Source organism: Ascaphus truei, chromosome 12 (assembly GCF_040206685.1).
Source record: "Ascaphus truei isolate aAscTru1 chromosome 12, aAscTru1.hap1, whole genome shotgun sequence".
Taxonomy (NCBI): Eukaryota; Metazoa; Chordata; class Amphibia; order Anura; family Ascaphidae; genus Ascaphus; species Ascaphus truei.
In genome coordinates this window covers 20,064,479-20,136,567 of record NC_134494.1, presented here as the reverse complement: position 1 = coordinate 20,136,567, position 72,089 = coordinate 20,064,479, and the positions used below count along the sequence as shown (strand labels likewise).

The window sequence follows — 72,089 nt, the reverse complement described above, 5'->3', positions numbered from 1 at the left end:
GCCCTTGAGGACTGGAGTTGCCCACCTCTGGTTTAAAGGCTGGGTGTATGTCTCTGGTTGGGATGAGGCTGGGGGTAGGCTTGGTGTATGTCTCTGGTTGGGATGAGGCAGGGGGTAGGCTGGGTGTATGTCTCTGGTTGGGATGAGGCAGGGGGTAGGCTGGGTGTATGTCTCTGGTTGAGATGAGGCAGGGGGTAGGCTGGGTGTATGTCTCTGGTTGGGATGATGCAGGGAGTAGGCTGGGTGTATGTCTCTGATTGGGATGAGGCAGGGGGTAGGCTGGGTGTATGTCTCTGGTTGGGATGAGGCAGGGGGTAGGCTGGGTGTATGTCTCTGGTTGGGATGAGGCAGGGGGTAGGCTGGGTGTATGTCTCTGGTTGGGATGAGGCAGGGGGTAGGCTGGGTGTATGTCTCTGGTTGGGATGAGGCAGGGGGTAGGCAGAGTGTATGTCTCTGGTTGGGATGAGGCAGGGGGTAGGCTGGGTGTATGTCTCTGGTTGGGATGAGGCAGGGGGTAGGCTGGGTGTATGTCTCTGGTTGGGATGAGGCAGGGGGTAGGCTGGGTGTATGTCTCTGGTTGGGATGAGGCAGGGGGTAGGCTGGGTGTATGTCTCTGGTTGGGATGAGGCAGGGGGTAGGCTGGGGGTATGTCTGGTTGGGATGAGGCAGGGGGTAGGCTGGGTGTATGTCTGGTTGGGATGAGGCAGGGGGTAGGCTGGGTGTATGTCTCTGGTTGGGATGAGGCAGGGGGTAGGCTGGGTGTATGTCTCTGGTTGGGATGAGGCAGGGGGTAGGCTTGGTGTATGTCTCTGGTTGGGATGAGGCAGGGGGTAGGCTGGGTGTATGTCTCTGGTTGGGATGAGGCAGGGGGTAGGCTGGGTGTATGTCTCTGGTTGGGATGAGGCAGGGGGTAGGCTGGGTGTATGTCTCTGGTTGGGATGAGGCAGGGGGTAGGCAGGGTGTATGTCTCTGGTTGGGATGAGGCAGGGGGTAGGCTGGGTGTATGTCTCTGGTTGGGATGAGGCAGGGGGTAGGCTGGGTGTATGTCTCTGGTTGGGATGATGTAGGGGGTAGGCTGGGTGTATGTCTCTGGTTGGGATGAGGCAGGGGGTAGGCTGGGTGTATGTCTCTGGTTGGGATGAGGCAGGGGGTAGGCTGGGTGTATGTCTCTGGTTGGGATGAGGCAGGGGGTAGGCTGGGTGTATGTCTGGTTGGGATGAGGCAGGGGGTAGGCTGGGTGTATGTCTCTGGTTGGGATGAGGCAGGGGGTAGGCTGGGAGTATGTCTCTGGTTGGGATGAGGCAGGGGGTAGGCTTGGTGTATGTCTCTGGTTGGGATGAGGCAGGGGGTAGGCTGGGTGTATGTCTCTGGTTGGGATGAGGCAGGGGGTAGGCTGGGTGTATGTCTCTGGTTGGGATGAGGCAGGGGGTAGGCTGGGGGTATGTCTCTGGATGGGATGAGGCGGGGGTAGGCTGGGTGTATGTCTCTGGTTGGGATGAGGCAGGGGGTAGGCTGGGTGTATGTCTCTGGTTGGGATGAGGCAGGGGGTACAGTGTAGATTTGTGTGGTAGAGACATTTTAACTGCACTCATCTGTACATTATGTACAGATTCTATATTGAGATCTCACTCACCGCACAGGAGGGGTTAATATCAAGATGACAGGACAATGAACCTGTAATTCTAATGCTTCAGATAAATATTTGTTTGTAAGTGATCCGTGTCTGATGTGTTTGTTTAACTTGTTACTAATTTGTTCCTCAAAACCACAGAACACAACTCGACGCCAAAACACACACTGCCAGGCTCAGAGACACCGTGTGAGCCAAAAACTCCCAAGGGACACAATGACAGTGCAGGGGAGAGAGACGCAGAACAGGGGACCCTGTGACACTGCAGGGGAGGGAGACAGAACAGGGGACACTGGGACAGTGCAGGGGACAGAGACACAGAACAGGGGACACTGTGACAGTGCAGGGGAGAGAGACACAGAACAGGGGACACTGTGACAGTGCAGGGGAGAAAGACACAGAACAGGTGACACTGTGACAGTGCAGGGGACAGAGACACAGGACAGGGGACACTGTGACAGTGCAGGGGACAGAGACACAGAACAAGGGACACTGTGGCAGTGCAGGGGAGAGAGACAGAACAGGGGACACTGCAAAGGAGAAACACAGAAGAGGGGACACTGTGACAGTGCAGGGGACATAGACACAGAACAGGCGACACTGTGACAGTGCAGGGGACATAGACACAGAACAGGTGACACTGTGACGGTGCAGTGGAGAGACGCAGAAAAGGGGACACTGACAGTTCAGGGGACAGAGACAGAATAGGGGACAATGTGACAGTTCAGGGGACAGAGACAGAATAGGGGACAATGTGACAGTTCAGGGGACAGAGACGCAGGACAGGGGACACTGCGACAGTGCAGGGGAGAGAGACAGAACATGGGATACTGTGACAGTGCAGGGTACAGAGACACAGAACAGGTGACACTGACAGTGCAGGGGAGAGATGCAGAACAGGGGACACTGTGACAGTGCAGTGGACAGAGACACAGAACAGAGGACACTGTGAAAGTGTAGGGGACAGAGACACAGAATAGGTGACACTGCAGGAGAGAGACACAGAACAGGGGACACTGAGAGCGCAGGGGACAGAGACACAGAACAGGGGACACTGTGACAGCGCAGGGGACAGAGACACAGAACAGGGGACACTGTGACAGTGCAGGGGACAGAGACACAGAACAGGGGACACTGTGACAGTGCAGGGGGGGACAGAGACACAGAACAGGGGACACTGTGACAGTGCAGGGGAGTTAGACAAACAACAGAGGAGGCAAAGAAAATATGACAATGCAGGGGTGGCATATAGAGAGTGCTGGGGGAAACAGAAAGCGCAGCAGAGATACAATAGGGGACTCTGACAATGCTGGGGGAGAGAGCTACAGACACAGTGGCAGGGCAGGGGATTAGTGACAGAGGGAAAACAGTGACGGTGCTGGGAACAGAGTGACAGAGCCGGAGTAAAGTTACAGTACATGACATACACTTATCCAGTGGAAGTGCAGGGGGCACATTGACAGTCCAAGGGGCAAACAATGACTACAGGTGACAGTGGTGACAGGTGGTGACAGAGACGGGGATAGAGTAACAATGCAGAGAGTGAGATTGTGGACCCAGTACCATGCTGATATACACATGGCCATATATACTAATAATACTATTCCATAATAAACCTCCTGGCAGAGGAAGACGCCTTATTGCCCATGTCTTCTTGGTATAATGAGGAGTATGGCTATTTATTATGGGGATAACTGGTGTGCCTTGATTCTGTAGAAAATGACTAATATATCAGAATACCTAAGCATCATTATTATTATCACAATGGCTGTTTACATGTCCAGGATCTTACTGTGCACTAGCTTTCATGACATCTAATTCCCAAACTAGCTCAATAAACTTTGTACCAATGTAACCCTGGTTGCCCCACAAATAAAGGGGCTACCGGTACTGCCGTTACCTGTTGCTCACAGAAGGCCTGAGCCTTCCGCCACTGGGAGCCTGGGGTGACTGTGTGTCCGTCTCGGTGCTGCGCCTCCACCTGAAAGGGATCCTTGCGCAGCAGGAGAAGCCCCTTCCAGGAACAATACCAATGATACACACACACTCAGGTATATATATATATGTAGCCCCGGTCCCCGGTGGCGCCTAGAGACCCCCCTCCTTTGGTGCAGCGCGTTCGCAGATGCCGCCGGAGCCAGCGACGGACCCGCCGGCTGCTTCCAAAGGTGGGGGCCGGAGCAGGGAGCGGTTGGAGCCTTAGGGGGCTCGGCGGCGCACCCGGCTAGCGGGGGCCGCCATTGTAGTTGCGCGCGCAAGCTCCGGGGTTGTGCATGCGCAGAAGAGGTCAGGGAGTTGCGGCGGCCATTGAGGGGTTGCGCATACGCAGTGGGATCACGCACGCAGCCCCAGTATATAAACAGCCTCCATGGGACTACAATTCCCAGGAGGATAAGGGGGGAAGGTAACAGGTGCCCCAGAGTAGCCAATAGGGTTGGAGGATTGCCCTTGAGACAGAAGAGATACATTTCGCGGGGTTTGGAGGAGAGAGGGAGTTGGCGCCAGGAGAAGCTAGGGGAAGGAGGTAGGGTGCAGGAGTCAGTGACTCCCTGTATTAGGCCAGCAGCCCCCAAGGCCCCAACTAGCCCTGAGTCACCCAGTAGTGTGAGTTGTGTCAGGGACAGCCGCCAGGTTAGTGACCCTGCCATTTACTATCTAGAGTCAGTTAGGGGCCCAGCAGACGCTGCGCGTCCGTCCAGAGGTTTGGGCTCAGACCTTCGCTGTTGCTGCATCAGCCATCCGGGTGGGATCGCCCCGGACGATAGCTCCTGTGTAAAGTCGACATCAGGATCCTTTGTGAAGTTCCGTGGCAGGCCCGGGCACCGGAGTGCCTGGCAGGTAATCTACAAGTGCACCAACGAGTCATATCACATTCACAAGGGACATAGTGGTTGCGCAGTCACACTTATCTCTCTCACTTGAGGGTGGGGTAATACTGTGTGGGATTTCTGGACACTGGGTGGGATCATCTGGTGGAGGTGGAGGTAGCGTCCTGCGAGACGCAGTAGCTAGTGACTCCTCTAGGGAGGGACACCTGTTGATTATATGCACAAGTACGTTTCCTATGCTCACAAGTAAAGTCATTGTTGTTTTACCTACTGTGTGTGGAGTGATATATATAGTGTCCTGCGAGGAACCACTCCCCCTCTGGTGGGAGCCATCGCAGGTGGAGGCGCTGCACCAAGTGCGAGGTTATTCATATTGTGTCATACGTGCCCCAGGCTCTCCGTGGCGGAGGCTTAGGCCTCCTGTGAGCCTAACAGGTAAAGCACCACACTGGGTAATGCATATAGATACCCTCATATACACCCTATCTGCGATTGGGGGGGGGGGGTGGAATATGGGTTACATATATATATATATATATATATATCAACATTTACTGTACACCCTAATAACAGTACCCTGTACCACACAGTATAATAGATCCCAACTTGATACCACCAGTGAGTGTCCCCAAAGTATATTGGGTGCCGGGCACCAATACCCTGATATCCTTTTCCCAATGTCCAGGCCCACCCAAAGTGTGGGAGATAGCGCTATCCCTTGGAATGTTGGTGCACTTAGTTGAGGTACCTGCCGGGTACTCCAGTACCCGGTGCGGCCAACTTAGCAGCAGGGATCCGCTTGATCCAGCGACATCGTAGTCCGCGAAGGCATCCGCCTCTGTGTGGGATGAGCTCCGGTAGGAGGGTCCCACCTTTGAGAGTCTCTGTGTGCAAAGGTGATCTGGTCCCAGACCACAGGCCACAATCACTGCGCGGCGTCTTCCTCTGTGTCCCTGACACTACTCAGTAATGGGAAGCATCCCTATCTAGCCTTCCTTGAAGCAACCACAAGCTCACTTGAGCGGGGCCTATCTGGGACTTAAGGGGGGTACTCTGGCATAGTCTGAGTGCCACTGACACTCAGACCCCACCTTCCCCTTCTCTGTCCTGGCTCCGACTGGCGTGGTCCTGCTGAGTGCACCAAATGTATCTAATTCCAGCTCCCTGCCTCTCTCCCTAAAGCTCATGGCCCTTGCGGAGCCGTTTGGAGTCATGGCCACCACTCTAATTGCTCTGTGCATGCTAAATAGCTATTGCGCATGCGCGAGCCTCCTCAGAGCTCCCAGCAACCCGGTCGCCCCTCCTGCAGCACCTGCACACCTCCACAACCTCCCTTCGCCGGTAGCCATCCCCTTCCCGCAGCCCGGAGGTAAGAGGGGGACCCGGCTAAACCAATAAAAGGTCTAGCCAAATAAAGTCTCTTTAGTACTCAAAACAAAGGGCAACTTCCATGTAGAGTAGGTGATTACAAAGTTTCGGCAAAATATGGCTGTACACACATTTTCCTCGTTGAATATTAAACATGTCGGCCATTGTGATATTTTGAAAACTGCTTAATAACTCAGCCCTAACCCCTGCAACACTGGAATCTTTGCTGCGTTGTCTTCTCATTTATTGTCAGAGCTCCTAACTAGGCCTGAACAAAAGCGGCGACTATGATATCTTCTGTGATATTAATTATTGAGTTGTTCACAGTCAGGCCTAAGTTTGCCATACTTATTAACTTATATTGTGCTGGCAACCTACGGCAGAGTGACGAGGAAGAGACGAGGGGAATAGACTTTGGCTTGGAGTAGAGAATGTAGAAAATGGAGGCCGGGAGGGTGGAGGACACAGAAACGACTTCAGTTAACGTCTCATTAAGTGCTGTTTTCCGCCGTAACGAGCCCTTGCGTTAGTGTAATGGACTTTAGCGCTACTGATAGGCAAAAGAGGTGTTCCCTTTAACAACGCATATACGCAGAGCGCCATTATACTTAGCGCAGGGATTTAACGACACGTTAGTTAGGTCAGAGCTAAACTTGGCGTTACTCACATCCAGACCCTGAAATAGGTCTGATACCGGGTCTGGATAAGTGTACGGTGGGAATTAACCATCATAATATTATTTACACGGTCTGGATAAGTGTATGGTGGGATTTAACCATCATAATATTATTTACAGCGTCTGGATAAGTATACGGTGTGATTTATCCACCATAATATTATTTACACGGTCTGGATAAGTATATGCTGTGATTTAACCACCATAATATTATTTACAGGGTTCTTCTCCTCTCCTGACTTTAATTGAATTAAACACCTATCCAGGGCCGGCGTGGGAGTAACGCCACCATTGGGTAAGACCGGTTTAACGCCATGTTATCTGAAGCTAACACAAGGCAGTGATAAAGTCACACGCCGTTATGCTTGTGCTAATGAGACCACTAACGGTCATTGGCTTTGCATATATCTAGTTGTGTGGATTCCCGTTAATCTCAGGGAACCCTAGCTATGGTAGATATTGAAGGTATTGGGTTACCCTCACATTCAGCATTATGTTATGAGAGAGGGAGAGAGAGAGAACTATCCCATGAGCAAATTACTCCTATTAGCATCTTTTTCAAGTTAGGTGGGTCAAATCCCCGAATGTTCGCATTTGGCGAATTCTAATGCTTGCGAATAATGTGCCCATCTCTACCTCTGCCCACTGCACGGGGGCAACACCTTAGCTGCTCGTGCGTCTCTGGATGATACACTTTGTGTCAACCTTGCTCCAAATGCCTTGATACATTACAACCATTGTGTACAACCAGTGATCCCTTTAAGACAGGTTGGAAACCACTTTTGTAGACAAAAGCTAAGTGTCTACAGGACTGGGTCTGTATAGTTGAAGGGCTTTTAATGCATGACGCTCCATCTGCACTGGCTTAATTTGTTAACAGATGACTTAGTTGTGATGGACTTTGGTTGACTACTCCTACTGCAGATTTCCTTTATCACAGTGAGAGTGCTTTTATATATTTTCTATGTCCTCCCCACCACTGAGGAGGAAAATCGGAAGAGTGTGTGTAGTGGACAGAAGGGGACGTATAGGGGCATCCGTGTTTCATAATTTGTATATGCTCTCAACAGTCCTGTTGTCCGGGACAGTGACGATTTGTCCTTATACGAGGTGGGGGGAGTGTCTTCTAACAAGTATGTGTGGAGTAGAAACAAGCACATAAGGCCTGGAATTAGATGTTCTTATAAGGATGTGTTCTTATAATAAGGCTTCTTCCCCTACAAAGGGACAGCATTAGAAGGGTAATTAAAAACAGTCACTGCCCATGCTATACCATTAACAAATGAAAGGCTCGTTAGTTTGATTGTGTTTGAGGAAGGTTGGCACTAGAGATGGCCAAACGTTTCGCCGGACTCTGGGAATATGGCGAAAATGACCCATTGCTGCAAACGTCTCATTTTTAAATAAGGTTGCAAGAACCCCCCTCCCCCCCCAAAATTTTCCAACCCAAAAATATTTCGATCGATTTTGAATTTTGCCAGATGCAAAATTACCCTTACATATGGAGTGTGAGGGAGAGACACACACAGAGGGAACACACCGGAGAAACCTGGGTAATATGCTAATTTCAATCATTTGAATACACTTTGCACATCCAAATGTCCCAGATATCTCAGTTGCGTTCAGCTTTGTGCACAGACTTCTCTCCACATAGTGTGAGTGGGGAGGTATGTAACTCCCTTTGGTAAAATACGTCTCAAGTTCGATTGAAAACTTCCCTTTGACTTTGTCAAGTTTGGTTGAACCGTAGAGGAAACGAACTGTAGCAAGTTGACGCATCTTTACAATGGAGTTTTCATTAAAATCGGTGAGATAGGGGTTGTTTGCACTCCCACTACCCATTCTCATCCTTATATACAATATGTCCATAAACAAAAGGTTATCCTCGGGTAGTGAGTCTTTGTGTGGGTGAAGAGGAGCCGGGCACTGCTGCTGTCCCCTCGGTCCTTGCTCTGTGAAAAGCTACGGTAGGTGGGGCAGCCGACATGGAAGCTGCCCTTGTTGAATAAGATTTAGTCCGGCATGAGGGCTCGGCTGTCAAAATATCGCCCTTTAATCCTTTACAATGCGTTCGTCGCTGTGGGCAGCCTCTGCGGTTACTGGCACACACATCGCGGACAAAGGCTGCCCACGGCGGATCGGGGCAATGACATGTCTGCGGCGTGCGATGCTGCAGAGTTTGACTAATGGGTGGAGCGCCCAGTTGAAAATCCTGGTGAGAAGTTCCGGTTTGCATTTGTAATATCTCCTAATCCTGAGACATAAACCCCTTGGCTGCCGAAAGCTGGTTAACACTTTAATTTCCAAGTGCCTATGTACCAAAGCACCAGTGGTGCAATTCTGGGGTATTGGAAAGAATCCTATTCCTTTCAACGGGATTACTGTATTTTACTTGCTACAGACTTTTGCCTTGGAACATATCCCCCAGTGTACTTTTTGAGTGCAGACGCCAATATTTGTCTGCGTGTTTTCCCTTTGTGTTGTTTGCACGGGTGATTAAGAGGAGCAGTGGAGCAGGGACGTTACTTGTTGGGGACCCAGTCAGGAGCAACACAAGGAGAGGCAACAAAATTACAAATTCTGCAATAATAATAATAATAATAATAATCATCATCATTGTATTACTGTAGTATATGCAGTGTTACATACAGATGTACAGTATCAGTCTTTATTGCTCCCTCTGGTGCATTATTCTGCGATATTTGGGGATATTCTGTGTTATTATCACTGCCATTGAATCCTATGGAAACTCTGTGACATTCTGTGTTATAATGGGATATGTATGTTGTGTAATCTGTGTGCTACCTCCCTACAGAGATTATTATTTAATATTATTTATTAAAGGTGCAACGCAACCCCCCCCCAATATAACTTATTTTGAAAGCAAACTCTGTAAGATACCATATAAAGTAGATTTGTAATCAACCTTATTTTTATTTTCAGCACTCTTTATTTTATTTAAAAAAAAGACCTAGATCCGGCAATAGGGCGGCCCCCGTGGCACCTCCTGCGGCAATAGGGCAGCCCCGTGGCACCTCCTGCTGTTTATTCTTCCTTTCTCCACCCGGCCCACGGAACGGAACAGTCTTCCATGCAGATTACAAAGGATCTTATCAGAAAAAAATGTCTCATCTATATTTTTTGCGACAAGGTCCTATGAGGGCTATTAATGTCAATAAAATCCATATTCATTTAGGGTTTGGGATAAAAAATTTTTTTGGGGGGGGAGAATGAAATACACAACTTAAAAATGAGTGGGGGGGGGGGGAATAAACTAAAGAGGAGACAGCAGGCACCGTATTGTACAGTACGAGGAGACAAAGCTTCGAAGAGTAAAAATATACGTGCCGTGGGACTTGCTCCTTTACCCCTTGGGTGCTCCAGGACGTTGTCACTATGCCACGGAGACGGGAACTCCAGGGGCCCCATGATGTAGTGACTATGTCATGTAGACTGAAACTCCAGGAGCCCCATGATGTAGTGACTATGTCATGTAGACTGAAACTCCAGGGGCCCCATGATGTAGTGACTATGTCATGTAGACTGAAACTCCAGGGGCCCCATGATGTAGTGACTATGTCATGTAGACTGAAACTCCAGGGGCCCCATGATGTAGTGACTATGTCATGTAGACTGAAACTCCAGGGGCCCCATGATGTAGTGACTATGTCATGTAGACTGAAACTCCAGGGGCCCCATGATGGTACACCAGTACTGGGACCCCTCTGGCATTTAATGGGTTAAGCTGTGAGTTTCCCCACGCAAAACCACCTAATAGCAAATAGGTGCAATAAAAAACGTGCATATAAGCACGATCAATGCGGACAAATGGTGTGAAAATACATCTCATTTCCATGAACGTTAAGCACACATTTTTGTCTATTTCAGTAAATGAGTACTTCATCATTAGGTGATGCCTTTCTTATTTGGACTAACAATTGATATTATAAGACAAGTTTTCGAGCGTTCGCCTCTCTTCCTCAGGTCGAGCAATACTGATTTACAAAAGAGTCCAGGAGTTAAACACAGATGTAAAAAAAACAAAAACAAGATAACTAACTTAATTTTTCTCACCTGCTTGAGACATACAATTGATGGATTTTGCTGGAGAGAAACTCCCATATTGCCAATGCACGAGTGCCCAAAAACCGCATGCAAATGGACAATACAAATCTGGCATCTATTCATGCCTAAAAATGATCTGATTTGACATCTCATGTAAATGAGCTTTTTGCCTGATTTGCTGCAATCCTGCCTGAAAAGGAACATTCAGAAATCTTGCCGCCACCAAGTAGGGGAAATAGGACTTTTGCTGGAGAGCGATAGGTAGGGAGAGGGGGAGAGATAGATAATGAGACAGCGATAGTTCATCGCTTCAACTACAGATGTAGTCGCTCTTAGGCTGCGCTTATTGTGCCGGCGACGTGACGTCGCAGCAAAACAAATGTATTGTAATGTATGTATTGGAGTGACGGGAGCGAGGTGGCGGTGCGAAATTTGGAAGCCGGTCAAATTTGATTTTTCAGAGGCTGTCACCACATGTGACAGCCTCTGAACCAATCAATGGCCAGGTCGCTTCCGACGTCGCTGCAAAGCAAAATACAACTTTCGCGGACGGCGACGGGTGACGTCATCCTTCGCGTCGCCTACGCGCGTTCTATAAGCGCGGCCTTAGTGTTGCCTGCACTGGAATTACGTTGTTCCGTGACCGCTCCCATTGAGGCTCGTCTGGATTAACGCTGTGGGATATCCCATTGAAAGCAACGGACCCCCCCCCGCAGTGAGGTCGCGGTTGCCACCCTCTCCCAGCACCGTGTTCAGCATTTCGGTCACAGCACCGGGAACAGTAAAGACTTGCTATATCTGTACTAATGCATGGGCCTCTCTCCCTCTCTCTGATACCTGCCATGAAAAACCTTAGGGAGGCAACATTTCTTGGTGTGATTGAGTGTGAGGCAAGCACAGCAAGTCCGTGGCCCGGAATAGTTTACAATCTAATTTTAGTGACTCAAGTGGAGACAGATAAAATAAAGCATCCAAGATCTTTTGGAAGTGGAAGTCAGTGTGGATTGGGAGTGGAGATCCCGGGATTGGGAGTGGAGATCCCGGGATTGGGAGTGGAGATCACGGGATTGGGAGTGGAGTGGAAGTAACTGTGGATTGGAAGTGAAAGTCACAGTGGATTGGGAGTGGAGATCACTGCGTTTGGAGTGGAGTGGAAGTCACTGTAGATTGGAAGTGGAAGCCACAGTGGTTTGGGAGTGGCGATCATGGGATTGGGAGTGGAGTGGAAGTCACAGTGGATTGGGAGTGGAGATCACGGGATTGGGAGTGCAAGTCACTGTGGATTGGGAGTGGATGTCACAGGGGATTGGGAGTAGAAATTACTGGGGATTGGGAGTAGAAGTCACAGGGTATTGGACGTGGACATTCACAGTGGATGGGAAGTCTTATTCTATTTGGATCACATTTTTTTTTAAATTCTGGTCTTAGGTAACATCTGACCAGCAACTTTGTGGGGGCAAAAATGCTTCAACAAAGCTTTCAACCCAGTGCCCTCGGCATCCCACTTCCAGTAAATAAACTGAACACTAACTGAGGTTGTAGGGAGATGTTTGCCTTTGCATTGGGTGTGGTGCGCACACACACACCTCCATTATAATTGTGTTGCCTTGCAGTGGGGGGGCTAGTTTGCTCGCCCTATGTCAATGGAACATTCTGACCACATCTTAACCGGGAGAAAGCTTGTTTCCTGATAATGACACTGCCGTGTCCTATTTGGATGCCGAACGAATTTCAGTGTGTTTGGTCAGTAATGGTAACTAGTAGAGGATCTGTCATCAAATTTAGGAGACACTCTAATGAGGACATAAAGGTGTAAATAGAGATTTGAAAAGTCAATGACCTGTATAACCATGATCTCTAAAAATGGACGCTCTCCTGTGTTTTAAGAAAGAGTCAAAATCAAGCTACTGACTTATAATTCCTTCAAGACCATATAGTTAAATCATTTTAAATAGGGGTAATCTTTAGAAAAAGAAATGCATTGGAATTGACTCTGCTAGAGTCACAAACTGATGGACGCTTAATATACAATGAATTGTGGTGAACTAGAAGCCTTGCCCTGTTCCATATTTGAATAGCCCCTCTCCTCATTCCAGGCCCGTCCCTAGGTGGTAAGCAGGCGAGGCACTGCCTAGGGGTGGCAGGTCTCAGGGGGCGGCAAGAGGAAGAGAGTAACAGCAATCCTGCTTTCCTTTTTTACATTTTTTTAAATAATACGTGTAGGTTTGAAGCAGGGGGTCTCCAGAGCTGAGTAGCATTACTTTCAGCTCCGGGGACCCCTTGCTTCCTGAGATACTTACCTCCTTTGGGGGTGTCGGTATTGCCTGCTCAGGTTTAGATGCCTGATCACATGGGCCAATAGGAATCCGTGATGTCATAGCCGGCTTCCTATTGGCTCATGTGATTGGGAGCTTTAATCCATTTAGGGGGAACATTTTTATGGGTGGCACATACCTTTGGGACAGGCCTACAGTCACCTCCTCTTCACCATATTACTGCTCCCTCTGTATTTTAACTCACATGTTTGCTAAACCTCTCATCGGCTAGGTCCATATTTACTAAGCAGTACAAAGTAGTGAGGCACTTGAATGGCGTAAATTGCTTTGCAATTTAGCACTGCCTAGTAATTATGGCTCTTAATGTCATTGGATTACCACTCCATTGTTAATGTACACATTCATATATATGGATATATACTGTATGGACCTGAACTTTTCCACTTTGCTCCACAGAAAGGACACACAACGTTATCTACTCCAGAAACTGTGTTTCAAATAAAAGCCGAACAAGAGCCAACATTGTGTCAAGACACAGGGGGGATGTAGGCCCCAAAAGGAGAGGGGGATCTCATAACGAGGTGTAATGGTGTTTCCCCCACCGTATGGGAGATTCTGCCATTGCCGGTAGTGTGGTGCATGATACCTGCTGGTAACAGAAGGGCTGAGTTGTCCACCAATGGTAGTGGGGACACAGGATCAGGTTTCTGGGGTATATTACCCACGTGTATCTCTAGCAGTGCAGCGCCTCCATCTGCCGCAGGCTCTGGATGAATGGAGGCAATCTCTTATGGTAGAATTACTCCCTCTCCTCCCAGTAAGATCACACAAAGGCAGGAGGTATAATAACTCAGGAACAGGTTTATTCTTGGTACTCATACAGTACACCGCAGGCTTCTGTCCAATGCAGTCTCTGGCTCGGCTACCCAGCTGAAGGATGGTCCCCGGACCTTCACTACAGGCCAAGGGCACCCAGCAGTCCTCGCTCTTCACTGCCCCTCTATCAGAGGCAGAGGTATGGTGCACACTCACGCTCCCCCTAGGGGAAGAGAACCAGAGAAGGCCCAATATTCAGCCCCTCTAATGTGTGACCTGCCTCCCTCAAGAGGGGGAAGGCACTCCTAAATTTGGGGCGGCGATGCCCTTAAGTACAGCCAGGAAGAGAGCACCAGGTCTGTCCCATGATTGGACATGCTCAGGCCTGATGTCACCACCTCCCCTGTCACTCAAGAGCAGCACCAGGGAGTGTGGAAACCCCATATTGACTACTGGCAGGCCTGCTTTTTCCAGGGCTTACTGCCAGGAGTAGGGCAGACTAGTAGCCATAGATGGCATGGCTACACAGGGATGGAGCACACCTCCAGCCTCTGTGAGTTTTCAGGATGGGTGACCGGAGCATGAGATTATCCACCCAGAACACAGAAGCATGTTACTTGGCAGGAAGAGAGGAGCCAGTCTGCCCTGTGGGTATGCATTGTTTGGTGGGTCTTGTTGACGTTGTTGGGTTATGTCCCAGTTTAGCAGTGTATCTTGCTAATTTGGGGAGTTCGAACCGTAGTTTAAGGTAGGAAAGTATAGCACGGATGCAGTGTCATTACGGCCAGAAGGGTTTCTGGGCCTCTGCTTGGGCGGGGAGATGTTACTACCAGCTGGCGGGCCGGGCACCGAGAACCATGTCGATGGGTGCTATTCATTTGGAGGTGTTATTGCTAGATTCAGCTAGGCCAGATTTTCCTGTTAATGTATAATGGTTGAACAAAAGCTGTGGTCTGTTTATGCCACATCAGTGTCAGTGGAGTTATTTGGGTTGGGGTTAATGGTTTGGTACGGGGTGTAACTGGTTAAGTACTTTGCTGCCATTTTGCTCTGTGTGCACAAGTTTCTCAATAGAAGATGTTAGAAAGGAGTTATAAGGAGCAGTAGGGAGAGCAAGGGAGGACTTATAGGGCACAATAGGAGAATTTACGATGGAGTTAAAGTAATAGGAGTTAGGAGTTAGGGAGGAGCTATAAATCTTGGTTATATGGAGCAAAATGAGGAGTTATAGAGATCAGTTATATAGAGTAATTAAAATGAGTTAGGGAGAATGTATAGTGAATACTCATTATTTGAGTAATAGGAGAAGTTAGGGAGACGTTATAGGGAGCAATTATATGGAGTAATTGAAGGAACTATAGGGAGTGATTGTGTGTAGCAAACAGAGGCATTACAGTGAGTTATTTGGAGTAATAGCAGGAGTTAGAGAGAAGTTATATTAATAGTAATAAGTAGTAATAAGTTATAGGGAGAGGGAATAGGAGGAGTTATAGAGTGTGGTTATATAAAGGAGCAGTAAGGGAGGAGCTATAGGGGAGGGTTGTATTGTATTGTATGTCTTTATTTATATAGCGCTATTAATGTACAGTACATAGCGCTTCACAGCAGTAATACACAGTTTAATCATATAAATAACAAATAATATAAATAACAGGTCATGAGAATATGTGCTTCAGACATAAACGTAACATTTAGGAAAAGGAGTCCCTGCTCCGAGGAGCTTACAATCTAATTGGTATGTAGGAGACAGGAGGAAGGAATTTTGGTAAGTGCTTCTGCAGGGGGCCAAGCTTTATGTATTATGTGTCTAGTAATATCTAAGGTGCTACTCATATGCTTTTCCGTATGGAACAAGAGCAGGAATTAAGGAGGACTTGTAAGATACATGCAGTAAATTACAATGGGGATTTATCAAATTCTGGGTCTCTATGATTGTAATTGTATCTCACATTTACCCAAACAATGAGCCTGGTCTGAGGTGGCCTACATTTTCATGGTTAATTACAAACCAACCCTGTGATCAAATGGGCACGCATTTCAGGGCCAACTGCACAAAGCAACCCCCAAGACATAATCAGGAGAAGGGGACATGATGTTGGGTAGAGCCAGGGCAGTGGGCAGGCTGGGGGAGAAGGGTCATTGGTGTTGAACCGGTTAAAGGCATGATTTAAACCCCTTCTGCAAATTGGTAGTACAAATTAGGGGGGGCTCCAGGCCGGGATCAAAGTTAGACTAAGGGGCTTATTCTCATAGCTCCGAAGTTGTCATTGACAAACCGCACGTTTTGGCATGTTCAGAAGTAGCGGAATGAAATGAGAGAAAATAACCCTATTCTCAGTTCTAAACCGCGTCTACAAACAGTGAAAAACCACCCCGGTTTACACTTGATTTAGAAGCGGAATGACCACAGGTGGTGCTAACTCCATCCCCAGTCTGACTCGCTCCTTCAGCCAACTCCATATTTCAGGATGTAGATGTAACTTGCGATACCAATCCTGCCACCCTTTATGTGTTGTTAAAAAAATGCGGTTTGCATGACGGAGCTCCAAGATTAGGAGTTGTGGGCAAAACATGCGAGTTAGAGGTTTTTTTTCTTTTACATACCGCTCGGATTGTCAAAGCAAGAGTGAAACCGGTTCTAAAAAAGCCATATAGACACGGTTTGGACATACGATAAGGGCTTACAGAATAGCAAATCATGCCAATACACTTCTAAAGTGGACTTTGGAAGCAGATTGTCACACTTTGGAGCTACCAGAATAGACCCCTAAGTTGGAGTCCAAATGCCCGGCCTGCAGCCCAGGTCGACGGCAAAGCAGTCAGCCACTGATCAGCCCGAAGGGAGGTCTCCGTCCAAGGGAGAGCTACTGCATCTGATTGAGACAGGTGCAGAGCTGGCTGTAGACCATGATAGATGGTCCTGCCCTCTTGTCTCATGTCCCAGCTCCGATGAGCAGCACACCAGTGGCACGAGGAGAAAGCCAAGAGTACAGGATGCAGAGGCAATTGGCCCCTACCACATTGGTGACCTCAGCCCACAGGTAAAGCCAGTTCATCTGACAGGCTGTGCCTCGTGGGGACCAGCTGTCATGGAAGAGGTGGTCAAATCGGTGGCAGAAAAGTTAATCAGATTGGTCCATGAGTATCACAGGACATTTGCTGAAGGGAAGAGCTTTCTGGCGCCTGAATTGTTCCAGTTTAATTGTTCCTGGTTGCCTCCAGGTTTTGTGGGTGGCAGAGAAGGAGCAGAGCTGGGGTGTTTTCTCCTTAGCCTGATGATTTGGGGTTTAGTGATGGCTTTGGGTGGGTGAAGGGGGTAGGAGGCCCCGGCAGTTACCTGGGAATAAAGATTTGTCGGTTAAGGTGGACAAAAAGTACAAGGATACATGCATTGGAGCAATCAGGACTATAAGGTTGGAAGAAAGAGCCATGAGCAATCATTGGCCATTATGTAAATTATATTTGCATATGCATCTAGAGCCAAACAACTTGTATGTCCAGTGGCTGGTGTTTCTTTTAATTTGATATGTTTCACTGTGCAACAATCTACGTGGATTTTCAGTGTTCTTGAAAATGTATAACATGACTAATGAGCTCTTATCATGAATAACATTTAGCCCCCATTTGGATTAATTATACAATATTGGATGCTTGGACAAGTTAATAAACACAGATACCCAGTAAGCTCATATAAACCCCACAAATTACCACTATGTATATATATATATTATATATATATATATATATATATATATATATAAAAGTGTCAGAAGGAGCGCTGCTGAGCGTGGCACTGTATACCACAAAAAACAAAACACAAAGGGAGCCCAGAGCTACTTCCAATATGACAAAAATACACAGTGAAATACATATATATATATATCTCTTGAAAAGGGTCATTTAGTTTAACCCTTTGGCCAAAGCATTATAAGCCTGCGAGCCACGACAAGGCATGACCATAATATCGCAGGGCCATACACTGTACGGTGGAGGGATGTTGTCACTTTTTTTTTACTCACCATAACTTAGTTTTTGTTTGGTTAAAAACATTCAAACTTCTGCCCAGAATGTAACAGTATAAATAAGGAAAGATTACTTACACTGGTGACACGTTTTATTGAAGCACGGCTAGCACCGCAAGCCGGGGGATGCCCCGGCGTGCTAGCCGCACTCCCTCAGCGTGCCGCGCATCGCCGATGCGCGGTCACGCGTCATCGGGTGCCTGCGCCCCCTGCACGCGTGTCCAGGGCTCCCCGAGGGAGCCCTGGTGTCCCGCGATGTGGGGGACGGCGGCAGGGGGTTCCGGGGGATCCGGCGGACCCGGCAGCGGGAGGGAGAAAGCCCCGATCGGAGGGCGCTCCTCCGCTGCTTTGGCGCGCGCCCGGCACCCTCCGGCGCGCGCCAGGTTACTGCTGCGGCCGAGAACGGGCAAATGCTCGAATAAACTCGGCCGTAAACTCAGCAGTACAGTACATGTAGATTTAACAGACGTTATTACTCCCGATACCGTGTGATAATGCGGGGACAGGGAGGAGATGTTATTGTGGCCTTGTTTTGCTTGGTAACGCAAACAGTTTGCACAATTATGTGTGTTTATGTACGAAAACAGGAGAGCTACTATCTGTAGCACGGAAATGTGTATCCACGCTTTACATAACCTGAAAATGTGTATTTAGGGTAGCTGCTACTGTATACAACACATGTATGTGCATACAGAGACACATTTGCACACATACATATTATATACACACACACACATACACATAGACATATGCACCCATACTGTGCACAGATACACTTCCACACAGGCACACTGGAAAATATAGGCACACATTGACATTTCCTCCTATACATTAGAATATAGCCATTAATCCCCTGGTAGATAGAAGAGAATAGCTCCTGTTCTGGAGTGAAGGAAGTCCTTTGTCTTCCCCTCCCCCCATAGCTCAGCCTATATGTATAAATGTATATAAATCCCTCTACGTCTGCCCACTCTCCTGTCACAGCCCCTGAAAACAGTGTAAGCTGCTAGCCAACAGTACAGAACCCACTGAGGAACAGTGAATGGGCATTCCATTTTTTTTATGATTGAGCACAGGGTGCCCTTCAATCCAAAAGTTGGAAGGGATATTGGAGATCTCTTAAGAGACCCCCACATGGGTTGAGCCTATGCGAGTATAAGAAGAAACAAATAAGTTTGGACGGCGTTTCAGATGGTGGAAAGCTCTGCCCGGTGGAGGCATGATGAGGAGGTCAGCCAAATGATGGAGGTCCACAAGTAGCAAGTCCACAAGTGGAAGTTTTAAGATATTGACTTGTGGCTATCTCTTCTGGCCCCTTAGAGTCTCCACCCCTTTTAGAGCAGTGTGGGTAGTCGTGTGCACACAGGTCAGTTGGATAGTGCAGGACATGGGGTGTGCTTTATGATTGACAAGGGAAATTGTAAGTGGGGATTTGAATGCAGGTTCAGCAACCTGTGGGGGGAATCACCTGTCACAGAAATGCTTTAAGAGGACAGGAGCTAAGGGAAGTGTGGAAGGGGCTACTAAGAAGAAGGGGCTACTAAGAAGGGCGCCACCACCGGTGAGAGTCATTGAGATGGGGAGGGGCTAGACAGGTATCTGCATAGGGAGATAGCCTGGATGCTGAACTCCGGTTTTGCAAAGGAATTTTGAATCAAATTTGTTAGATCAGATTGAAAGAAATTTGAGGTTGGCGTGTGAACATGAAGAGGTAATGGGCAAACCTGTTAAGCATGTGTCTTTTGTCGTATTGCTCTTCAGTACCTCACTCTATGATAATGTAGGTGTTTCTATACTGGGAGGGGGCTACCTGGTGACATATCACTTCATTTACCATTAGTCTTATCTGTAAACTTAGTTATTGACAATGACATTTGTCATGTATTGTATATATCGTATGATAGGGCAATGGACCTGGTTAGGTTGTGGGGTCCGGGTTCCTTGTTGGCAAAAGCAGACATAGAATATGAGTTTCTCGTTAATTCACCCGGCTTCTTTTCCTTTATTGGGTTGTGAATTTGGGAGGGAGTCTGTTGACCTTTGTTTGCTAACGGGGTGTAGTATTTTCCGCTTCTTTTTGGATTGCGTAGCAGATTGCAAGTAGCAGATCATTTAGGGTTCCTGGACTACCTTCACCAATTTTTGTTGGGGTAGAGGATAGCGGGACAATTCAGTGTTCTCTTAGCTCTGGAAAAACAGAAGGACCTGGTTACGAGATTATGATTTTTAGCTATCAATATAGATAAGTCAACATGGTTTTTAGATTGCCCTTAAGTAAATTGCAGATACTGAAAGAAAAGATGTTGGCTTGGTTAGTCAAAAAGATCACGTTGTTTTTGGACTCCTATAATGTCAGGACAGAGTGGTTTAAACCAGAGGTGATTAACAAAGAGCTGGAATTGTTTACAGATGCCACTAGAGCTCAGCAAGGCTCTGGGGTTTATTTTAACCTGTGGGTGCCCCCAGACGTAGCCTTACATCATGGGGTGTTGGACTCCAGTGGCCTCATGCCATAGTGGCTACCTTACATCATGCCTGCAGAGTGCTCGTTTTTAAGGGGAGATCGCGTGGTATGGAAACGTTTTCGGGTGAAGGAACGCCGCGGTCATGTGACTGTACTTTGCTTTAAGGGTTGTGGCACTCTGTGTGTCCGCTTGTGATTTAAGGAGTTACATTATGCATAGATTGTATCAAATTCAGTGCCTCCATTCACCAGCTTTTTTATTTTGTATTTGCATCCTAAAAATCGGCAATGTCTGACGCGGTGTAAGCTTCACTGACTAACAATTTGGGTCAAGAGTAGGAAGCAGTGCATCAAAACAAACTTCTCTTTGGATTTTCCTTACATTGATACATCAACCCCCCCCCCCCCCCCCTTGCCTTAAACGTGCCTTGGAAAATCTGGGGCAATCACCAACAAGACCCAGGTACATGCTGGGTACCTCCTGGGTACATGCTGGGTACATGCTGCAAACATTTCAGTGACATTTCTGCAGAGACTAATGGCCCATCGGATTAACATAGCAGGGGTCCCTGGCAGTCCCATTCAGTCTGAATGGGACTGCCAGGGACCCCCGCTGTTAATCCGATGGGCCTTTAGTCTGTCTGCAGAAATGTCACTGAAATGTTGCAGCATGTACCCAGCATGTACCCAGGAGGTACCCAGCATGTACCTGGGTCTTGTTGGTGATTGCCCCAGATTTGTTTTAGAATACTCGTCAGCACTACAGTATGTACAATTGTGATTTTGGGCAAGATGATACAACAACATACATCATTTGCCAATGCCTAATGAATACCAGTCATGTCATGGCATGTAACCAATAGCAAAAGTTCCATTTATACAATTTTCACGATGTTGGTCCATTGAAAGGTCACAGGTATTACTATCATGCAGTTCTAATCCCTAATACACAAGGAAATAGATGTCATTTTCTTTTCCACGAAAATCCACTTTTGAATTTTCTTGATGTATATTTTCTGAGTCATTGACTTTTGAAATGTCTTACATAAGTAAATCAAACCACCTCCCAAAATACAAACATCCTGGGTCAACCTCCTCCTTCCCCTCCCCATGTAGAATAAGGAAGAGCATCTCTTACACTAGCTGTGCCAGTATCTATCCTAAAAGCCCCACCCCTCTTGTAACCTGAGGGAACACTGACCCAAGCCCTGGGATTCCTCTATAAAAGACTCAGCTGGGACACTGGCAATCTGTTCCTCTTATGATAATTGCCAGTTCGGTACCTTGTAACCGAGCTGCAGGCACAATGGGGACAAGTAGGGGGCTATGGATACCTATATGTGCCCTCCTAATAACTCTTACCTGTTTACAGGTACAAGGTAAGTACCAAGTGATGAAGGAAGAACAATGGTCCAATTTTTGTATACCATAGAAACCTCACTTTGCATTATTTATGTTATGAGGACTAAATTGGTTTATTTGGGGTAAAATAAGTAATTAATGTGTTTATAATGCTCCCAATGTATGCATTTCATTCTATAGCACTGAATGAATATTCGGTAATATAGGAGATAACGTGTAGTATGTCACTCTATGTAGCTGTACCAGTGCATATATTTGGCATTAATGTCTATTTGGAACAGTTACTATATATGGGTTTCTCAAGCAGTATACAATGTGCATGAATATATACCTGACAATGTAATTGGTGCTGTATGTAAGAATATATTGCATTGGCAGTGTATAGGCACCTTCATTTTGGCCCATATGTACTAAGTAGTCTTCTGTCCTATGTCACCTTCCGATGCTGGAAGACGTATTCCAGCCGATTTACTTGGATGGGAGGTAAGGTGTCTTCCAGCTCTGACAGGTGACGTATGGCAGAGAACTGCTTAGTAAATATTCATTTTTATGTTCAAAATTGATACCAGACAAGACTACGGAGAATCCTGTATTCAAGTCATGTGTGACGTGCCACGGTATCTTACTGTATAGCATGTTTAGTGTAATGACCACACTGTACAGATGATTAATGATCATCTGTCTATTCATCAGCATTTATCTAATGCATATAAATAAAAAAAATGCTCAATTTATCCAAGAGAAACAATTGCTTTTATTTGAATTTGCTGGTGTTATCTATGCACCCGTCAGAAAAACGTTGATCAATAACCCTATTTGCCTAGATACAGAATGTATAGGGGCCGTGACTAGATCTTCTGGGGGCAAACCTAGTGCAAAAACCCACATCAGATTTATCTGACACTTTGATAAATGACTCTGTGGGCTATTTATCCCGTCTCCTGATTAGAAGGGAGAGGCAAATAAACCGAATCACAAAGATCCACTGGCGCCAGTTTTGACGCCATACAACGTTGGCCATTATTCAGTCTGCTCGGAAGCTGTTATCTCTTTGCTTAGGAAGACGAGGACACTGGTGTCCTTTCCTGAATGACCTTGGAGTTTGGGGGATGGATGGTTTCTCCTACGGCCTGACTCCTGCACTTTAGGTTTGTACTTTTCTGTGCTCCTGTTTGATAATTGTTTTCCGTCCTTCTTGTAGGTCAGCAAGAGTCCGTCCAGCAGCAGGCAGATGATTCTGGTGAGATTCTGTGTTTTCTGTTTGGGGGATGTTGGACCACTGTGTGGGCTCTAAAGCTTTGCTAGAAGTGATGTTGTCCTAGACAGATGCAAAGAAAAATAGCTCGAGCTCCTCCATGTGCAAATGTGTTAACATTTTGTGGTGTGTGTATCAAAGTTTTTTTTCTACAAAGAAGGTGGGGTTAGAAGCAGAGTTTGGATGTCTGTGGCGTACATACAGTGTGTGTACATGTTTTTGAAACTACAACTATGCAACGTGTGTGTCTTAGACTGTGCTTATAGTGCCGGCGACGCAACGTCACGGCAAAACAAATGCATAGCCGTCGCGTGCGCTTGTAGTAAGCGCAACGAGACAGGAGCGACGTGGCGGCGCGAATTCCTGAAGCTGGTCAAATTTGATTTTTCAGAGGCTGTTGCCACATGTGACAGCCTCTGAACCAATCAAAGACCTGGTCGCCCGCGACGTCGCCGGAAAGCGAATTACAACTTTCGCCATCGCGCGCTCTATAAGCGCGGCCTGACATGGGTCAAAATGATCTGTTACGTTTTTCTTTGGGATAAAAAAAACGAATGCAAATAGGTGCGAACCATTTCTTAGCACATTAATCGCTCTATGAAACTTCATCACTCGGCAAGTCTTCAGTTTATTAATGGCATGACAGGGAATAAAAAGATCGGAAATGAAAGCATGAACTTATATTTATCTGTGTACATATATCTATTTCATACACTTTAAGTGCAATTTTATTACGACTCACAACATATTTATGTACGTATATTTGAACATGACACTCCATACAGATGTGGAAAATTGGTACTATGTCGAAAATATAAATAATAATAAATGATTTAAAAAAAAAAAAAGCATATCAAAAATGGTGTAACCCCCCCACCCCCCATTAAAATAAAACACATGTTTAAAATTCTATGGAGTAAGCCCACAAGTAGGCGTTTTGCAGTCTCAAAAGAGGTCCTCCCACAGTAACCTGCAAGACAAAAAAAAACCCTTAAAAAAAATTCTTCCAATCATGTAATAAAGTTTAATTCAATGCTTTCAAATATTTATTTGCCAGAGTAATTTCTATGAAAAAGGCATGTACTATCTAATGCTGATCCCTGTTGTCACAAAAGACCCCTTCTGTCATATATATTAACATGACATACCAAAATATGCCACCAATGATGAGTCTTCTTACTAGCCCGCGTGTCAGGTTGACCCAGCCATACAGGCCAACGTGAAAACTCTCATCAGGGAGATTCTGGAAGAACATTTGTGACATTTCTTATAGTACCATAGTTACATAGTAACATATTTATATACAGTAGTCAATGAGGTTAAAAAAAGGAATATGTCAATCCAGTTCAAACTCATCCTATATTTATAGTTATATTGTTCTATAAAAGTCCAGTGAAAACTTTACCAGTTACGGCAGTTATTCGTGACTGCAATAGTGCAAATTGGGGTGAATATAGCCCCCACCTGCACTGAGATGTTCAGTTAAATGAATATATCAACATATTGGACCATATTTACTACTGTAAGTGTTCTGCCAGAAAACAACCTCCGACACTGGAAAACACGGTACAGCGAATTGACTTGAATGGGATATAATGTGTCTTCAAGTTCCCGCAAGGTGCCTGATGGCAGAAGACTACTTAGTAAATATGGCCCATTATATACTATATTATGTACATGGTAACATCATGACAGTACACAATGATGTCTAAGACTGGCTTATATCTGGTCTTGGCCAATTGTATATACATTTATCAATGCAGTCAGTGAGAACAGATATGAAGTCACGTCAAGTCAAGGAAGTGTTACAAAATGTTCTGTAGGACACTCGTCTGCTATTCAGTATTTGGTGTATTATTCACAATACATCAACTTTATTTAGCATTCATTATCTGTTATGACGTCTCATTAGTCCTGATATTATTTGGAGGTTCACAGTCAGTAAGTTACAGTATACAGATCCCTTCTCTCTCTGGCCCCATATTCAATGTACTGTGAAGATGCTTCCCTGTGCTCAAAAAAAATGTTGGTTCCATGCATTTGTACGGAGCCGAACCTCTTCTCCAACACTTGGGTGTGGCTGGCTTCACAGAATATTGGATAGGAGCCTCTGTGCTCCATCCTACAGTTAAAGGATAGGGATTAATAGTCTTGGGTTCTTTATATATATATATATATATATATATATATATATATATATATATATATATATAGGGTACACGGATGTGGTAGGATTTAATCTTCCCTATTGGAGGGATATGGAAGGATATTCTGCACCATCAGGAACATTAGATCCTGCTCTATGATACTCTGCATTGTTATGGGAGCAATGAAGTCTACTGTCTACTGTCTTCATCTGTATATATAGCAGTGTTATTGAGAAAGGACCTGGGTTCATCCATCCGTGTAAGATGTATGTGTCTGAAATACAGAGACACACATTATTTAATACATTGAATGAGGAGCAGAACACTTGCCCCTGGCAAATCTCCTGATTATTGCCACAGAAGGGAATATATTTCTTTCCGAAGAGGAAGTGACATGGACAAACGTTGACACAAAAATCTGAAAAGCAATCAGCTCTTTTGTAAAAAGGTGTACCAAAGAACTAAGCAAATAGGCTAAGGATTTAGGAATCTCACAAAGCTGACGAGGAAGCAAATGTTTATTAATCTATTACATCGTGTTGTGTATCTTGCCATCAAGATGTTATTCTGTAGATCTGTTTCGTTTCCTAAATCCTCTTCAAAGGGGGTTACTTACATATGTCCATGGCTGCAATGCTAAGAACCAAACCAGTGCAAGAGCATTGCATCAGATTTATCAATGGAAAAAGCCCATTGAGGAAATTGGATTCCTTTATTTCTTTTTTAATAAATAAGATTTTGTATTGCAGATGGGAGACATTGGTTAATAGACCCCTTAATGTCTATGTTGTGTTACATATCTGATTTCATTCTCTACAATGCAAATCGGGGTCTGTATTGGTACAGTACAGTATGTGCAATACATTATAGATTAATACATCTTCATTGCTGGATTCAACATTCCCTTTTTTTCATAAGACCTGACATTAGGGTCTGCCGGAAACTTGTTATTAATTAAATTGCAATAGTACTTATTCACATGGTTCTACTATAGCACATGTATTAGCATAGGTTGAACTTGATGGACATATGTCTTTTTTCAACCTCATCTACTATGTAACTATGTAACATGGAAACTCCCATTGACTTGATAGATTTGTTTGAGATCACTCTGTTTAAACACAATACCGTGACTGGTGGGATCCTTCTTTTCCCTTTCGCCTTGAGGCTCCAGGGCTTCCATTTTACTAAAAGAAAGTCTGTATGTCCCAAAAAATCTATTTTCAAGTATATTAGAAGTCACTGTTTAAATGAGAGACCTGTTTTTGAGATAGGTTGGTACAAACATTTTCTGGCTGGAAAAATCATTGGCAGGGTTGAAAAGAAATGTGTGTTATGAAATGTTATATGATAAATATAATTAGTCTCATTCGGCACCTTTAGAGAAGCCAAGTATTGACTTTTTGGCCTTATCTGTCATCAGAGGTTCATCATGACCACCCTAATTATCTACAGTATTAGCTAACAAGTCAATGTTGATCTCTCTGATCATACAGTGTTGAATCAGTGAATGGTACATTTGTTTGCTATGCAAATAAATTCCAGAAGAGTTATAGGTACCTGCAATAAATTACCCTGCAGGCTTGGATATCCCTAGGCAAAGGTGGTGTTTGCCCATAAATTAGGGGCCCATAAAGTTTACATACGCCCCCTGTAAGACTGGGGGCCACCCTATATTAAACACATCTTAATGATGAAACAATTGTTACACTTGTAGAGAAGCTCAGCAATGTGTTATCAGCCCCCCTGGCAGCAAAGGGGTTAATATAAGTGTATCAACTATACAAAAAGAAAGAAAACCCTCAGAACAGACGATACAAGCTGCTGTTGTTATGCGTGTGTTATGAGAACTTACGAAATGTAGATAAAGAATGAATGCAGTGATCTAGAGAACTTCTCATTTCAAACAATATCTTCAAAGTATAGGTCTCCTCTGAGACAGAGATACAAAGCAGAGAGCTCTACTCACAAGTTCTTAATGAAGTTCCCCATTTAATGTGACAGCCAAGAACAGTGGAAAAACAAAGTTTCAGGTCCATATGGTTCCAATGTTTAAAACTTTTAAGGCATCAGTCACTTAATTGTAATCCGTGAAACGTGCCCCAGTCAATAGGTAGGTCCCTTTGGTCCTATGTAGGACTGATCCTTTAACCCATTAAATATGCCACTGTCATTAAGTTACTTTGCTCCAATGTGGGGCCTTACCGTTTAACCCATTAAACATATCACTGTCACAAGGTTTCTTCTGTGTTGGATTTAAATGTAGCAATCTGAAAGAAATATATAAAGTATGCCTGCAAATGTAAATTCGTCTATTTCTCTCATTGATGTTCCAACAGAGGAAGACTGGGATTCTGTCGAAAACGATTATGGTCAAATGGATGTGAAGGATTATAGTTTTGGTTTGTACATTGTACTTTTTTTATCTCATGCTCATTTAATAAAGCGTCTGGCCTATTTTAAACTAATCTAGCATGGATTAGAAATAAAACCTGACACTGTGAGTGCTCATGTGCATGTCATTACCCAGAATACTTGGCTGCAGTTGAAGCGTTGTATGCTAAGAGAACAGGGAATGGCAGATTTGTTGACCTGTCTGAGGCGTGAATGTGCTCATAAGTGGTATTTTCATTGGTTGAACAGCAAAAACCTTTCCAGTTCACGTCTTCTTCCACACCTGGCAACAGTGAAGAAAAAGACTGGTTTAAGCTGTTCCAAAAGGAGAACATAGTAAGGCTGGAGTTGGCAGAGTAGCCTTAAAGCTGGCTTCTTTTTCAGATAGTTAGGTATCCCTGATGTGGAACTGTTGCTCTCTCTACAGAACAAGACAGTCAACAGCTTGATGAAGAGAAGCGGGATGGCTCACATGAGATGAACAGTAATGAGAAGCTAGGAAGTCATGAGCAAAAAGACAAGCGTAAGTTGGTTTGATGTGTTTTTTTTTCCCTCTCCCTTTGTTTTTTGGGTCGGAAATACTATTGCTGAAATATACCGATGTAGCAGACGTCATGACCTCTGTTAATGCTAGTTAACGTGCCAAATAACATGTTATCTCCTTAATCCTTGTTTTCAATAGCACTACTGTTATATACTGTAAGAACGCATCACGTTAGCAGGTGGAATAACGTCTGCTACATCTGTATGCTTCTGAACAACAGCCCTCAAAAATAAATAACTTCTATGGCCTCTATCCTCATCATTGTTTGTTACTGAGTTGTTTACTGATATTTTTTATTCACAGACAGACCAATAGATTCTTCAAAGATAAATGTTATGCCACCAGTGCCAATGCCAGTGATCAGAGGTAAGTGGATTCAGTACTACAATCTGAGTAATGGAGACAGATGTTGAGTGCAAGACTAGGACACATCTGTCTACCGTGCTAATTTATTAAATCAGCATTATACATGCAAAGAAGTTTCAACAACCTTTATAAGGGAGTCTACTTTATTGACTGAATTTTTTGCTCCCTGTATGCATATTCTTGTGTTCTGCACTGTACCTGATTGTGCAGCCACATCTGATTGTTGTCGTCTAAAGGATTTCATTTTTTTTTGTCGAGACAGACAGGTAAGAACTCAAGATATTCAAACGATAAAGAATTGATTTAAATAGGTGCCAAGAAGATATACATTATACAGTTCCTTATTGTCTACGCAAAGAGTTGTTGTAAGAAACATGCCACATATGTGGATCACATGGATATAAGGGGTAAGATCTGACAACCTTCTGTTCAAATCTACAGGTCAGAATCCTCGTCATAATACACGGGTTTGCAGCACCTGGGGTAACTACCATTTCAAGACCTTCGATGGAGACATCTTCCACTACCCAGGAAACTGCAATTACTTGTTTGCTTCCAACTGCAAGAGCAATTTTGAAGACTTTAACATCCAGATCAGGCGTTTCATTAAGAAAAACATTCCCACCATCTCAAGTATTCATATAAAACTTGATGGTGCTGATATTGAAATAGCCGAAAAGAGCATCATATTCAATGGTGAAAAGTGAGTTGTTCCTTATTATTTTAGTTCATGTACCACTCACAGTACATTCAGGCCCTTTCAGTGGCGGAAGAGAGCTTATGGGTTATTCAAGTGAAGCTTATATATGGCCCTACACTTTTTACATGGATGCAAAGCACTATACTGTAGGTCAGTAGAAGAGAAACCATGAGGGACAAGAGGACATTAGAATGATAGCTGAGACATGGGTGGTTTTCTGACTACATTTATGAGCAGTTTGAAAAAATAATCTTGTGAAAAAAACATTTCCAGATTTATGAAAGGAAAATGTCAATTTCTTCCAATCGGACTCCTTTAATTTAATTAATTTGCTGCTATTTTAATTCTTCAATTTTTTTAAATTGACATTTTGATAGACCCCCATGATATTCAAAGTACAGCTCAACGCTGTGCTTGGGGTCCAAACAATCGCATCGCGTTATAAGCGGATCGCGTTAGAAAGAATGTACAATTGTATGCATTGTACAATAAAGTATTTAAGATACAGTACCAATAACCGTGTTGTAAAGTACTCATAAATACGAAAATTGGGAGCCACGCTTGCATCGCGTAATAAGCGGATCCGCGTTGTAACGGATCGCGCTATATCAGTGTTGAGCTGTAGTTTGAACACCATTATTTATTTCCCACTTTGCTCTAGATGGTGTTGTATTCTATTATTAATATTATGTTCTATTTTACTGTATAATGGACTAAGATTCTTTTTTCTCATCCATTTTAAAAGTACATTTTCAAATGTTTATCTTCGTGGTGCGTAATAAAGTAACAATAATAAAAAGTAATAGGTATACTGTACAAAACGAATGGTTGATCACTTTTCTACTCTCCCCATCCACAGTATACTGTATGAATGTTGTTATTTCTTCACAGGTTGGAGAAAATGCCATATAGTTTCTCAGGAATTCAGATTGATACCAGTGGTTCATATGTCAAAGTCATGGCCAAAGTCCTAGGTATTGGATTGGTGTGGAATGAAGAAGACTCACTTTTGGTAATTACACTCCAAAACAGAGTTTGTGCACTATCCCTGCTTACCAATGCGCATTGATGTATCAAGGATTTTTCTCCTACTGTTTGTTCCTTATACCTGACAAACCTTGATGACTTTTTATTTCATTATGTATTGAATAATCATGGTGAGATCAAAGCATGTCAATTCTTGATGCAATGAGGTCTGATTTTATTTCCACTCTGTTTCCTTTGTTAGTTGGAATTGAGTGAGAAATATATCAACCAGACCTGTGGTCTTTGCGGTGACTTCAATGGGATTCCAATTTACGATGAGTTCGTTACAAACAGTAAGGACACATTAGATTTGCCTTGGAGATGTAGGGAAGAGGAGACGATGACAGGCAGAACAATCTAACAGCTGATTGGTTTCTTGCAGATGTCGTAATGACAGAACTGCAGTATGGAAATGTGCAGAAGTTGAATGGACCAACAGAACGGTGTGAAGATGTTACTGAGCCTCCCCAAAGCAACTGCACAGACTCTGTAAGTTTTTCTAGTATGGATTCTACTCGTGAATAGCCTCCACAGTGAACGTTGTTCTTTGTTCAGCAGCAGTTGTAGTATCAATCCAGTAGAGTGATACATTTTAATGAACCGAAAAAAGGCAATTTCCAACAGTATATGTAATAATGTATACAGATCTTTCCAATCCTCACAGATCTCTTCTTTTCCCCAATAATTTTCCATTTATGTTAATGTGATATATTTTTTAATACATTTTGTGATACCTCAAACCAACAGAAGACCACAGCAAAAATGTTCATGGCATTAAGTGGGGTGCTTTTTGAAAGACTACATGTGTAGGACATATTTTAGAAGGTGGAGCAGTTGTTGGATTATTTTGTATTATAATTTGGTCTCCAATCGTTTTGACTTTTGTGAAATTAGCTTACATCATTCCATTGTCGTTCCATTGTCCTTTATTTTTGTTTTGCTTTTCACTTAAACAGAGACACCTGTGTGCATCAGTCCTGACCAATGGAGCCCTTTCATTCTGTAATAGCCTTGTGGATCCTTCTAAGTACGTAGAAGCTTGTGTACAAGATCTGTGTAGATGCACAGGCAATACAACTGGCTTCTGCCTTTGTAACATCTTCACTGAGTACTCCCGGCAGTGCACTCATGCCGGAGGGAAGCCAAAGAACTGGAGAACCTCTAAACTCTGCCGTAAGTGTCACCGGATAAGCAACCAAACTTCTATCACTCCATCAACAAATGGGATATTGGTAGTTAATGCAAATAGTGTAACTGTAGATTTTGATTTTTTAATAATCAAAGGATTTATATAAAAGGGGTATTTGTGGGCCTTTATGATTAATTTTAGGCTACAGTACAATATCACCATTTGCATTCCAGATTACAACATGTGCTGGCATCAATGATTGCCATTGGGAACTATAGATAATATATTATTGTAGTTAACATGGGTTCCGTAACGGCAGGAAATAAAACTCATATCTTCCAGTGATACATGTCAGATGACCTGGGTCTATAACTTATGTTTTAAAAATTCCAGCATTGAGATGTAACCACAACTTGGAATTCAAGGAATGTGGAACTGCTTGCCCAGACACCTGTTCCAACCCTCAGCGGTCATTGGTTTGTGATGATCACTGCAAAGATGGATGCTTCTGTCCTGCAGGTAAAACACACTCTAGTGATATAGTGATGTCTCAGTTGCATATGTAATCATAAATTCAATGTGATCTACAGTTACCAGGCTTAGAATTATAACTACAATTATAGGGACAGTACCGACATTCTCCCTCTTCAAACTTCATAGACTCCACCTGTTCCAGGTATTTCTTGCTTAAGCAGGATAGTTTAAGCCACCTTCCTTCCCACTTCTTTATCTTTCATTGCCCATGGGATCTGCTCTTAAAATGTCTTAGGCAAGGTCAAAACTCTTACATTGCTCAAAGGGTAATGATTGAATCATGGACTATAGTGAAATTCTTGTCCCATTTGTAGAACTTAAATGACCACAAATAATTCATTGAACGCATCTTCACATAGAGGTAATATGGTTTCCGTAGCTGATATCTTGTATGTACCGTTTGTGATGTCCATCAGCTAAAATATACTCAGTCTAGGAAAAATAAAGACAACTGTTGACCTTTTTCAATGTAACAATTTTGTGACACTTTCTCCGTTATTTTTGTTATTTTTGAGGTACCGTGATGGATGATATCACTCACTCTGGATGTGTTGCCCAGGAGCAATGCTCTTGTAAACACAATAACGAGGTCTACAGAACAGGAACTGGATATTCTGAGCAATGTCGAACTTGGTAAGATTTCTAATCCCTTTAATTGGAATTACCTGATCCCTTCCCCAGAAATAATACATTCACCTTCTTCTTGGGCCCACACCATACATGTTCCATTGCATTGAAGGTCTGCATGTTTTACTTATTGTGTCCAACAACGTCTTTTATTACTTAACTGTGGTTCACAGTGGAATTGTTGCCTCATTGATTCGGTTGTCTTGATAGATAGAGTGGCAATACTGTGTCATACAGTAGCTAACCAAGCTAACAATACTCCAAGATAGTCAGCAGATACTGCTACAGGTCCCATTTTCTTGTATTAACATGGACTGGAAAGCTTAAATAATAATGCCAGGGACCCCTGCTGTTAATCTGATGGGCCATTAATCAATGCAGAAATGCTGGGGCTAGTATAAGGCATGTATTCAGAATGTACCTGGGTGTACCTGGGTCTTTTTGGCGATTGCCACTGGTTTGTGTTAGAATAGTCGCAGTCTCTGCTGTAATTGCAAGTAAACAAAACTAGAAATGGAACAAGCTGAACATAAGCTCGGGATAGCCCATTTGTAATTATACTGTTTCCCTCCAGCACTTGTTCAGGAGGAAAGTGGAAATGTGTTGATGAGCCATGCTTTGGAACTTGCTCTATTGAAGGAGGATCACACATTACCACCTTTGACCATACTCGTCACACTTTCCATGGAGACTGTAGCTATATTATGTCAAAGGTAAGCAGAGGATGCCGTTTTTTTTGGAATGGGTTAGTGAGGGCAAGGTTTTATTTAAAAAAAAAAAAAAATCTAAGAACATTAAAAATCAAATGCATAGTGATGAGCCTACCACCTATAGTAGAGCAAATTATTCTCCGGAATGTAAAGTAGTTAAAGTATGGTCCGCGGAGTTGCACTTATACATTTATGAGTAGGCGCAAAATTAATACATCTCACTTGATACTTCACGCTTGGTGGTAATTAACTTACTCGACTTTGTTTCACTTATTCAGACATGTGACAGCAGCAAATTCAGTGTCCTGGCAGAACTTCGCAAATGTGGCGTGACAGACACAGAGACATGTCTGAAGAGTGTATCTATCAGCATGAATGAAGGAAACGACGTAAGTGCCTCGGAAAGCAGAGATGGATCTGCAATTCTGGGTCAAAGACGTAACATTGTAGATACCAAATAAACGATGATTAACTCTGCTTCTGATGAGTTATATTTATTACTTCTGTATCTCAACTCATTGTTTTGCTTTATCTCACCAGTTTATCGTAGTGAAAAACTGTGGCAGTGTGTATGTCAACTCAATCTACACCCAGCTTCCCATGACGTCAAGTAAGTTGAATCTGATCATGCACTCATTTTGAAGTTAGATACCAGGATCCTGCTATGAAACAGTATCTGTAATGGGAAGGGTTCTGTATTACACAGCCCTTCACAGTTCTCCAAACCCAAACCTCATGTGTCACAGCTGAAACAATTTTATCTACGTTTTCCATGGACCTGCTATCTGCCGTGTTCTGAAATGTACCAATTATGTAGCTTAATAATAGGTATCTCATCCTTCGGCCCACAGGCAGTTTCACCATCTTCAAGCCTTCATCCTTCTACATTATCGTGCAGACTAAAATTGGCTTACAGCTTACGATGCAAACGGTACCCAATTTGCAGGCCTATGTCAAAATGGATCCAGCCTATATGAATCAAACCTGCGGTAAGGTCCTTTCCTCTTATCTTCATCCTTTTAATCAATAGAATCAACTTTATATTCATTAAACCTAATTAAGAATAACATGGGACGAGTAAGTCTTATTCAGAAACAGTACATTTCTACATCATAAAGGCAAAATTGGATTTCAATATGTGCATGTCATTCTGTAAGGGAAGGAAGAAACTATGGAACTTAGATCTCTTCTAGTTCTTCTGTGTGTTTTTATGTTACCGTATGTGGGACTGACAAAATAGAGCAGCCCCGATCTCTCTCTCTCTCTTTCCTCTCCTCTCAAGGCAGTGCTAGCTTAACAGGAGCCTAATTTAGCCTATGTCAATGAGATATACAATGGCGGTTGCTTTGGCATATAATTAGCTTTGTGGATATGCATTAGGCACAGGGAAAATGACGGGTGTTAATGATTCTGATAATGTGCCGTTATTAGCATTGAGTTACCGGACTTCTGTGGATCTGGGCTTTAATTTTGTAAGAGAGCTGGAAGTTAAAATCAGAATTAGAGTAGCGATATACATTAGTACCAATAGATGGCATTAGATTTTGAATGGTGAAGTTAAGATTGTTGTGGGATTTGTTTGTGCCACCACGGGTTCATTGTTGATACTTCCCGAGGAAGGGGAGTGTTATTTAATGGGTGCTAGAGTCGTAAATTGTAGTCCAGCAGTCATTTCTTATATTAATGTTTATTAAACTGGGGCTAATAAGGAAATTCCAAATTAAATGACTTTTGTACAAAATTCCAACTTTACTTTCGCAGGTCTCTGTGGCAATTTCAACAAAGTTCAAGCAGATGATTTCAGAGCCCCCAATGGGGCTATTGAAGGCACTGGGTCATCCTTTAGTAACACCTGGAAGACCCAAGCTGATTGTCCAAATATCAAAAACAGCTTTGAGGATCCATGTGGACTCAGCATTGAAAATGGTAAGCATTTAAAAACTAACATTCATATTTAGTTATTCAATCTCTTGTATGAAAATAAAGGGTATCATAAATTACATTCTGTAAAACCACAAGTTAAAGGCCACTGCGCTTGGTAAAAAAACACCCCTATATTGTAATGCCATAGTTTTTAAGTCCATAGATCAAAGGGTCAAGAAAGGCAGGGGTCGGTATCCCTTCCTCGAGGTAGATTCCCCAAACTCCTTGTCAAAATGACAGGACACCAAAAAGAGACTGGAGATAGCACACAAAGACACCGACATGGTGTAGTACCTCTTATTAACAAATGCAAAATAGTCAATCCAAACAGATTCACTCCAGTGTTCTGTGTTCCTGGAGTGTAACGTTACCGGCATGTGACTTTTGGTGTCGACGGCACCACCCAGAGGTTGTGAGCACCTACCAGTGGTGACCACCGGCACCAGCAACCTGCAGGCTATGGGGGAGCTGTGGCAGTGAGACACAAACTCCAAGCTACTCATGGGCACCTGAACTCTGTATACTCTGCCTTGTGTGCTTTGGCGCACACACACGCGAGTGGATCTCTGTTGGAAGTCATTATTTTGCATTGTTTAATAAAGGATACTACACCAAATCTGTGCGTTTATTTGCTCCTCCATTCTCTTGCTAGTGCCCATAAATTACACTTTGTTCAGGTATTTAACTTTGGACAAACATACTGTATAAAATGTATGTATTTGGACAGAGAACATTTATTTTTGGAAAAAATATAGATAGTTTATTTTTCTCACACATTCTTATCCATGTACATGTTTTCTATTGTTAATGTAGCAAATCCAAGGAAGTAGGGTGTCTCCAGAGCTGAAACCCATTCATTTCAGCTCTGGCGACCCCCTGCTTCCGGCGATACTTACCTTAGTGGGGGGTGCCGGTATCTCCTGCAGTTTTCAGCTTCCTCATCACATGGGCCAACAGGAAGCCGAACCTGATGATGTCACGGCTTCCTATTGGCCCGCAGGGCCTGGCAGCTTTGAAAAGCAGACATCTAGTGAACTCTGGAGTGGCTACCAGCACCCCCCACAGAGGTGTATCTCCGGGGTCCCATGAGCTGAAATGAATAGGGTTAAGCTCCGTACACTCGTGCTTCAATTTCGCATAAAAAAATGGGGGGGGGGGGGGGAAGACAAAAGAAAAAAAACCCATCTTGGATTGCCTCTTTAATGTAGCAAAAACGTCATGCACAAACTCTTTCCCTACAGAGAAATATGCCACCCACTGGTGCGCCATGTTAACAGACGTTGAAGGACCATTCTCTACTTGTCACAAAACAGTGGATCCTGCTATCTACCATAAGGTAATGTAAGAGATGAAAAGAACAGATTGATGCAAAGAAACAAGGCAGTTCTCCAGGGTAACCTTTTTTAACAGTGATGTCATCGAGTGAGGTGGGATGTGATGGTCATCTAATTGGAAACAATGGGTTTACAGTGCTTTGTAGCTTCATTAATGTGGCAAAAGAATGTACTCGACAGCTACTGTAAGAGCTCATTCACAGTGTTTAGACATGGGTAATAAAGTTAATTGAACATATTTATTAATGGTCACAAGCAACAGTGTTAAAGTAATATTGTGTTTCTATTATTGCAACATGCATGTAGCTGCTTTTCGGTACCTTTACCACTTTTGTGTCATTGGGCAATTTCAAAGCATTTACTGTATAAGAACCGTTTGGGGAAGAGTTATAGGGAGAGGGGAGAGGAACAGTTAGGAGAGGAGTTATAGGGAGAGGGGATAGGAACAGTTAGGAGAGGAGTTGTAGGGAGAGGGGATAGGAACAGTTAGGAGAGGAGTTATAGGGAGAGGTTATAGGAGCAGTTAGGAGAGGAGTTATAGGGAGAGGGGATAGGAACAGTTAGGAGAGGAGTTATAGGGATAGGGGATAGGAACAGTTAGAAGAGGAGTTATAGGGAGAGGTTATAGGAGCAGTTAGGATAGGAGTTATAGGGAGAGGGGATAGGAACAGTTAGGAGAGGAGTTATAGGGATAGGGGATAGGAACAGTTAGGAGAGGAGTTATAGGGAGAGGTTATAGGAGCAGTTAGGAGAGGAGTTATAGGGAGAGGGGATAGGAACAGTTAGGAGAGGAGTTATAGGGAGAGGGGATAGGAACAGTTAGGAGAGGAGTTATATGGAAAGGGGATAGGAACAGTTAGGAGAGGAGTTATAGGGAGAGGGGATAGGAACAGTACGTGTAAATTGAGGCACAAGATGTTGCACTTGGTTAAGAAGTAAATAGACATCACCATGATAAATATTTTCTTTTTATCTTTGCATTTCTGCAGAACTGCATGTTTGATAGTTGTAACTGTGCCAAGAGCGAGGAATGCATGTGTACAGCCCTCTCATCCTACGTTTATGCCTGCTCAAGAGAAGGAATTGACCTGAGGGGATGGAGAACAAATGTCTGCAGTAAGTTTACCCTCATACTGAAGCTCAGTGGCATTTTATTGACGATGTTATGCACTCCCTGTAAGAGGAAGATAATTATTGAAGAAGAGTCTGTTTGTCTACTTACCTAGGAATGGTTAGACCACTCAAAACTTGTTAATTTGTTTCAACCATAGAATCATACACCAGCAACTGCCCCAAGTCCTTCACATACAGCTATACCGTCAGCACCTGCCAGCCCACCTGCCGCTCCCTCAGCGAGCCTGACACCATGTGCGAGATCTCCTTTGTCCCAATTGATGGCTGCATATGTGCGGACGGGACCTATCTGGATGAAAATGGCAAATGCGTCCTTCCAGCCGCCTGCTCCTGTTTTTACAAGGGGTCCGCAGTGCCACCGGGAGAAGTGATCCATGAGCATGGAGTAATGTGGTAAGTCATGCGTCTGTCAAAAATTAAGCTTTTCTCATTAAACGAAGGCGAAATAGTAATCTGAAACTCATCATATTTCTGCATAAGGAATTAATAATGGGGCAACAATATTTTCTTATTAAGATTATCATTGATTAAAATTAATACTGTAGCATTGAAGACTATTGGTTTCGGAGACACCTACAAATACACATGAAAGTTACAAATGAGGCACAAGCTACAAGACCAGCGAGTGCTATTCCTTGGGTGATGTCTTTCATTAGACCACGATTTATTGTTGCTCTCTAATATTTCAGCACCTGCACAAAGGGAAAGCTGGACTGCATTGGAGAACAAGTCCCACAAAATGGTAAATACATGGTGACACCGTGACCTTATGTAGTGGTTATTTGTCTTATGTAACATTGCAAAAATGAGTCCATACCCTAAAGCCTTAGCACTAAAGTTTATAGGTTGAACACCTGGCCAAGGTTGGAAATCCAGTTGTGCTTCTGCTATCCTGTCTCATTATGTTTTTAACCTCTTTTTCACCCAGAGTGTGATGCCCCTATGGTCTATTTTGACTGCACTAATGCTACCGTTGGCACTACGGGATCTGAATGCCAGAAGAGCTGTCAAACCTTCGAAACAGAATGTGTAAGAAATCTTATTGATGTACTAAACGTGTGGCGCACCTGCCACAAGGCCTGCAATTTACCCACAAGGCATCCAATTGACCCACAAAGCCACAGTACTTTCATTCTTACGGTCACCTTACTTGTTTCATTATTTGGCATTTACTAAAGTCTTTAGCACAAGGATGACAGCCGACCAACCTGCCAGGCCCATCCCGACCATGTACTATGCCTCAGTGATGTGGCTTCTCTCTCTTCTTTTCTTATGGAGATTTCTCTCTGCCTTGTTTCCCAAACCAGCAGGTAGAAGGTTATTAGTGAGATGAGTGTCGCCAGCTGTTTATCATACATTTGGCTCGTAGAATCCTTCTTATTTATCTGCGTAATCACAAAAAAACTCAAAGGGTGTTCACCGAAGAGTAACAGACACAAAGAGGACCCATGATCTGCTGATCTGTTGAACTTGTTATTCAATCATTTTGACCGAAAGTATTCTTATTGTAAAGTAACCATTGTTTACTTATGTACCTCACAGTACAGTACACAATGTGTGTCCGGCTGCATGTGCCCCAAGGGATTGGTGGCTGATGAGGGAGACTGCGTGCGTGAGGACCAGTGTCCCTGCAATCACAATGACGAAATCTATGAAGCAGGAGCGACAATCCGAGTACAGTGCAACACCTGGTGAGCCATTGATATAAGCACATGAATGGAAAGATCCCAGATCATAGGTTAGGACAGGCACAGTACCAACTACCCTTTTGCAGGGTCTGACATTTCACATTTCACTAACAAATATCTAGCATCCTGGTATGAGAAATGGGCTTCATGGTCACAGCTGGGAAACAATTTACAAGACAGGAAGCAAGTATTTCACAGTCTAAACCCCCTCTTTTCTCATCCTGCAGTACTTGCAACAAAAGAAAGTGGGAATGCACCAGTAATACATGTTTAGGGAACTGCGCTGTATATGGAGATGGACACTACCTCACCTTTGACGGCAAGCGATACCGTTTTAATGGAGACTGTGAATATACCTTGGCTCAGGTACATGACCTTTCTTCCTCACTTATTACTGTGTCTGTATTGCTTATTTTTATTTTATTGCAGGGCACTACTGGGTTTTTGTAGATCACAGGAGAGTATAGTTACAATAAACTCCTGTACAAATAAGTTTTTGGTAACTGAGCCTCAAAGCGACATTCTCAGTGTTATACGAAGAGAGGCTGCAATATCCTGCTTTGCTTCTCTAGGGGAACATCCTCCAGAGCCACTTCCCCACTTGCCACCCCATTGTGCTGTAACTGTTATAACCAATCAACCTCAATAAATACCTGAAGTAACTACTGGTTGTGAGTGTGACACACCTTCTACATCCGGTGGTTATTTGGAAGCATTGGGAGTTTGTACAGCTTTAGATAATGTTGGCACAATGTGTGCAAGCCTTCACTCTTTATTGCCACTCGGTTTCTATTTTTCTGCACAGTCAACTCAGAACTTTGATCTGTGTTCTTGTTACCCTAGGATTACTGCAATGGCGATTCTTCCAGTGGTACTTTCCGAGTCATCACCGAGAATGTCCCCTGCGGTACCACTGGTACCACCTGCTCCAAAGTCATCAAGCTCTTCCTGGGGGTTAGTAGCGTTTGCGGCTCCTAGTATTGCTTAATGTACCCATATAATGCTATAAATCATGTAGGTCATACTCTCTTTCCATGTATATATATGTGTGTGTGTGTGTGTGTGTGTGTGTGTGTGTGTGTGTGTGTGTGTGTGTGTGTGTGTGTGTGTGTAGATGTATCTATATATATGCCACCCATCCTTATTGCATAGGTACAGTATGTAATTGTGAAAATAAAATTAGTTAAATAAAATATTTCTGCTTTAAACTGACAACTGTTTTACAACATTTACAAAAACCACAGGAACTATTTAAAACAAGTACCGTTGGACATATTTACAGGAATATTACATGTATTTCCTCTCTTGTATCCTTCTCCCAGAACTACGAGCTTATACTTGGCGACGCGAAATTTGATGTCGTTAAAAGGGATGTTGGGCAATATGTGGCCTTCAAGGTCCGCCAGATGGGCATGTACATGGTGATCGAGGCTGTGAACGGACTGGTTTTGGAGTGGGACAGGAAAACCAGTATATTTATAAAGCTGCATCCAAGTTTTCAGGTAATGCTTACTGAAAAATATGTTTTGTGACGAAGTGATTGAAGTCAAGAGTCTGATGTTATTACAGATCGTTCCAACATTAACCTCACATGCACACTTGGACATTATTCAAAGTGAATTAGGAAAGATAATGGTATCCGGATTGACAAGAAAAGTGTCGAAGATTGCTAGATCTAATATGTAAAGATTTTTGATACAAAAATACAAAATAGGGAGAAGCAATATATAGGTGCGCAGTCAAGTATTCTAAAACTTGCCTTGGAAAATTTGGGGCTATCACCAACAAGACCCAGGTACATGCTGGGTACATGCTGCAACATTTCAGTGACATTTCTGAAGACAGACTAATGGCCCCTCGGATTATCACGGGAAAGTATAAGAGACAGGGCTCCACGGAATTTTCAAGATAAATTTATTGCCAACAAATTGACTGACGTTTCGGCCACAATTGGCCTTTCTCAAAGCAGAATGCCATTCTGCTTTGAGAGAGGCCAATTGTGGTCGAAACGTCAGTCAATTTGTTTGCAATTCATTTATCTTGAAAATTCCGTGGAGCCCTGTTTCTTATACTTTCCATTGTAAGCTGGATCATCACAGAGAATCCTGAACCAGGAGCACCGGTAGTTGTATCTTTTTTATTATTGTCATGTGGTGTGCAGCTTTTTCCCTTTAGTAGCTATCCATCGGATTAACACAGCAGGGGTCACTGGTAGTCCCATTTTCTCTGAAAAAAGTCAACACTGTCGTTTGGTAAGAGGTGATCATCAGTACGGCTTAATAAAAAAACACAAATAACACTTGGGTTTCAATGTTGGTAAACATAATGCTAGTATGTGGCAACAATAATTCTGATGGCATTACGTTTATGAACTATCTACTGCCCTTTAGACTGTTGTTCATCTGCTCAAAGTGTAGATCCAAATACCCTTCTTTTATTTCCGAACAGGGTAAAACCTGCGGGCTCTGCGGTAACTACGATGGAAATGCCGTCAATGATTTTACCACCAGAAGTCTGTCTGTGGTCGGAGATGTGATTGAATTTGGAAACAGCTGGAAGCTCTCCCCAAGCTGCCCAGATGCTGTGGATGTCAGTGACCCCTGCTCTACCAACCCATACAGAAAGGCATGGGCACAGAGACAGTGCAGTATCATCACTGGTAGCGCCTTTTATTCATGCCATTCTCTGGTAAGATATTTTCACGGGGTGGGTGTTTTTATGCATCGTGTGATCAATCTTCAAGTCTTTGTTTGGATGTGGATGAGCTGTATAGAACTTGGTCAAAGAGCCAGGACAAAGGCTGTGTTATCGCTCACTGCTCTTGGAGTCACTTTAATTACAAACCTGAGGTCATAACCAATTCTATATTTCTTCCTTTAGGACTATACATCAGCCTTACTGCTTCAAGGCATCTCATACATTTTCTTTCATGTCCTCCTGATCAATTCTCTCTTCACACTTTTTTTTCTGCAGAGATTCCTCTGTAACTAAAAATATTACTATCGTTTCAAAAGCTGTCACAATCCCACCTCTCTCATTCTTCCTGTGCTTTCACTGTTTCATTGTGTTATTTAGCGGGACTCTGTATTTGTGTATTCGGACTGATATTATGTTGTACAGGTCTTAGTTCGTAGATGTTATGTTAAATTTCAAACTGAATATATCTTAATTGCTGGAGAAGCCTAAACATTAATGTACCAATGAATAAAAGACCACTGAGTCTCCACTAGTGCTCAAACCACTTGTTTCAAACAGCACAGACCAACCAGGTAGTGTGATGTGCTATTAACCCAGAGAAAAGATAGTCATATTTTGCAAGTGAGTAAAGAGTGCTGGTAGGAGTCTTAGTGATGATAGCAATAAGTCCTGACTCCCCCTTGAACATTAATGTATGTCACAAACCCATCCAAATGGGAAAGGCTTCAACCAACCTGCCTAAAATCCATTTTGTTCATGAAAAGTCATGGTTATAATGATATTAAAATGATATAATATATAATAATAGACGACCATCTGTTAATCTTCTGGAATCACCGCCTCTTTGCCTCCACTCGCAGGTAGACCCGGTTAAATATTACGATGCTTGTGTTAATGATGCCTGCGCCTGTGACACTGGTGGAGACTGCGAGTGCTTCTGTACCGCGGTAGCCTCATACGCCCAGGCCTGCAGTGAGGCTGGAGAGTGTGTCCATTGGAGAACTCCAAATGTGTGCCGTGAGTATGAACTGGTAGCAGATATTATTGTAGAGCAATGTTCTAGAAGCTTTATTAGTCCCGGTGAAGAGCAGATTTGTGAGCATTTTTTAATTGGTACAGAGCTTCGAAACCTCTCAGAGGCGTTTTTATTATGTATACTGTGCATAACCTGTGAGGCGTCCAAAACTCTATACATACTACAGTATTACAGTACGTTGATTAAGAAGTCTCATGTACATTCGTTAACGTTATCACAACCGATTACAAATCAACAAGACATTAAGAAATCTGTCTGTAGCAATGGAAGACGACAGAGAAAAGCAGAGATAGTTTGTCTGAATCACTCTTCTCATGTTCTAAACAGCTATATTCTGCGATTTCTACAATCGGGAAGGACAGTGTGAGTGGCACTACAAACCATGCGGAGCTCCCTGCATGAAGACCTGCAGGAACCCGGCCGGGAAATGCTACAACAATTTGTCTGGTTTAGAAGGTAAGACATTATATGGAAAAACATCAGACTATTATCACTAACTATTATTTAAATAGCTCTCAAGTGAAACTAGGAGTTTGAGTTATGATATTTTCCTAATGCCTCTAACTGTACAGAGAGAGCCTAAGTCAGAAGCAGGTTAAGGGCCATATTTGGTTGCTAGGAAGTCTTCTACCATAAGACACCTTCCAGTTCATTCATATCAATGTCTTTCAGTGCCGAAATAATATTTATTAAATATGAGTGTAGGGGCTGTTGAAGCCATGGGATATTAATTCCTGCTGTTCATATTGGACCATATTTACTTAGCAGTCTTCTGCTATGTTATCTTCCAGAACTAGAAGTCACCTTATAACCCATTGACTTAAATGGTGTGTAAGGTGTTTTGCAGCACTGGAAGTAGTCAAGTGGCAGAACACTGTTAGTAAACACTGTATGGCCCAAAGTGTGTATTCTACTACCAAGAGCAAATGCTCTGCCTGGCGGCTTCCTGTTTATCCTCCATATAGTGATAAAGGAGTGATAGCAGAAATCCAGCCGGCAAGACAGTTTATAATTAGATAAGAAACCTGACAATACAGCCATTTCTAAGGTTAACCAGCATATTGAAATATATTCATTAGTGGTAAACGTCCCTCTTACCCATAATCACCTTCTGCACTGGGCAAGAGTCTGAAGTTATATTCCACAAATATTCCACACTGTTAGAAAAACTAGTATGTACATTACTACAGTGTATTGATGCTTTGATCTAAAATGCTACTCAGTGGAAGTGTACAGTATGTTCACCATTTATGTAGTACTGATGTATTCACTGTCCATATCTTGATAATCAGCATTAATTATCATGATCTATACACAGGTTGCTACCCTAAGTGTCCAGCAGACAGACCTTATTTTGATGAGGAAACGATGCGGTGTGTTCCTTCATGCCACTGTTATGATGACTATGAGAAAGAGTACAAACCAGGACAGAAAATGCCAACTTCAGAAAAATGTACAATCTGGTAAGGACACATTCTTTATTACTACACGTGCATGCGTGAGCTCCCGTTTGCCTATTGGGCGATATGTCCTAAGAGACCGATGAGCCCCACTGAATTTGTAACTCATAGCAGGAGTATATTGGGGGTTCTTCACTAAAGTGTGATAGCATTTATTAATGGAGGTGAACAATAATCATTCACCTGAATGTTCACTGACCATCAATAATGGGTGACCATAGAATATATTCATTTTAATACAGAATGATATAAAGTAGCAATTCCCCTTACTCAATATGTTGAGATGTAAATATGTATAACTTATATAGCACCATCCAGGTACATAGCGCTTCACAGCAATAATACATGGGACATAATATAACTCATACAGTAGTAGGAATAAGCGCTTCAGGCATACAAGTAACAATAGGAAAGGGGCGTCCCAATCTAAGTGGTAAGTAGGGAGAACTTGCAGAGACAGTGGGATAATGCACAGTTAATGCGATAGTAACTTTCATTGACAAAGAGAGAAGTTATAGACTCATTGTTAAGATTTGAGTTATGCTTTCTAGAAACAAATTACGTTTCCATTTCCTGCTACAACTATTTCTGCAACTGTATACACATTTCTTTCTTTTTCCATTCCTTCTAGCTATTGCACGAAAAATGGCAAAGAATGTACTAAACAAACAGGTAAGATGTAGCAGAAACTATTAGTTGGAGTTCAGAATATTTATTCTCACAGCCAAGCTGGTGCATACAGACTTATCTGTGATGAAAAAGCTTCCGTCGTTTCTAACTGCAGAAATATAGGGTGTGATGAATTTAACTCACACAAGGGCTTTCGCGATGCAATTGTTGCTTAGAAAGGCATTTTCAAGATGCAGCAATGTAGCACAGTACTTTGTAATGATTTGCTGTGCATGAAGACACTTATCTCTGGAGCTTGAAATGTCAGCTTCTTAGGCCTCGGTCCGCTGCGCCCGGCGACGCGGGCGGCCACACGCGAGTTCCCCACCAGCAGGGGAATCCTCCCGAGCCGGTCCCGGTCCCCCCTGGCGGCACAGCGCACTACACGCTGTGGCGCGTCAGCCGCTATGAGACAAGAAAATGGTGATCGCTAGCGTTGACGTGTCACGTGGTGTGGCTGTGAGCCAATGGGGAGGGGAGGCTTCGGGAGGAGAGGCTTCGGGGAGCGGGGAGGAGTGTGGAGTGAAAGCAGCGTGAGTGCCTGTCTGTGTGTGTGTCTGAGTGCGTGAGTGCCTGTCTGTGTGTGTGTCTGAGTGTGTGCATGCCTGTCTGTGTGTGTGTGTGTGTCTGAGTGCGTGCGTGCTGTCTGTGTGTGTGTGTCTGAGTGCGTGAGTGCCTGCCTCTGTCTGTGTGTGTGTGTGTGTGTGTGTGTATATGAGTGCCTGTGTGTGTGTGTGTTGCTTACAATCAGAAGCTCCAGCCCGAGTCCGTGGAGGGAGGGGGGGAGAGTAGCGGGTCCCTCCGCTCAAGCCACGCCCCCCTCCCTGTCAAACCTCCCGCTCCCGCTCCCTACAGACCGCATATCGCGGTCTGTGTATGTCAGCGCACCGCCTGTATGCAGTGCGGGCGAGCTGACTCTGGGAGCGGGGCCTTAGCCTTAGTCAACAAATAAGATGCTGGACTTGAAGTTTGGTGAAGAAAATACCACTAACCTGACAGTTTGTGCAAATGGTGCTGAATCAAATTGAATATCATTTAATGTACAGTTCTCTTCCCTCTTTATTTTATGTCGTAAATAACCAGGCTGAACCAAATCTTCACGCATTTGTCCTCTTACTTATGAAATAGCATTTTATGTAGATCTGCTTTCTTCTCATTGCTTTTTGAACTTGCTTTTGTAATTGCATTAATTTGTTCCAATTCTTTGTTCAAAATGTAAATATGGCTAAAACCTGTGCTTTCCTGCTGTAATCTACAGGATGTTGTTATTACGAAAACATGGAATTTCTGCCAGGGGATACCATTTATTCTACTGTAGATGGTATTGGAGGCTGTATCTATGCCATTTGTAAAGAGAATTCAACTATACAGAGAGAAATCGGACCTTGTTCAACCACAGTGACTCCGACTACACCTTTCAACTTCTCTACTCCAAGTTCTATGCCATCCTCAACACCACCCAGCTCATCCACAGGCCCTGTAGGATCTACTTCACCAGGCTCTTCCACTGGTTACCCCAGTTCTCCATCTTCAATAGAAACCAGCTCAACCACTAGTGCTCCAGGCACTTCCACTGGTTATACTGGTACTCCAACATCTGCAACAACAAGTAGCTCAATTACTGGTCCTCCAGAGTCTACATCACCAGGTTCTTCCACTGGATACCCCAGTACTCCAATATCTTCAACACCAAGTAGTTCCTCCACTGGCCTTCCTGGTTCAACACCAGTTGCAGCAGGTTAGTTGTTACTTTTTGTAAAAAGTGAAAACACTGACTATTGTCTTTACTGCACAAAGTCAGTTGAATTAGTTGTGTCATTTATGAAGAGTAAAACGAAAAGTTAAATGTAAAATTGACAAAAGTTAAGTAATTGCTGTGTTTCATGAATGAATTTAAGATACCTTTCTATGGCTGGGTTTCATCAAGTTAATATTTGGGGTATCGCACCCAGAGCAGGCAGTAACTGTAATCCAAACCTGTGATACCTTGCATTGCGGCTTAATGAATCCTAGTCTATGATGCTTCCAAAGGAAAAACAAACAATATTAATATTCAATATTTTTTTTCTTGCAGTTACACCAACCATCTGTGTCAAAGCTTATGAGTGCACTTGGTCTGAATGGTATGATGTGAGCAGCCCTGAAATCGGTTCTGATAAAGGAGATTTTGAAACATTTGACAATATTAGAGCCAAAGGATACACAGTATGTACAACTCCAAAAAGTGTGCAATGTAGAGCAAAAGAATATCCTAATGAAAAATTAGAGGATTTAAACGAAGATATAACATGCAGCAAAACAGAGGGGCTGATTTGTCTCAACAGCAAAAACTTACCTATCTGCCACAATTTTGAAATCAGGATAGAATGCTGTAGCTATAAGGAATGCACAGCCACTTCTGAGACACCAAGTATACCGTCTACTTCCCAAACAAGTACTGAAACATCTCCTTCCTCAACATCTTCACCACTATCTCCTACAACAACATATTCTCCAACTTCTAGCAGTGAAACCATTGGTTTGGGAACTCCCACACCTCAAACGTCAACCTCATCCACACCTACTACTTCTTCTTCTGCATCAATCCCATCAGCATCTGTAGTTGCAACCTCTGCCACTACTACATCTTTACCAACGACACCCTGTGTATACAAGATGGATTGTCGGTGGACTCAATGGTATGATATCAATCAGTCATCCACAAAAAGTGATGGAGGAGATAGTGAAAGTCCTGAAAATATCAAATCAAGTGGACTTGAGATATGTACAGACCGAGAAGTCGAAAACAAAATAGAATGTGAAGCTGTAGACAACGAAGGTTTAAGTATTCCTGATAATAAACAAATTGTGACCTGTGACTTGAAAAATGGATTGAATTGCAGGAACAGAGATCAGCAAAAAAAGCAAAAGTGTTACAATTACAGAATAAGAATTGAGTGTTGTGCAAAGTACTGTGAACCAATACAAACTACCACATTCCCACCTGTCACATTTGAATCCAAAACTGTAGGTATACCTACATCAGCTGGACAATTAATCACAGGAACAACTACATCTCCAACATCAACCTCATCATCTATTATTACACAAAGCCCTTCCACATCCTCTGTGACTGAATCTAGCTTCCCAACTCCTCCAACTACCGCTTCTTCAAACACAGTGACTGGAAGCACTTCCTCTCCTTCATCCACGTCATCTTCTCCAGGTGTGACCTCTTCCTCTATTCTCCCCACTACAACCACTAATTGTGAGCACTATAGAGCCTCAGAATGTTACTGGACACAATGGTTCAATGAAGATAAACCTTCTTCAGAAATTGACGGTGAAGACAACGAGAGTTCAAATAAATTGAGATCTAAAGGAATCGAAGTCTGTAAAAAGGAGGAGGTTGAAAACCAAATTGAATGCAAAGCTGAAAAATATCCAGATTTAGCCTATGAAAAAGTTGGGCAAGTATCCAAGTGTAACGTGAAAGAGGGATTAGTTTGTAAAAACAAAGATCAGATAGGAGAGGTCAAAGAATGTAATGACTACAAGATAAGAATTGAGTGCTGTTCTAAAGACTTTATGAAAGTTTGTGGAGAACCAACCATATCTCCCACTTCACCCTCATCTAGTGGGGTCACAAAAAGCCCTTCAATAACCTCTGTGAGTGAACCTTCTTCACCCGGATACTCAACTTCTCCATCATCAACTGGCACATTGTCTACCCCTATTTCTGGTACCTCACCCTCTGAAACAACCTCTTCTTCTGGCATTGTGACATCCACGTCTGGAACAACCACTTCTTTAACCACAGGGAATGGATCTCCCACTTCACCCTCATCGAATGAGCTTACAAGCTCTGCCACTACTACATCTTTACCAACTACGCCCTGTCTATACAAGATGGATTGTCGTTGGACTCCATGGTATGATAACAATAAACCATCCACAAAAAGTGATGAAGGAGACAGTGAAAATCCTGAAAATATAAAATCAAGTGGACTTGAGATCTGTACAAACCGCGAAGTTGAAAGTAAAATAGAATGCGAAGCTGCAGACAAAGAAGGTTTAAGAATTCCTGATAATAAACAAATTGTGACCTGTAACTTGGAAAATGGATTAATTTGCAGCAACAGAGATCAGCAAAAAAAGGAAAAGTGTTACAATTACAGAATAAGAATTGAGTGTTGTGCAAAGTACTGTGAACCAATAAAAACACCTACCACATCTACCCCTGTCACATCTGAATCAACAACCTCTGTGAGTGAACCTTCTTCACCCGGATACTCAACTTCTCCATCATCAACTTCATCAACTGGCATATTGTCTACCCCTATTTCTGGTACCTCACCCTCTGAAACAACCTCTTCTTCTGGCATTGTGACATCCACGTCTGGAACAACCACTTCTTTAACCACAGGGAATGGATCTCCCACTTCACCCTCATCTAGTGGGGTCACAAAAAGCCCTTCAACAACCTCTGTGAGTGAACCTTCTTCACCCGGATACTCAACTTCTCCATCATCAACTTCATCAACTGGCACATTGTCTACCCCTATTTCTGGTACCTCACCCTCTGAAACAACCTCTTCTTCTGGCATTGTGACATCCACATCTGGAACAACCACTTCTTTAACCACAGGGACTGGAAGCACTTCCTCTCCTTCAACCACGTCATCTTCTCCAGGCGAGACCTCCTCCTCTAGTCTCCCCACTACAACTACCACCTGTGAGCATTTTAGAGCATCAGAATGTTACTGGACACAATGGTTCAATGACGATAAACCTTCTTCAGAAATTGACGGTGAAGATAACGAGAGTTCAAATAAACTGAGATCTAAAGGAATCGAAGTCTGTCAAAAGGAGGAGGTTGAAAACCAAATTGAATGCAAAGCTGAAAAATATCCAGATTTAGCCTATGAAAAAGTTGGGCAAGTATCCAAGTGTAACGTGAAAGACGGATTAGTTTGTAAAAACAAAGATCAGATAGGAGAGGTCAAAGAATGTAATGACTACAAGATAAGAATTGAGTGCTGTTCTAAAGACTTTATGAAAGTTTGTGGAGAACCAACCATATCTCCCACTTCACCCTCATCTAGTGGGGTCACAAAAAGCCCTTCAACAACCTCTGTGAGTGAACCTTCTTCACCCGGATACTCAACTTCTCCATCATCAACTTCATCAACTGGCACATTGTCTACCCCTATTTCTGGTACCTCACCCTCTGAAACAACCTCTTCTTCTGGCATTGTGACATCCACGTCTGGAACAACCACTTCTTTAACCACAGGGACTGGAAGCACTTCCTCTCCTTCAACCACGTCATCTTCTCCAGGCGAGACCTCCTCCTCTAGTCTCCCCACTACAACTACCACCTGTGAGCATTTTAGAGCATCAGAATGTTACTGGACACAATGGTTCAATGACGATAAACCTTCTTCAGAAATTGACGGTGAAGATAACGAGAGTTCAAATAAACTGAGATCTAAAGGAATCGAAGTCTGTCAAAAGGAGGAGGTTGAAAACCAAATTGAATGCAAAGCTGAAAAATATCCAGATTTAGCCTATGAAAAAGTTGGGCAAGTATCCAAGTGTAACGTGAAAGACGGATTAGTTTGTAAAAACAAAGATCAGATAGGAGAGGTCAAAGAATGTAATGACTACAAGATAAGAATTGAGTGCTGTTCTAAAGACTTTATGAAAGTTTGTGGAGAACCAACCATATCTCCCACTTCACCCTCATCTAGTGGGGTCACAAAAAGCCCTTCAACAACCTCTGTGAGTGAACCTTCTTCACCCGGATACTCAACTTCTCCATCATCAACTTCATCAACTGGCACATTGTCTACCCCTATTTCTGGTACCTCACCCTCTGAAACAACCTCTTCTTCTGGCATTGTGACATCCACGTCTGGAACAACCACTTCTTTAACCACAGGGAATGGATCTCCCACTTCACCCTCATCTAGTGGGGTCACAAAAAGCCCTTCAACAACCTCTGTGAGTGAACCTTCTTCACCCGGATACTCAACTTCTCCATCATCAACTTCATCAACTGGCACATTGTCTACCCCTATTTCTGGTACCTCACCCTCTGAAACAACCTCTTCTTCTGGCATTGTGACATCCACATCTGGAACAACCACTTCTTTAACCACAGGGACTGGAAGCACTTCCTCTCCTTCAACCACGTCATCTTCTCCAGGTGAGACCTCCTCCTCTAGTCTCCCCACTACAACTACCACCTGTGAGCATTTTAGAGCATCAGAATGTTACTGGACACAATGGTTCAATGACGATAAACCTTCTTCAGAAATTGACGGTGAAGATAACGAGAGTTCAAATAAACTGAGATCTAAAGGAATCGAAGTCTGTCAAAAGGAGGAGGTTGAAAACCAAATTGAATGCAAAGCTGAAAAATATCCAGATTTAGCCTATGAAAAAGTTGGGCAAGTATCCAAGTGTAACGTGAAAGAGGGATTAGTTTGTAAAAACAAAGATCAGATAGGAGAGGTCAAAGAATGTAATGACTACAAGATAAGAATTGAGTGCTGTTCTAAAGACTTTATGAAAGTTTGTGGAGAACCAACCATATCTCCCACTTCACCCTCATCTAGTGGTGTCACAAAAAGCCCTTCAACAACCTCTGTGAGTGAACCTTCTTCACCCGGATACTCAACTTCTCCATCATCAACTTCATCAACTGGCACATTGTCTACCCCTATTTCTGGTACCTCTCCCTCTGAAACAACCTCTTCTTCTGGCATTGTGACATCCACATCTGGAACAACCACTTCTTTAACCACAGGGACTGGAAGCACTTCCTCTCCTTCAACCACGTCATCTTCTCCAGGCGAGACCTCCTCCTCTAGTCTCCCCACTACAACTACCACCTGTGAGCATTTTAGAGCATCAGAATGTTACTGGACACAATGGTTCAATGACGATAAACCTTCTTCAGAAATTGACGGTGAAGATAACGAGAGTTCAAATAAACTGAGATCTAAAGGAATCGAAGTCTGTCAAAAGGAGGAGGTTGAAAACCAAATTGAATGCAAAGCTGAAAAATATCCAGATTTAGCCTATGAAAAAGTTGGGCAAGTATCCAAGTGTAACGTGAAAGACGGATTAGTTTGTAAAAACAAAGATCAGATAGGAGAGGTCAAAGAATGTAATGACTACAAGATAAGAATTGAGTGCTGTTCTAAAGACTTTATGAAAGTTTGTGGAGAACCAACCATATCTCCCACTTCACCCTCATCTAGTGGGGTCACAAAAAGCCCTTCAACAACCTCTGTGAGTGAACCTTCTTCACCCGGATACTCAACTTCTCCATCATCAACTTCATCAACTGGCACATTGTCTACCCCTATTTCTGGTACCTCACCCTCTGAAACAACCTCTTCTTCTGGCATTGTGACATCCACGTCTGGAACAACCACTTCTTTAACCACAGGGACTGGAAGCACTTCCTCTCCTTCAACCACGTCATCTTCTCCAGGCGAGACCTCCTCCTCTAGTCTCCCCACTACAACTACCACCTGTGAGCATTTTAGAGCATCAGAATGTTACTGGACACAATGGTTCAATGACGATAAACCTTCTTCAGAAATTGACGGTGAAGATAACGAGAGTTCAAATAAACTGAGATCTAAAGGAATCGAAGTCTGTCAAAAGGAGGAGGTTGAAAACCAAATTGAATGCAAAGCTGAAAAATATCCAGATTTAGCCTATGAAAAAGTTGGGCAAGTATCCAAGTGTAACGTGAAAGACGGATTAGTTTGTAAAAACAAAGATCAGATAGGAGAGGTCAAAGAATGTAATGACTACAAGATAAGAATTGAGTGCTGTTCTAAAGACTTTATGAAAGTTTGTGGAGAACCAACCATATCTCCCACTTCACCCTCATCTAGTGGGGTCACAAAAAGCCCTTCAACAACCTCTGTGAGTGAACCTTCTTCACCCGGATACTCAACTTCTCCATCATCAACTTCATCAACTGGCACATTGTCTACCCCTATTTCTGGTACCTCTCCCTCTGAAACAACCTCTTCTTCTGGCATTGTGACATCCACGTCTGGAACAACCACTTCTTTAACCACAGGGAATGGATCTCCCACTTCACCCTCATCTAGTGGGGTCACAAAAAGCCCTTCAACAACCTCTGTGAGTGAACCTTCTTCACCCGGATACTCAACTTCTCCATCATCAACTTCATCAACTGGCACATTGTCTACCCCTATTTCTGGTACCTCACCCTCTGAAACAACCTCTTCTTCTGGCATTGTGACATCCACGTCTGGAACAACCACTTCTTTAACCACAGGGACTGGAAGCACTTCCTCTCCTTCAACCACGTCATCTTCTCCAGGCGAGACCTCCTCCTCTAGTCTCCCCACTACAACTACCACCTGTGAGCATTTTAGAGCATCAGAATGTTACTGGACACAATGGTTCAATGACGATAAACCTTCTTCAGAAATTGACGGTGAAGATAACGAGAGTTCAAATAAACTGAGATCTAAAGGAATCGAAGTCTGTCAAAAGGAGGAGGTTGAAAACCAAATTGAATGCAAAGCTGAAAAATATCCAGATTTAGCCTATGAAAAAGTTGGGCAAGTATCCAAGTGTAACGTGAAAGACGGATTAGTTTGTAAAAACAAAGATCAGATAGGAGAGGTCAAAGAATGTAATGACTACAAGATAAGAATTGAGTGCTGTTCTAAAGACTTTATGAAAGTTTGTGGAGAACCATCCATATCTCCCACTTCACCCTCATCTAGTGGGGTCACAAAAAGCCCTTCAACAACCTCTGTGAGTGAACCTTCTTCACCCGGATACTCAACTTCTCCATCATCAACTTCATCAACTGGCACATTATCTACCCCTATTTCTGGTACCTCACCCTCTGAAACAACCTCTTCTTCTGGCATTGTGACATCCACGTCTGGAACAACCACTTCTTTAACCACAGGGAATGGATCTCCCACTTCACCCTCATCTAGTGGGGTCACAAAAAGCCCTTCAACAACCTCTGTGAGTGAACCTTCTTCACCCGGATACTCAACTTCTCCATCATCAACTTCATCAACTGGCACATTGTCTACCCCTATTTCTGGTACCTCACCCTCTGAAACAACCTCTTCTTCTGGCATTGTGACATCCACATCTGGAACAACCACTTCTTTAACCACAGGGACCGGAAGCACTTCCTCTCCTTCAACCACGTCATCTTCTCCAGGCGAGACCTCCTCCTCTAGTCTCCCCACTACAACTACCACCTGTGAGCATTTTAGAGCATCAGAATGTTACTGGACACAATGGTTCAATGACGATAAACCTTCTTCAGAAATTGACGGTGAAGATAACGAGAGTTCAAATAAACTGAGATCTAAAGGAATCGAAGTCTGTCAAAAGGAGGAGGTTGAAAACCAAATTGAATGCAAAGCTGAAAAATATCCAGATTTAGCCTATGAAAAAGTTGGGCAAGTATCCAAGTGTAACGTGAAAGACGGATTAGTTTGTAAAAACAAAGATCAGATAGGAGAGGTCAAAGAATGTAATGACTACAAGATAAGAATTGAGTGCTGTTCTAAAGACTTTATGAAAGTTTGTGGAGAACCATCCATATCTCCCACTTCACCCTCATCTAGTGGGGTCACAAAAAGCCCTTCAACAACCTCTGTGAGTGAACCTTCTTCACCCGGATACTCAACTTCTCCATCATCAACTTCATCAACTGGCACATTGTCTACCCCTATTTCTGGTACCTCACCCTCTGAAACAACCTCTTCTTCTGGCATTGTGACATCCACGTCTGGAACAACCACTTCTTTAACCACAGGGAATGGATCTCCCACTTCACCCTCATCTAGTGGGGTCACAAAAAGCCCTTCAACAACCTCTGTGAGTGAACCTTCTTCACCCGGATACTCAACTTCTCCATCATCAACTTCATCAACTGGCACATTGTCTACCCCTATTTCTGGTACCTCACCCTCTGAAACAACCTCTTCTTCTGGCATTGTGACATCCACATCTGGAACAACCACTTCTTTAACCACAGGGACTGGAAGCACTTCCTCTCCTTCAACCACGTCATCTTCTCCAGGCGAGACCTCCTCCTCTAGTCTCCCCACTACAACTACCACCTGTGAGCATTTTAGAGCATCAGAATGTTACTGGACACAATGGTTCAATGACGATAAACCTTCTTCAGAAATTGACGGTGAAGATAACGAGAGTTCAAATAAACTGAGATCTAAAGGAATCGAAGTCTGTCAAAAGGAGGAGGTTGAAAACCAAATTGAATGCAAAGCTGAAAAATATCCAGATTTAGCCTATGAAAAAGTTGGGCAAGTATCCAAGTGTAACGTGAAAGAGGGATTAGTTTGTAAAAACAAAGATCAGATAGGAGAGGTCAAAGAATGTAATGACTACAAGATAAGAATTGAGTGCTGTTCTAAAGACTTTATGAAAGTTTGTGGAGAACCATCCATATCTCCCACTTCACCCTCATCTAGTGGGGTCACAAAAAGCCCTTCAACAACCTCTGTGAGTGAACCTTCTTCACCCGGATACTCAACTTCTCCATCATCAACTTCATCAACTGGCACATTGTCTACCCCTATTTCTGGTACCTCACCCTCTGAAACAACCTCTTCTTCTGGCATTGTGACATCCACGTCTGGAACAACCACTTCTTTAACCACAGGGAATGGATCTCCCACTTCACCCTCATCTAGTGGGGTCACAAAAAGCCCTTCAACAACCTCTGTGAGTGAACCTTCTTCACCCGGATACTCAACTTCTCCATCATCAACTTCATCAACTGGCACATTGTCTACCCCTATTTCTGGTACCTCACCCTCTGAAACAACCTCTTCTTCTGGCATTGTGACATCCACATCTGGAACAACCACTTCTTTAACCACAGGGACTGGAAGCACTTCCTCTCCTTCAACCACGTCATCTTCTCCAGGCGAGACCTCCTCCTCTAGTCTCCCCACTACAACTACCACCTGTGAGCATTTTAGAGCATCAGAATGTTACTGGACACAATGGTTCAATGACGATAAACCTTCTTCAGAAATTGACGGTGAAGATAACGAGAGTTCAAATAAACTGAGATCTAAAGGAATCGAAGTCTGTCAAAAGGAGGAGGTTGAAAACCAAATTGAATGCAAAGCTGAAAAATATCCAGATTTAGCCTATGAAAAAGTTGGGCAAGTATCCAAGTGTAACGTGAAAGAGGGATTAGTTTGTAAAAACAAAGATCAGATAGGAGAGGTCAAAGAATGTAATGACTACAAGATAAGAATTGAGTGCTGTTCTAAAGACTTTATGAAAGTTTGTGGAGAACCAACCATATCTCCCACTTCACCCTCATCTAGTGGTGTCACAAAAAGCCCTTCAACAACCTCTGTGAGTGAACCTTCTTCACCCGGATACTCAACTTCTCCATCATCAACTTCATCAACTGGCACATTGTCTACCCCTATTTCTGGTACCTCACCCTCTGAAACAACCTCTTCTTCTGGCATTGTGACATCCACGTCTGGAACAACCACTTCTTTAACCACAGGGAATGGATCTCCCACTTCACCCTCATCTAGTGGGGTCACAAAAAGCCCTTCAACAACCTCTGTGAGTGAACCTTCTTCACCCGGATACTCAACTTCTCCATCATCAACTTCATCAACTGGCACATTGTCTACCCCTATTTCTGGTACCTCACCCTCTGAAACAACCTCTTCTTCTGGCATTGTGACATCCACATCTGGAACAACCACTTCTTTAACCACAGGGACTGGAAGCACTTCCTCTCCTTCAACCACGTCATCTTCTCCAGGCGAGACCTCCTCCTCTAGTCTCCCCACTACAACTACCACCTGTGAGCATTTTAGAGCATCAGAATGTTACTGGACACAATGGTTCAATGACGATAAACCTTCTTCAGAAATTGACGGTGAAGATAACGAGAGTTCAAATAAACTGAGATCTAAAGGAATCGAAGTCTGTCAAAAGGAGGAGGTTGAAAACCAAATTGAATGCAAAGCTGAAAAATATCCAGATTTAGCCTATGAAAAAGTTGGGCAAGTATCCAAGTGTAACGTGAAAGACGGATTAGTTTGTAAAAACAAAGATCAGATAGGAGAGGTCAAAGAATGTAATGACTACAAGATAAGAATTGAGTGCTGTTCTAAAAACTTTATGAAAGTTTGTGGAGAACCAACCATATCTCCCACTTCACCCTCATCTAGTGGTGTCACAAAAAGCCCTTCAACAACCTCTGTGAGTGAACCTTCTTCACCCGGATACTCAACTTCTCCATCATCAACTTCATCAACTGGCACATTGTCTACCCCTATTTCTGGTACCTCACCCTCTGAAACAACCTCTTCTTCTGGCATTGTGACATCCACATCTGGAACAACCACTTCTTTAACCACAGGGACTGGAAGCACTTCCTCTCCTTCAACCACGTCATCTTCTCCAGGCGAGACCTCCTCCTCTAGTCTCCCCACTACAACTACCACCTGTGAGCATTTTAGAGCATCAGAATGTTACTGGACACAATGGTTCAATGACGATAAACCTTCTTCAGAAATTGACGGTGAAGATAACGAGAGTTCAAATAAACTGAGATCTAAAGGAATCGAAGTCTGTCAAAAGGAGGAGGTTGAAAACCAAATTGAATGCAAAGCTGAAAAATATCCAGATTTAGCCTATGAAAAAGTTGGGCAAGTATCCAAGTGTAACGTGAAAGACGGATTAGTTTGTAAAAACAAAGATCAGATAGGAGAGGTCAAAGAATGTAATGACTACAAGATAAGAATTGAGTGCTGTTCTAAAGACTTTATGAAAGTTTGTGGAGAACCATCCATATCTCCCACTTCACCCTCATCTAGTGGTGTCACAAAAAGCCCTTCAACAACCTCTGTGAGTGAACCTTCTTCACCCGGATACTCAACTTCTCCATCATCAACTTCATCAACTGGCACATTGTCTACCCCTATTTCTGGTACCTCACCCTCTGAAACAACCTCTTCTTCTGGCATTGTGACATCCACGTCTGGAACAACCACTTCTTTAACCACAGGGAATGGATCTCCCACTTCACCCTCATCTAGTGGGGTCACAAAAAGCCCTTCAACAACCTCTGTGAGTGAACCTTCTTCACCCGGATACTCAACTTCTCCATCATCAACTTCATCAACTGGCACATTGTCTACCCCTATTTCTGGTACCTCACCCTCTGAAACAACCTCTTCTTCTGGCATTGTGACATCCACATCTGGAACAACCACTTCTTTAACCACAGGAACTGGAAGCACTTCCTCTCCTTCAACCACGTCATCTTCTCCAGGCGAGACCTCCTCCTCTAGTCTCCCCACTACAACTACCACCTGTGAGCATTTTAGAGCATCAGAATGTTACTGGACACAATGGTTCAATGACGATAAACCTTCTTCAGAAATTGACGGTGAAGATAACGAGAGTTCAAATAAACTGAGATCTAAAGGAATCGAAGTCTGTCAAAAGGAGGAGGTTGAAAACCAAATTGAATGCAAAGCTGAAAAATATCCAGATTTAGCCTATGAAAAAGTTGGGCAAGTATCCAAGTGTAACGTGAAAGAGGGATTAGTTTGTAAAAACAAAGATCAGATAGGAGAGGTCAAAGAATGTAATGACTACAAGATAAGAATTGAGTGCTGTTCTAAAGACTTTATGAAAGTTTGTGGAGAACCAACCATATCTCCCACTTCACCCTCATCTAGTGGTGTCACAAAAAGCCCTTCAACAACCTCTGTGAGTGAACCTTCTTCACCCGGATACTCAACTTCTCCATCATCAACTTCATCAACTGGCACATTGTCTACCCCTATTTCTGGTACCTCACCCTCTGAAACAACCTCTTCTTCTGGCATTGTGACATCCACATCTGGAACAACCACTTCTTTAACCACAGGGACTGGAAGCACTTCCTCTCCTTCAACCACGTCATCTTCTCCAGGCGAGACCTCCTCCTCTAGTCTCCCCACTACAACTACCACCTGTGAGCATTTTAGAGCATCAGAATGTTACTGGACACAATGGTTCAATGACGATAAACCTTCTTCAGAAATTGACGGTGAAGATAACGAGAGTTCAAATAAACTGAGATCTAAAGGAATCGAAGTCTGTCAAAAGGAGGAGGTTGAAAACCAAATTGAATGCAAAGCTGAAAAATATCCAGATTTAGCCTATGAAAAAGTTGGGCAAGTATCCAAGTGTAACGTGAAAGAGGGATTAGTTTGTAAAAACAAAGATCAGATAGGAGAGGTCAAAGAATGTAATGACTACAAGATAAGAATTGAGTGCTGTTCTAAAGACTTTATGAAAGTTTGTGGAGAACCAACCATATCTCCCACTTCACCCTCATCTAGTGGTGTCACAAAAAGCCCTTCAACAACCTCTGTGAGTGAACCTTCTTCACCCGGATACTCAACTTCTCCATCATCAACTTCATCAACTGGCACATTGCCTACCCCTATTTCTGGTACCTCACCCTCTGAAACAACCTCTTCTTCTGGCATTGTGACATCCACGTCTGGAACAACCACTTCTTTAACCACAGGGAATGGATCTCCCACTTCACCCTCATCTAGTGGGGTCACAAAAAGCCCTTCAACAACCTCTGTGAGTGAACCTTCTTCACCCGGATACTCAACTTCTCCATCATCAACTTCATCAACTGGCACATTGTCTACCCCTATTTCTGGTACCTCACCCTCTGAAACAACCTCTTCTTCTGGCATTGTGACATCCACATCTGGAACAACCACTTCTTTAACCACAGGGACTGGAAGCACTTCCTCTCCTTCAACCACGTCATCTTCTCCAGGCGAGACCTCCTCCTCTAGTCTCCCCACTACAACTACCACCTGTGAGCATTTTAGAGCATCAGAATGTTACTGGACACAGTGGTTCAATGACGATAAACCTTCTTCAGAAATTGACGGTGAAGATAACGAGAGTTCAAATAAACTGAGATCTAAAGGAATCGAAGTCTGTCAAAAGGAGGAGGTTGAAAACCAAATTGAATGCAAAGCTGAAAAATATCCAGATTTAGCCTATGAAAAAGTTGGGCAAGTATCCAAGTGTAACGTGAAAGAGGGATTAGTTTGTAAAAACAAAGATCAGATAGGAGAGGTCAAAGAATGTAATGACTACAAGATAAGAATTGAGTGCTGTTCTAAAGACTTTATGAAAGTTTGTGGAGAACCAACCATATCTCCCACTTCACCCTCATCTAGTGGTGTCACAAAAAGCCCTTCAACAACCTCTGTGAGTGAACCTTCTTCACCCGGATACTCAACTTCTCCATCATCAACTTCATCAACTGGCACATTGTCTACCCCTATTTCTGGTACCTCACCCTCTGAAACAACCTCTTCTTCTGGCATTGTGACATCCACGTCTGGAACAACCACTTCTTTAACCACAGGGAATGGATCTCCCACTTCACCCTCATCTAGTGGGGTCACAAAAAGCCCTTCAACAACCTCTGTGAGTGAACCTTCTTCACCCGGATACTCAACTTCTCCATCATCAACTTCATCAACTGGCACATTGTCTACCCCTATTTCTGGTACCTCACCCTCTGAAACAACCTCTTCTTCTGGCATTGTGACATCCACATCTGGAACAACCACTTCTTTAACCACAGGGACTGGAAGCACTTCCTCTCCTTCAACCACGTCATCTTCTCCAGGCGAGACCTCCTCCTCTAGTCTCCCCACTACAACTACCACCTGTGAGCATTTTAGAGCATCAGAATGTTACTGGACACAATGGTTCAATGACGATAAACCTTCTTCAGAAATTGACGGTGAAGATAACGAGAGTTCAAATAAACTGAGATCTAAAGGAATCGAAGTCTGTCAAAAGGAGGAGGTTGAAAACCAAATTGAATGCAAAGCTGAAAAATATCCAGATTTAGCCTATGAAAAAGTTGGGCAAGTATCCAAGTGTAACGTGAAAGAGGGATTAGTTTGTAAAAACAAAGATCAGATAGGAGAGGTCAAAGAATGTAATGACTACAAGATAAGAATTGAGTGCTGTTCTAAAGACTTTATGAAAGTTTGTGGAGAACCAACCATATCTCCCACTTCACCCTCATCTAGTGGGGTCACAAAAAGCCCTTCAACAACCTCTGTGAAGACTCCTTCTGGAACAACTTCTTCTACTTCCACTACTTCATCCAGCTCAATTATAGTGACTTCCACTTCTGGAACAACCATTTATCCAACATCATCCTCATCTGTGACTACACTCTCCACATCAACTACAGGTAGTGCCACAGTTTTATCCACAACTAGTTCACCAGGAACAACTGGTAGGACAAGTCCCTCTTCACCATCATCAACGTCTTCATCAGTCATATTGCCAACTATATCTTCAGCATCGTCAACAGGCAGCAGCACAACTTCTTGTTTCTGCAAAGTAAATGATGCGTTATTTTCACCAGGTAAGCAACACTTTATCTGCCTATTTAATAGAGATACATTTAGTGCTCTGTGTTTTTTTGTGACCAAAATATTTAATGTATTTAGAAAAAGTAACAACTCCTGGTAAGTGAAATTAAAGATAGATATTTTAGTAAGTTTATGTTTGCTGAAACTTGTTAATTAATCTACCATGCCTTTAATTTTGAAGAATATAACATATCATTATTCAAACATAACCCTACCCACTATTCATTTATATACAGTGCACTATTCCTATTAACTATATTGTTATTTTTTTAAAGAAATAACTGTTCATAATATGATCAGTCAGGATCTGTGCAAAGCTGAACAGAAAGTAAACACAACTTATAAGTTTGTATTGTATAGTACTTTATATATGAATGTACAACAGTACAAATAACAGCTAATAATAATAATAATAATAATATTTTATGTTTGTTTACATTAAGAAGTAATGAGTGACACACTGTGCTCATGTCATTACCCAGAATCCCTGGCTGCAGTGGATGCTAAACGATAATGGGGAAAGACCCGGGTTGCAGACCTGTCTGATACATGCACATGCACCACAAGTAGTGTTTGTATTTACTGTGCTGTGCTGAAAAGTTGTGTAATGCGGCAGGTAGAAGCTTATAGGTCTCCATGGTAAAATGGATGAAGAAGTAAAGAGGGACACACTGCTTATTTGCATGTCATTACCCAGGCTCCCTGGCTGCACTATTTGCCAAGCTGTAATGGGGACCTGTCTGAGATATGCAAACGCACCACTAGTGGTATTCTTATTTACTGTAAAATATTTTATGGATAAGCATTTCTATGCAAATTTGTGTCCAGTTCTGTAAAATGTTCTAAATAGATAATAAGAGTAGTAGGAATAGCAATTGTAACAATAATAATAATATCACGGTTATAGGGTCTTCAATTAGGGAACCCAATAGAGTACTGTGGGCCAGGTGGGCATGCAGTATGTCGCTGTCATGAAGAAGAATTAAAAACAAGAACCAACTGTATGACAGTACAGTAAATAATTGAATAGAGATGTAGCCAGAAAAGAGTAAATAACTTTTCTATGTACAGCTTGGAGGAAAGAAGAAAGAGAGGGGATATGATAGAAAATAAACGGGGTTTTCAGCAAAATACAGGAGAGAAGCATATTTTAAAGACAAATAAGTGTTACAATAAGAGGTCATACTCTGAAGCTAAGGGCAAATGTGGGGGAAAATACTTCTTTACACAAAGGGTGGTGGACTCGTGTACAGTAATAACCTCCTAACAGTGGTATTAGGGGCTAATACAGTAATGAAATTGAAATATGTTTGGGATAGACATAAGAGTCAGATATAGTCTGAATGTTTATAATAGGAAAGGGAAATAGGCACTAGGTAGGCCAAGCACCGGTTTTGCCCGATTATAAGGCAATTTTTTTAAATAAAGTTATATTGAAAAGTGCATACTCGCCTTATAATGGAGCACCACCCACTTTACGAGCCAATCAGTAGCCTGATGTACTGTATGAGGTAGGATGGTAAAACGGTAGAAGCTCCCCCTTCCTGAAGCAGCCATGTTGCTTGTGGCAGGAAGCTCAAACCGAGAGACAGACTCAGAGACAGACAGAGAGAGACAGAGAGACAGTGTGTGTGTGTGTATATATGAATAATGAGTAATCAGGCAAATACTATAGTTCCTATTTTCTGTCAAATGCTATATTTCTATGAAATGTGAAACATGTAAGAGAAGAGGAATGATTTATTATTATTTTTAGTATCATTAAGAATTATGGATCTCATTGGAAAATACAGAATGTGGAACAAAAATTGCTTACTCAAATTATGAAAACAGCAGCTATTATTGTATAGATTAGTTGTTTGGTAAAGTGATTGGAAGGGCTTTATTCTGATAAACACAGGATCAGATTTGTTTGTTCATCTGTGAAATATATTATGCCAATAATTTCACACACATTTCACATTAATAAGTTCCTTAAAACAATCATTTATAGCTGAATATTTAATGAGGATGTTGTTATGTTCTAGGTGAAACTCTGTATAATAAAGCAGACACAGATGGCTGTGAGTATTATGCAATTTGTAACACAACATGTCAAGCAGAATGGTACAAAGGAAAATGTTCCACAACCACTTCAACCAGCACCTCCCCAACAGAATCCAGTCCGAGCAGCACATCTCCATCTGAAACAGTCCCCACAACCTCATCTTCCTTAATAATGGATGTGACCAGTACCAAACCATCATTTTCCCTACCAAGTAAAAAACCTGGAACTTCATCTAGTCCTACAGGCTCTACTCCAGCAGAATCTAGTCAGAGCAGCACATCTCCATCTGAAACAGTCCCCACAACCTCCTCTTCCTTAATAATGGATGTGACCAGTACCAAACCATCATTTTCCCTACCAAGTAAAAAACCTGGAACTTCATCTAGTCCTACAGGCTCTACTCCAGCAGAATCCAGTCCGAGCAGCACATCTCCATCTGAAACAGTCCCCACAACCTCCTCTTCCTTAATAATGGATGTGACCAGTACCAAACCATCATTTTCCCTCCCAAGTAAAAAACCTGGAACTTCATCTAGTCCTACAGGCTCTACTCCAGCAGAATCTAGTCTGAGCAGCACATCTCCATCTGAAACATTCCCCACAACCTCCTCTTCCTTAATAATGGATGTGACCAGTACCAAACCATCATTTTCTCTCCCAAGTAAAAAACCTGGAACTTCATCTAGTCCTACAGGCTCTACTCCAACAGAATCTAGCCCCACCACCTCAACTTCTGTAGCAATTAATGGGACCAGTGGCTATACAACCGCTTTCGTACCAAGCAGACAGCCATCAGTAACAAGTGAGTATGAATCTAACAAGGCTGGAGAGATACATTTTTTGTCATTGATGAAAGCTGTGACTTTCTAGGGAGCAACCTTGAAGCTGGGGCTTTGTAGGGAGCAATATTGAAGCTGTGGCTTTGTAGTGATCCATCTTGAAGCTGTGGCTTTAAAGTGAGCCACCCTGAACCTGTGACTTTGTAGGGAGCCATCTTGAAGCTGTAGCTTTGTAGGGAGCCAACCTCAACCTGTGGTTTTGTAGGGAGCCATCTTGAAGCTGTGGCTTTGTAGGGGCCATCTTGAAGCTGTGGCTTTAAAGTGAGCCACCCTGAACCTGTGACTTTGTAGGGAGCCATCTTGAAGCTTTAGCTTTGTAGGGACACAACCTGAACCTGTGGCTTTGTAGGGAGCCATCTTGAAGCTGTGGCTTTGTAGAGAGCCATCTTGAAGCAGTGGCTTTGTAGGGAGCCACCCTGAACCTGCAACTTTGTAGGGAGCCATCTTGAAGGTGTGGCTTTGTAGGGAGCCATCTTGAAGCTGTGGCTTTGTAGGGAGCCATCTTGAAGCTGTGGCTTTGTTGGGAGCCACCCAGAAGCTGTGGCTTTGTAGGGAGCCATCTTGAAGCCATGGCTTTGTAGGGTGCCATCTTGAAACTATGGCTTTGTAGGGTACCATCTTGAAGCTGTAACTTTGTAGGGAGCCATCTTGAAGCGTTGGCTTTGTAGGGAGACATCTTGAAGCTGTAGCTTTGTAGGGAGCCAACCTTATCCTGTGGCTTTGTAGGGAGCCATCTTGAGTTGTGGCTTTATAGGGAGCCATCTTGAAGCTGTGGCTTTGTAGGGAGCCATCCTAAAGTTGTGGCTTTGTAGGGAGCCATCTTGAAACTGTGGCTTTGTAGGACGCCATCCTAAAGCTGTGGCTTTGTAGGGAGCCATCTTGAAGCTGTGGCTTTGTAAGGAGCCATCCTAAAGCTGTGGCTTTGTAGGAAGACATCTTGAAGCTGTGGCTTTGTAGGGAGCCATCCTGAAGCTGTGACTTTGTAGGGGGCCATCTTGAAGCTGATTATATTTTTGAATACCTATTTATTATTTTCTAAATAATAAGTTATTTAAAGGGTTTTTTATAGAACTACTTTAGATTACACAACATGTACTGCAGTAAGAGAGAGGATTGCAGGCTTTCCCAGAAATACAATAAGTATAACTGTTTACTTAAATGCTGCATTGACATTGTAAACTCTCAAATATTCCTGGATCAAAGGCTCTAATTTGTATTAATTATCTGTCGATCCATTCAAAAGTAATTACAATCATACTATTTACTCATTCTCCCTCATTTATTACTTTAGTATTTATTTATTAATAAAATGTTTTGCCAGGAAGTAATACATTGAGAGGTACATCTCGTTTTCAAGTATGTCCTGGGCACAGAGTTATGATGACAAATAATACATGTATAAGTATATGGTGGATCAAAGACTTACACAGTAACGTAGTAGTAACTGGTGCCATATTTAAGTAATAATCCCAGAAGAACAGGGCATAACTGTCCAGTAATGCCCTGTTTTGAGGGGAATATTACTACAGTATTATATAGGGTAAATGTATGCTTTTTTAAATTTTTCATAAATAATAAGTGGTGTTTAAAAACATGATATTCTAAATGTTCTTGAACTTTTCTTTCTTAAACCATTCTACATTTTCCTTTGGCCTTTTACTGTACTTGCTTATTCAAATACACACACACGCATACATCAGCCTCCCTCTCCCCCACACACTGCAGCCTCCCTCTCCCTTCCCCTACACTACTGCCTCTCCACACCCACTAGAGCCCCCCTCTCCATACACACACTGCAGCCACCCCTCCCCCCCCCACACCTCCCGCAGCAGGCTTGGGTGGAACTCACTCTCACATGCAGGCAGGGAGGTGGGAGAATCAGTGTCTAACTGCTACCGCCTCCCCTGTCTGAGAGTTGCTGAACCCACTGCACGACAGGTGCTGCAGCTTTGAAAGCTGATTGGATAGAATCCCAATCTTGGCCCCAAATTCCAGGCATTACTGGATGAATAACTGCAAGCTGGAACACCCTGGAATCAGCCAATGATCTTTCAGAACTGAAGGGATTATCAGTTTGTGCTTATAATAATAATAATATATAATAAAACGTATGAGACTTATATAAATAAGCCTCATATATTACCTGCTAACTAAAGTCACCCGATTTGATACTCCACAAATATCATACAGTATGTCAAAGTTGATTGTGCTTGTCCCATGCACACATGCAGACCTGTTCCTTGATTTGCGCTGCATCTCAAGCCGCAGCTCTTCGCTTTCCTAGAGACACAATAGACGTGGTTTGCTGTAAGATGGTGGGCATGTTAAGCAACATTAAGTCGCTCTACATCTGCAATCTAATGAATTCATTGTCCATGTCCATTTAAATCCCAACACTTGTTTTTTATTTTTTGGTTAGCTTGCGGACCCTGTGAATGTTTGATGCCAAAATGTGGATCAGGCTACCGTGTGGTCTCTTACATGCCTCCTGGTTCATGCTGTGCTAACATCAGATGTGGTAAGTGTCATTTTCTGTGCAGTCTTACACAGACGCTCAATCCCAGTGAGTAAATAGCCCCATGAACCCATGGACCCCTTAGCACATATGTATTTTTAATACCATGTTTGACCATTGTAATTGTGCTCCATTCTTTAGAAACGTTACAGCTTATAAGGTTCATTATTCACAGCCTCCTAACTGAAATATACTTATTCCCAATTCTAAGAACATTAAATATGTTCTTGTCATCTTTATTGTTACTTAAGTACCTGCCCCACACTGCTTTGGGACTGGGCAGTTCTCTGGAACTTGGTTCAATCCTAAATTCAGCAATTTAGCAATACAAAGAAGCATATTCACCATAGTGCAATAGCCATTGTTGATTCTTAACAGCTATCCATGTTTGTTTTTTTCTCCAACAGAGCCGGATTCTGTCTGTGTGGTAGAAAATGATGTATACCAGGTAAATACTTGTTATGAAATGGCTTAATTCCATGTCTTTTGATGGTCTCGTGAAGTTTTGTGTACTGTATGTTGGTCACTTGCAAAAATGGTGACTCCAGCCTTATGCAACGGTATGTGTCTCATTTAACTATTATTGTGTATTCTAAAACGGTATGTATTTATTTCTTAATACTGTCTCAGAACATGTGTCCTTTAGGACCAGGGTCCAATATTTGACAATCGCACTTCACAATGTTTCTATCAGTGGAATGTCTAACCCTGTGTCCTCTCCTAGCGTGGATCCGTCATCCCACAAACTAAGGACAAATGTCAGAAGTGTGAATGCTCCATGGACAAGGACAATAATTCAGAGTTTTATGCAGTAAAATGTCAACCAATCATTTGTAAGAAGACCTGTGATGCGGTAGGTACTTACTGAGTGAGGTAGAACCTCTTCCATTGTTCATTCCATTAATTCAGTGGATGCCCCACCCTATTCTGATATAGTCTTCTGTAGGTCATGTATGGAACCTTACCTCTACCACAAATTAACCTGACTGTCACTCAAACAACCTTCTCCAATACAACACGGTGTACATTAACTGACCCCCAATGTCTTATTATAAAACTATCTAAACTCTTCCAAACACTGGATAAATCCATACTGTGTGGATGTGCTTACCTGTTATTAGAGGTTAGCAGAGAAGAAGAGATCAACTGTGGCCCCCGATGCAAGTATATTCACTAGGTCCCTTCCTCTCTCTCCCCCTCCATGGGGCCCTACCTGTGGAGCTGGATGTATGGAACTATACCTGGCAGTGAATCGAGCCCACCCACAGGGCCGATTGTGGAAGTAGTGCCTGACTTTCATGTGGGCCTAACTTCCGTGTCAGGAGCGTAAGGGGTAGGAGGGAGAGTTGACCCTGAAGAACTGTTGGAATTCCGTTACAAGTGTCGGAACGCTTGGGAGGATGGGCTCCTAAAAGTTGCAGGCCCTAGTGCAGCTGAAATGGCTGAATAGGCTGTACTTTCGCCAGGGAAGAGAAAGGCACCAAATACTACTCTCCATAATATATTTCCTTTGAAAAGGATTGTATTGGTTTGGAAGCCTGCAGAAGTAGTACTGTAGTGTTTCTTTCTGTGTCGTCACTCGCTGGCAAAGGATTGTGGGATGCCCCATATATACATATACTGTATACTGTACATGTATATGTAGGACAAAACAAAACAGATAGCCTCACAGCTGCTTAATATCAGGCTATGTGAATTAGAAAAGGAGACCAGGATTCTCCCCTATCCAACAATAAATACATATGCAGAAAAATACTATGATATACAAGTTCCTATGGTGCAGAAATGAGAGACAGCATGATTTCATATACACAATGTACACATAATATTAGTTGAGCATACACTCTCTTTTACTCATAGTACTTGATTTTGTATTAGGAATGATCTGTGATCAGTAAACCTTTGAATCGAGCAGAGATTGGAGTGCCCGCTGCCTTCTTATCTTCATATTCACAAACCATCACTGGTGGGATTCCAGCCTTGTGTACACAACTGCTCTGCTGAGTAAGACTGGTATTTTAACTGATATCACTGGTTTCTCTCTCTCACTGCCTTCCACTCTAGGGTTATATATACAAAGAGATTGAAGGGCAGTGCTGTGGTGAATGTGTGTCCAAACAATGCACCATGAAGGGAGAAGACAACAAAGATGTAGATATCAAGGTAAATGTACAAAAAGGCATGTCTCAGAAATCCTGGGCTCTGTTCATGAGCTTCAACTCCTTCAATATTGAAAGGGCATGTGAAACATGGATTAGGAAATAGGACACATGTTGTTCCTTAATATTACACTCCATTACCATAATGTAACATCTTAAGACAAAATCTCCTCAAACATGTAAGATCCTCTGTCATATGAAAAAGGTCTTTGACAATATCTTCAAAAGACAATCAGCCTCAAAATAGTCTCATACCACATACTCCATATGTTAATGTTAGATCTGATTCCCAAGAACGTAAAAATATTTCAGAAAATACAGTATATCATACCCAGTATACATTTTCCAGACACCTTTTACATTCTACTTCAGATGTTCTCTCATACCGCCTATAACAACCAGCAAACATGCCTGTCACATGTAACAGGTCTCAAAATGAATCACACTCCAGATGTGTCATAGACCCCCATTCACCTCTTATCCTATGTCAGAATTACGATCACCCATTATGACTGTATAGAGAGTAGTATATGTACAATCTGAAAGTTTTATATGGATCTTGACTTCATTTGCAGATCGGGGACACTCATCGTACAGAAGGCAGCCCATGCATCTACTATGAATGTGACGAGGTAGACGGCCTGCCCATCTTGACCAAAGTGAAGAAGACTTGCCAAGAGTTGGATTTCAACAGATGTGATATGGTAAGTTGTCACTCATTCAATAACTAAATGAGAGCCAGCATCATAGCTGCATTTCCCAATGCCCGCACTTGGGGAAACCTGGAGCATAATGTTATCATGAGATTGTAATAACTGCTGTCTCATTTACTTGGATACTGACCAATCTGTAGTTACTGTAACTTTACTATGTACATCAGATGCCTCATACTCTAAAAGTACAGGTGGGTTTGGTAATATTAAGTTACTGGTTTGTAATGAGGGTTTTGTTTTAAGCTCTGGCTCCCTCTATGTTACAGAACACACTTAAATATGAAGACGATGGCTGCTGTCCTACATGTACATACAAAACAGGTAAAAAGAGAAATAATACATGGGGAAAACAAACAAAACTTACACTTCTAAGGCTATAAGGTTGAGGTACCAAGCATGGAAAAGGGTGCAGGGGGTGGGGCGGCTACTGTGTCGAAGACTCATTCAGGATGTTAATAATTCTCTTGGTTCGTTTGATAGAAATTCAAGTAATAGAGAAACCCATTGGAGATTGCAGCGCTCGTAAGAACTTGACTATCTTGAAACAAGATGACTGCGAGGTAGAGGTGGAACTCACGTACTGTGGAGGACCCTGCATGGGAACATCCATGTAAGTTACCAAACCCTACTCCGGGCTGCAAAACCTAGACTTCAAATACACAGCATTACTGATCCCAACATGGGCACTCTAAGAAGTCTACTAACAAACGTTGGATAGCCATTAATGGGGGTTTGTGACTATTTACCATAAACAATCATCCTTAGCTACCACCCTTTTGTAAAAAGGACACTTAGAAAAAGGAAGAATCGGAGCGGAGACTTTCAATAAAACAAGGGAATTAATAAGTTAGGGGAGGGAAGGATTTTTTCAACGGTAGACACACAACAGGGCAAGGGAACGTGCATTTGAGGCTTAAAGGTGCTGTAGCAGACAGAAGGAATGTACTGAGAATGTAAAATAGTATTTCCCACAGGTATAATACAATTAGAAATATACTGTGTACGTTTATTTTAAAAATGCTCATTATGAGTGATGCACAGGAAGCTGTTGTTTATAAAACTGCACGTGACAGGAGGCAAAAAAGTATTTACAGCAGGTTATGATACTGTAGCTTTTATTGTAGCTCACATGTCTGTTCCTAATAAATGTAGTCGTACACAAGGCCTCCTCTTCTGATGTACTGATCTAACATGGTTGATTAGATAGAATCTTGGCAGGGTACACGGTACGTTGATGATTTGTTTTTAAATGTGGTCTCCGCTCTTTCCCCAGTTATTCCATGGAATCTCAGGCCATGGATCATAAGTGTACCTGCTGCACAGAGCAGGAGGTGGGCGAGAGGCAGGTCGAACTGTTGTGTGCCAACGGACAACGCAAAACGTACACATACAAAGATGTGTTGAAATGTGGCTGTGCAGCGGCTATCTGCTACCCGGAGGAAGCCTCTAACTAAGGAGCTATCCCAACAGTCTTTCAAAAGCTCCAATATAAGGAGTACATCGGGCAAGGCGGTAGCATAAGGCTATAAGAATAAAGCCTTCTTGTGTAAATGTTCATAGTGTCTTCCCTTCTTCCAACTTGTGCGCATGCTGCAACTCTTGCAGTCCGATTTTAGATGCTGAATGAGAATTCCAAATGCGTCAACCACAATTCATACCTGGCTCTAATATAGCAACCCAAAGGCATGATTTCCTCTTGCAACACCTCAAGACTTCTAGGGCTATCACTGTGGCCCACAAATGATGTTTGGCTGTTTTTTGCCACTATTGGGGGCTTGCCACTTGTGTGGTATCAGCAAATGCTTTTTATTGTTCGTGATTGTTTTTCCTTGTTACTTCTTTTTATGTCGATTTAAATAAACTACAAATCTCAAAGCAATGACTCATGGCTGGCCTACTTTATGTAATTGAGTGGTGCGGGTTTGGGGGGGTAAGATATGACAATGATTTGGGGAAGAAGGCTTTGTGAAGTTGTACATCTTACTTGACAGCAGCCCCTCACTTATATGGTGAACTTCTCATCTGCATACAGGATGAATGAAGATGTAAGAATCTCAATCCACTATTCCAGCATGTATACAATGCAGAGTGTAATACTAATGGATATACTTACAGAGTTTTTTGCAAGATCTCCCATAAGGGAAACATGAGAAATTAGAAACGTAATAAAATGTAAGATTTTCCCATATATGGCCTACAATCTAATGTTGTTACCTGAAGTACAAGGAAGTACAGATTATTTATGGTCACAAGGAGTTGACACAGCTTGAAAGGCATTCATGTTACCACAAGGCTCTCCATCTCCCTAAGAAATGTAACAAAGAAGCAGAGTGAAGAAATACACACAGGTCCAGAAACATGGAATAGTGCTAAGACTTGACTGAATGTAATGCTCATTTACTTGAATGGATCTTTATTTGCACTAAGGATT

General features: G+C 42.9%; 1 protein-coding gene across 1 annotated transcript; it reads left to right on the top strand.

The window, feature by feature from the left end:
* Positions 1-21,385: 21,385 nt before the first annotated feature.
* Positions 21,386-71,537, top strand: LOC142463946 (uncharacterized). Its single transcript, XM_075566852.1, has 42 exons — positions 21,386-21,524; positions 22,709-22,747; positions 27,249-27,311; positions 27,731-27,826; positions 28,151-28,213; positions 28,655-28,916; positions 29,805-29,925; positions 30,142-30,232; positions 30,322-30,428; positions 30,896-31,112; positions 31,462-31,587; positions 32,118-32,235; positions 32,804-32,942; positions 33,218-33,328; positions 33,480-33,549; positions 33,791-33,928; positions 34,701-34,865; positions 36,104-36,198; positions 37,186-37,312; positions 37,468-37,723; positions 38,020-38,072; positions 38,259-38,359; positions 38,873-39,021; positions 39,246-39,384; positions 39,862-39,972; positions 40,341-40,520; positions 41,467-41,706; positions 42,576-42,732; positions 43,079-43,207; positions 44,070-44,214; positions 44,843-44,883; positions 46,139-46,618; positions 46,955-61,378; positions 63,413-64,234; positions 66,691-66,789; positions 67,194-67,234; positions 67,511-67,639; positions 68,851-68,949; positions 69,521-69,649; positions 69,925-69,979; positions 70,139-70,268; positions 70,932-71,537. The coding sequence occupies exons 1-42, from the start codon at positions 21,407-21,409 to the stop codon at positions 71,110-71,112; spliced, it is 20,556 nt and encodes a 6,851-aa protein (XP_075422967.1). The 5' UTR covers positions 21,386-21,406; the 3' UTR covers positions 71,113-71,537.
* Positions 71,538-72,089: the final 552 nt, after the last annotated feature.

Bases quoted from the DNA above. Each gene is read 5' to 3' on its own strand.
- LOC142463946 (XM_075566852.1), top strand. From the start codon at position 21,407: ATGATAATTGCCAGTTCGGTACCTTGTAACCGAGCTGCAGGCACAATG. The intron at 22,748-27,248 runs GTGAGATTCTGT...ATGTTCCAACAG, and splicing joins GCAGCAGGCAGATGATTCTG to AGGAAGACTGGGATTCTGTC. The intron at 33,550-33,790 runs GTAAGTTGAATC...TTCGGCCCACAG, and splicing joins CCAGCTTCCCATGACGTCAA to GCAGTTTCACCATCTTCAAG.